The sequence below is a fragment of the Vigna unguiculata genome, chromosome 1 (genome assembly GCF_037176805.1).
Source record: "Vigna unguiculata cultivar grain cowpea cultivar isolate G323 ecotype 2 chromosome 1, ASM3717680v1, whole genome shotgun sequence".
Taxonomy (NCBI): Eukaryota; Viridiplantae; Streptophyta; class Magnoliopsida; order Fabales; family Fabaceae; genus Vigna; species Vigna unguiculata.
In genome coordinates, this window is record NC_140792.1 from 36,782,715 (window position 1) to 36,853,891 (window position 71,177).

The following is a 71,177-nucleotide window of genomic DNA, read 5'->3' on the forward strand; positions in this document are numbered from 1 at the left end:
ATCTTCCTCTCCCACCCTCACAAACATGAGAGTTTTCCATGGAGCAGCTAGATGGTATCAGATTCCAAGAGGACCCTTCTTCAGAATTGGCGAAATAAACAAAAGTTTCAGTTGCAGCTTGCAAGAATCACGTCATTCCCATATATATAAGATGCTTATGTGGTTATGGGTAATTATTATTCGTGTGTCTTTATGTGGAAATTAAACAACTCATCGCACTTGTTGAATTTTAAATTACGATCAGAGAGCCAGAATGTAAGTGGCTCCTACCATACCAAACATTAAAACGAATATGTTTCTGGAATTTTATTTTTGCATGTTCATGGTGTAGTGTATCAACCGTAGTTAAATTTATCGCAATCTAACGTTGTTGGTTGAGTATTGCTTCCACATTTATCTCAGTTAATAGATAGTTTAACGTTGTCATGTTCTTTTACAAAAGACAGAAAGAGAGGGGGGGAAAGCGAGTCCAAGTCATGCAGCTCGAAAGAAACAAAGTTCTAATTTTCAACTCACGCCAAAGATTTCTTCTTTCTTATACCATTTACTCTTCCCGGTTCCACCGCTGATTTATGTCACTACCACCATCTTTTAGAAAACAAACCATTATGTACCAAACTTGACACTTCTAGAACCAGTTATTTTGACTCAAATTCAAAATACTGGACCAGCTTTTATGATTCCCGTAAGTGTTTTTTTAAGGTGGGACGGTTGTTATTAGAGAGAACTTTGACTACACTAAGGTTCGAAACTACTTTATTACACCTAACAATCACATGCAAGAACTTATCTGCTTTTTCATAATGGTAATGGGGTTTTGAATTTACCACCATTAATAAAAGACTTGAAAATTAGTTCACTATGTAACCAAGTAGAGTTAACAATAAACTATACTTTGAAATGGCGTATTTTAGAGACTAGAAGAAAAAAAATTTCTTGCGAATGTTACTGTATTATAGTTAATGGGCTCCCTATATTTAGAGAAGTAATATTTTTTTTGTTTTATTATTATATTAAATTTATAATTTTAGAATTTATAATTAGTTGGTCATTTAATAAATTATTAAAGAATATATTATGTTTAAAGTATTACTTCTCTGAATAATTATTTTATTCATTTGATTTATTATTAAACTGATTTACCGTAAAAATAAAAATATATTTCAACTTTAACCTTTAATATCTAATAAATTATTATTTTAGTTCGTAAATAGTATTATTAGTTTTTAAAATTTAAAATCTTCATACAAATCTCTAAAATGCTCGAATTCTATATTGAATCGATTTAACCCACGGTATGTATTTCTCAAGATTATTTTTAAAATTATTTGATTTTTAAAATAAATACATAATTATTTCTTTTAATGTGTGTCCTTATACACATATGTTGTCTATTGTAATATTTATCTATTATAATATAACAACCCTGCAGAAGAGTGATACAAAATATCATGAGACGGACCTTCAAAGATAATGCATCAGAAATAATATACAAAATATGAACTCTTCTTTGATTGTTTTCAGGTTCAGCTGTTGAGTCAGGAAATCATAAGACGGGGCTGGAGGGCCACAGCAAGGTGACAAGATGAAACTGTCACAGCAAAGAATGGTCCATCTTGTAAGGGAAAGAGATTGTAAGAAGATTTGTTGCAGCTGCAGTTGAAGGGATTATATTTTGGCATTTTTTAGCTTAGTTCAAATACTACCAAATATATTCCAGTGATAAACAAGTGAAAGCAGTGATGCATACCTTTAGTCCCTCATTGAAAAGCCATTAAAAAAAAGCAGTCTTAAACGTTGACAATAAAGCAGCATAATAATGTCTCAATGGTTTCAACTTTCAAGTACCACCTAAGATTTACTAATGCAACCCACGTTCTTCTTGATTTTTTCTCTCTTAATAGTAGAAGGTGGAAGGGAGTAAAAGGAAACTCGATATCAATCCTACTTAGGCACATACAAATTTGACTAATCAAATTAACTTACATAATTCACAACATAGAAACAGTCTAATTAATGCTCAGCGATTTAAAAGCTAAACAAGGGTGCTGGAAGATGAATACAGGCTAATTTTACAATTCAACGTTGGAGCATATCCCAGTTGGGGAACAAGTCAACAAGATCAAGAAAAGTATACCCTGCATACCTCTTTAAAGGAGCAGTCAAAGTGGACTGCTTATTTTCGTGTGGATCTTCCAAGGTTCTTATGACCACCAAATTACCATGGGAAAGAAAGATGCATAATCAATAAACAGATACAATAAACGAGCCATCTTCATTACTACAATGAGACATTCCATGGTTATGCACAACACTATCTAAATAATTTCAGTATTAGAACCCTGTGGAAGAGTGAAAAAACAGAATTGAAGGTATGGTTATGCCTCCAGATAATGACCCTTGTATGCTACTAATAACTCCTCTGCATTTTCTCTGAACTGTGATATATACTTGTCCAAGAACATCTCCTCAGACAAGCACAGCACATGAATATAACTGGGGACTTTCTTGCAGAGATTTTTTGATTTCAACAGTTGGAAGACTTTATATCGAGGAAGCACGCGATCCTCCATGCTGTACATTAAAATCTTAGGCTGGTGAATAAGGACTGACTTGGGCAGCATAACTGTATGCAAGAAGAATTTCATTCCAACTTTCAACTTCTTCTCTGATGTTCTAAACAAAGTCGGGGTTCTCTTGAACATTTGCAGGCCCTCATCCTTCGAAAAACCAAAACAATTAATTAGTTTCAACTTTCTCTCAAATGTTTGATCGCTCAAACAACTTAATGTATGAATTGCATGGACAAGCATTCTTGAATTTTCACGGAAACCCAAGTCTACAGCTCGAGAAACATTGTTTTCAATAGTAGACCGCTGTGCAACGAAAAGCCTTGGATGAAGTTTGAGTAGCAATGAAAGATGAGTCCCAAGAATGCCACAACTCTCCAAGAAGACGACATTCTCCATAATTCTTTTGTACTTTGGGAGTATCCAGCCACATCTGTGCAAAACAAGAATAAAATCTTTCTGGTCGTAGACAATTTTCCTAATAGCTTCAACTGAGGGGACCAATGTTTTCTTCAAGCTATGAGTCAAAATGGAGGGATTCTTTGAAATGAAGCTGCATAACTCGTAACCCTGGAATCCAGACATCTGAAAGAGCTGAATTTTGGGTCTCAAGATTTTCTCAACGTTTGTAAACAGTATCTGGGGTCTTTGACGAATCAGGGAGAGAATCTGGCTTTGGGAAAAGCCTATTTGTTTGAAGAAAGTGAGCACTGATAAGGGGTTTTGAGGGAATCTGCACCCTGAAACACGTTTGGAGACATAAAGGGATTGGGTTCTGGAGAACTGCAAGTCGGAATTCAGGTAATCAATTATTGAAGTGGTTTCGTTGAAGTGTAGGCAACGACTTTTGGTTGAGAAAGAGAGGAAGAATGTCATAGACTGATAAGAGAATTGATTGAAAAGAGAAGATGAAACAGCATGGTGTGACTTGAGAGACTGCATTAGTTCTATGATCGTAGATCGTAGATGAATGAATGCTTTGTTTAGAATCAACCAAAAAACAACGTATTTTTTAGGTTGTCTATTTCGAATTTGAAGTCACCAAACGTTGGCAGCCCTAATCAAGATAATCCCCAAATCTGATTCTCAAGGGTTTCGAAGAACCCTAAATCCCCAATTTCTTTAACCTTTCGTCTCTCGATTGGATTTCAAACCCTTCTTCTTCATTGAGCACGGCCAAATCACGATGAAGAAGACTGAACCCTTTCTTGAAGTTGCGTTCTCGTCGACGGTGGGTTGCTTCACGGGGGTCTTTCTGGTCTGGTTTTTTGCAGGTACCGTGGTGGCTGTCGCATTGGCGCAATCGACATCGATTTCTGTCACGGTGGCCTGCGGTTCTGTTTGGAACGGAGGTGGAGGATTCTCGCAAAGTAGGTGTGTTCGCGTCTGGTTTCGCGTCTTCTCCGGGCAGCTTTTTTCATTGCAGGTGGCTGCATGGTGGCCGGCGCCGCAATGATGGGGATTTCGCGTCAGAAAGTGCCCTCGTCATCGATCTGATTCGCAGTGGTTCTGCAACGCGTGGCTTCGTCAACGTGTGGTGGTTCGTCGTGGCAGCCTGGTTTCGCGAGACATCTGCTGGCTCTGGTTTCGTCGCAGCGGAGGTGGCTCGCAACACCAATCTAGTTGTGTTCGCGTAGGTGGCTCGCGACGGCGGCGATCTGGTTCGGGACGGCGGCTTCGAAAGCGACAATTTGATTTTCCAGGCCCTTTTTTTGGCCGTCAATGGCTGTGGTTTGCTCTAAAGTGTGCCGGCAGAGATTCCGTTTAGGGGTTAGTTCATGCGCGTGGGAGAAGATAAAAACCTGATAAAATTTTTGTATTAAAATAAATACCTATAAATATTTAGTTTCAGTATAAATAAAATATTCAATGTTTTGGTAGTTTAATATGTTTTGTGAGTAAATTAAATCAAGAAGTTAACAAAATATTCAAGTTTAATACTTTTTGCAGTTAATGATCATAGTTAGTGAAAAATGTTAAACATCAGTGTTTATGTATATCATGCGAATATTGGTTGTTCCAAAAGAAAATTAATATTTGGCCAGATTACATACATGTGATGGTAAAATGTTATAATTAGAAGGTTTTGTTTTGGTTGATGATAAATCAATCCAAAGATGAATAAGATGGGTTTGTTGTTTGACATACTTCATTATCAATGTTTAGTCGTTACAACAAAATATTCTTAGTAGTTAATATTATTTATATTGTTGTCCAAAGAATATTGATGATGCATTAGATGTCTTGAGATGTGTTAAACCATTATTTAAATATATTTATAATTATTTATTTTTATGATGTGACATGGGTGTTTTACTTTTTTAATAATATTTGCTTTATTAGGAGTTAGTCACTTTTGTGGTTTATGTTTTATGTTTAAGTTTGTGTATCCCTACATTGTATTTATGCTTTCATAAACTAGCATGTTTGTCTCCTAAATTATTAAGCTTTCCAAGTTTATGCAAGGATCAAATGTGTTGGATTGATAGAAGACCAAGGAACAAACAACAAAACCCTAAGTTCAGCTCTGCACCTAGAGCTAAGCAACATTCGGGTTTGGCTGGATTCAGCCCAACCGGATTAATCGAGGATATGGGTAATTTCGGACATCACACAAACGTAAGCCAGCCCACACTTCACCGGAAGAAGACAACACCTTTGTGTGATAGGAAAGCGCAACACCTTCCATTGAGCATGAGGAATGAGCAAATTCTGAAGAAAAGAGGGAAGTTGTAGATAAAAGGTGAAGAGGTCGGGGGAAGAGAATATTATTCTTTTTATTCTTAAAGACATCATTTGTCCCAAGTTTCGTTTCTCTTTCTTCGATTTGGTCATATTTTTATGAAGGACAATGATATTTTGACAATTTTCTCTTATAATCTGATGTGACTTTTTTTATGTGTTAAAATATCATTTTATTTTTTTAAGTTAAAAAAATATTAATTTGTATAAATTATGATCAATTTGATTATTTTTTGTGACGACATTTAAATTGTTAACCAAAAGTGAACAACGACAATCATGTGTCATTTCGTTATTTTTTTTATTTTTTAAATTTTTTAAAAAATTTTAAAAAATTGTTCACATCCAAGTCAACATTATGACACATGGCAGTGTCATATGTCAAGCAAGTGTCATTACCACATACAAAGTCAGTATTATTGTCACATATTTTATATTTAATTCATACAAATTTTCGTTAATTTTATTCAAACAAATTGAATTGAATTGTCTTTTATTCTAACAAACTAAACTGAATTTAGTGAACCGAACAACGATATGAACCAACTGTTATGAACCAAACATTTTCTCTAATTACACTTTTGAATCAAACTATATTAATTTTAATTTGGACTATACTATTTTAACCGAATTGTACTATATCAATATTGTTCATAAAGTGTTTTTAAAAATGATAATATTAATTTCAATTCACTGTCGTGCTAAATTTAAATGTATAGTCAAAGTGATTAACAATACGAAGCAAAACTATTACATTTTATAAATTGTTTTCTACTTTTAATTTGATTCATGTTTTCAAAGATTCGTATGAAAGTCAATATCTCGAAGGAATTGGCTCAAAATAACAAATCCAACCAGCAAAGTATATGTTCAAATGAATCGAGAACAAAAAGCTATACACAAAAAACAAAAACAAGAATAGTTATTTTCACCATCATATAAAATAAAAATCATATTAAAACGAGATAATAATTTTGTAAATTAAAAGGAAAAAAGAAAATATAATAGAAAAATACAGGTAAATATAGATTTAAGTTATATAAAATAAATATTAAATATGTTTGTACACCTAACACAATTTTTTGCATGATCATGGTTCTAGTTAGAAGCTTTAACCTTTATTTATTTATTTATTAATATATATATATATATATATATATATATATATATATATATATCCGAATTCAATTTTAACCATTTTTTCTAATATATAATATTATAAATAATCCATAGTTCAATATAAGTTGATACATTATATCAAGTTTTAATTTGTAATTTAATAACTTATAATATTTTTGTTGATATTGATATTTATTACATATTTTTTGTATCATACATATTAATATGTATGATAAGAAAATATACAATAAAAATTAACATCAACAAAAATATTATAAATTATTAAATCTTGAAGTCTACCAAAATAATAGTGCAAAAATATGAGCACTTAAGTTTTGTAGGAACATGTCTAAAACTAAATCTTAGAAGTACAAGATAGAGATTGTCCATCATCAAGCAACTTCCCATCATTAAATTTTTCTTTTTTCTTTCACCATGATATTTCCATCAACCAATGGAGAGTTTAAAATAGAAATTGAATCATCCAATCAACCATTAGGCTCCCTTCAATTGAAGTCAAAGTATACTAATAAAGATTGATAAGGAGTAAAAGATGCAAAGAGAACATTGTCCTTTAAAAGTTTCTTAAAAAACAAATTTAATTGAAAAGTATCACAACATTAAAATCGAAAATATTTTATTGCTTACAAAAGAGCAACAATACGTAACTATTTTATATGATTTCATCGACAAAAGTAAATGATTTTAAGCAAAGAAACAATTATATACATTCGTTTAAATATTCAAAAGAGGAAATACCGACTAAAAGTATAAAACTCCTATCTATACATTCGTTTAAAAAATAAGAAAAGAAAATTAGAGTTGACTCAAAATGAAAAAAGTTGAATATAAAGCATCTATACTAAACAAACAAGTAAAACCTATATTACATAAATTATCTTTTAATTTATTTATTCATTTTATTTATACTTATCACAAGTTAATGCATTTTCATAAAAAAAATAAAATAAAGAGAAAAATGGTCAGTTTTTGAACCAGAATAACCCTGTCCTAATATATAATTTTTTCTACCTCGAACAGAATTATTTCTCATAAAATATACCTAAAATTTACCAAAAGATACCATTTAACTAAATAAGTTAAACCAGACACGAATTAATTCATTTATCTAAAACTTTAAATTAAGTCAATAAGATAAAAATCACTTCAAATATTTTCTGTCGGAGCAAGAAGAAAAAAACATTTGTAACAGAAAAAAAGAAGTATGTATGTGCTCTGAAACATTATGAGAGTGCTCGAATTGGGCCGCACGAATATGACGGGTCGGTGTCGGGCGCCCATTCTAAAACCCTCGCTCTTCGCACTCACTGCTCTTCGCTTTTGTCTTCCTTCTCCTAAAACCCTCGCCTCTGCACTCCATAGTTAGGGCTTTTCATTCTCCTCATCACTTCTTCAATGGCCACTCTTCTTCTCATACACTCCTCTTCCACTTCTCGCCGCCTCTTCCCCTTAGCCTCTCAAATCCACTCTTCCGTATCTCGTTCTCCTCTCTCTACTCCCAGTGACTCCACCTCCACCTCCTTCTATTCTTTCAATTCCAATCCATGGTGGAGATCCATGGCAACTTTCACCAGAACGTAACACTCTCGCTTTCTCTTTTTCGTCGCAAAATTTAAAATATACAAGTAACAATAATCGTTATTAGTATGTCTTTTACTTGTTTTGTTCATCTTATTGTTTGACTTTGCAGGAAGCCTCACGTTAATGTCGGAACTATTGTACACGTGGATCATGGGAAGACTACGCTAACTGCGGCAATCACCAAGGTCTTGATTCACTCTTTGTTTAAATGTGTGTTGAGGTGGATGTTTTGGTGTTTATTACTCAATTAGGTTTGATCAGGTGCTTGCGGATGAAGGGAAGGCTAAGGCTGTGGCCTTTGATGAAATTGACAAGGCTCCTGAAGAGAAGAAGAGAGGAATCACCATTGCAACGGTGTGGAATCGCACTCTTTTGGTCTTGCAATCGATTGTGTTGTTTTCTGTTGATATGTATGCTTGCTCTATATTTCGGTTTTCAGGCTCATGTGGAGTATGAGACTGCAAAACGACATTATGCGCATGTGGACTGCCCTGGACACGCGGATTATGTTAAAGTAAGCTTTCGAATTTGGTTTAGTTTCTCTAAGAATGTTTTTTTTTTATTGGAGTTATCAATTGCCTAAAGGAAGCTGGGTGGCTAAGTTGTGGCGAACAAATTTAAGCAATTTTACCTTGTATAATAGTTAATTGTGGAATTTAGCATATTTTGGTGCTTGTGTAGCCTGACCTTCTTTTCAAAATGAGATGGAAAATTTATGCTAGGAATTTGGAAGTAGATTAGTTTGTAACAAAATATATTTTATAGGTATTGATTACACTGTATATTGGCAACAACTGCATTTGTCAGATTCCTATTTTGTTCACTGTATGCTTTATAATTGTCTGTTTTTTTTTTCAGAATATGATTACGGGAGCTGCCCAGATGGATGGTAGTATACTTGTTGTATCTGCACCTGATGGACCAATGCCTCAAACCAAGGAGCACATTCTTCTTGCTCGCCAAGTAGGTATTCTACTGATGTGGTTTGTATATATATACCTAGAACGTCTACACCTTTCTCCTTACTTCTAGATTGACATATTTTATCTTTAAATGTATTATGCAGGTTGGTGTGCCATCTCTTGTTTGCTTTCTAAATAAAGTTGATGCTGTTGATGATCCAGAGTTGTTAGAGCTTGTAGAAATGGAGTTACGTGGTAGGGTGTTTCTCTAAGGCTTCTCTTCTCTTGTCCATGCTCAGAAAATGAATAAACCTGCTTAAGTTTCTGTAATCTTTGTGTTTGCTAAAATGTGTTTTTATGATAATGTTTTTTGTAGAGCTACTGAGCTTCTACAAGTTCCCTGGGGATGAAATCCCGATCATTAGAGGTTCAGCGTTGTCTGCTTTACAGGGTACAAATGACGAGATTGGAAGACAGGCCATTCTAAAATTAATGGATGCTGTAAATGCATACATTCCTGACCCTGTTCGCCAACTTGACAAGCCCTTCCTAATGCCAATTGAAGATGTGTTCTCAATTCATGTAAAAGGACCTGAACTTTATTTTTTGGGTTAATTTTTGAAGAAAGCAGATTCATTGAAGTAAAGATGGCCTCAGTTATAAAATTGTTACAATTTGTAATGTAAGTCTTGTGTTTTTATCATGTTCTATCACTTTCCATCTGCTCCAGTATAAACACCGTTTAGGTAACGACACTATTTAAGAAGTACTATTTATTACTATTCTGTTTACGTTAAAATTGCTTTAAATTCCTTATATGCTCCTTCAGTTCACTCAAACTACAGCAATTATTGATGTGCTTAACATCATAAGCAGATGGGATTATGAACACTGGAGCATATGTGGAATAGATGTTTATAATACCGGTCATCTTTGTAACTGTGGTCACTTTAACAAATTCTTTCTTGTTCTTCTAAATCTCTAGTTAGGTGAAGGATAAAATTTCAAAATCTTAAATTTCAAATTCTTAATTCGGTCTAGGGTTTTTGAAGAATAAAAAAGGAAAGGAGGTAGCATTTGTTACGGCCTTGCTCTTTGTAATGATATGACGTAGTGGTAATTTAAATCTTAACATAGTGCTTTAAAAACTGTTGTCTCATATAATTGTTTTTTTTCCCTTAAAGAGAATATCAAAATTTCTATTTTCAACACTTAGTTCTCTCAAAATCTGCATTTGTTTCATTACATATATTGGATTGTATAGACATAAATAAATATGGGGGCAATGGTTTCCATCATTTCAGCTGCTTTATATTTTTCATTTGTGATGAAGGGACGTGGAACAGTTGCCACTGGCCGTGTTGAACAAGGCGTCATTAAAGTCGGTGAAGAAGTAGAGGTGTTGGGTCTAATGCAAGTATGTATGTTCATTGAGTCATTTCCTATATATAGCTGCCCTCTGATCCTTCCTGTTAATAAACTGATATTAATTATTCTTTCAATAAAAACACTACAGATTAATCAGAAACCTTTCATTAAAGACAAAACATCAATGTATATTAATTTCTTACAAACAAACAATAAACCAGTCGAAATTATTCCCCCCAAATAAACATTTCACATTTACTGTGCTTGAAATAGAAAAAATTGTAAAGTATAATAATGCTTGCATGGCTTAGGATCTTATTTTCATGCAGTATATATAACAGAATATTGGATGGACCCACATGTCAAATCACTCTCTTTGAGGTTCCCTGGTTTATCAATGGTCACCGTCTGTTGAAGGAACCATGCTTCCTCATGCTTGATGTACTTCTCAACTTCTTCTTCGAACTCTTGATAAAATTCGAAAACTAGTCGTTTAGGTTATCCCTAGCATTAGCCTCGTCATCATCTCGTAGTGGTACAGGTGTAACGTTGCTCTGCTCCCGACCGATGTGGGACACGGTTCTAAGTTTACCCTTGGCACGTCGAATGAAACTGTTGAAAGTTTCATCGTTATCAAGTGAGGTGTTATCTGAGTTCGCCGCACGACCATGTTGTCCCTTCCAAGCGCGTGTGGTCTCTACTGCTGGATTAGCAGCACGCCACCTCATCCTTGGATCATATCCAGCTTCACTTGAAGCAACTCTTGTTGCCTTTCCATGAACCTTTGAACATGATGAGTTCCTGTTCCATGATGCAGGTTGGTTTGAAAAGTGTTCGATGCAAGGTATATGGTTTCTCGACAAACTTGGTTAAGCTCAAATGATTATAAGTTGAGTTAGTGTAACTTGTTTTATAGTGTGTTATGAGGGTGTAAATGGAAGATTATGAACTAAAATAAGAAAGAAATAGTGACATGTTTTGAATAGGTATGTGTATGAGGACTAATTGTTTTTCGTAGGAGCTATCCAGTTAAGATTCTGAACAGCGATTAAGAAGAGCTTTTTCTAATTTTCCACGGAATATAATGGTGTCAAACTCCAAAACAACCAAGTACTGATGTATATACAGTAACATTGAACCATGGCCAAAGTTGACGGCTTAGTCCTAATCTTCTCAAGGAAATAAAATAAAAGGAAGAGATTTTCTTTAAGTACTTGATAATTCTATGGTTAGTATTGTATACTGCTGTTTTAATTATCTGTTATTATCATAATAAAAAGCAAAAAAAATAAACATAAACATTTATCTCTTTCATCAAAAATCAGTATCTTCCTCTCTCACCCTCACAAACATGAGAGTTTTCCATGGAGCAGCTAGATGGTATCAGATTCCAAGAGGACCCTTCTTCAGAATTGGCGAAATAAACAAAAGTTTCAGTTGCAGCTTGCAAGAATCACGTCATTCCCATATATATAAGATGCTTATGTGGTTATGGGTAATTATTATTCGTGTGTCTTTATGTGGAAATTAAACAACTCATCGCACTTGTTCAATTTTAAATTACGATCAGAGAGCCAGAATGTAAGTGGCTCCTACCATACCAAACATTAAAACGAATATGTTTCTGGAATTTTATTTTTGCATGTTCATGGTGTAGTGTATCAACCGTAGTTAAATTTATCTCAATCTAACGTTGTTGGTTGAGTATTGCTTCCACATTTATCTCAGTTAATAGATAGTTTAACGTTGTCATGTTCTTTCACAAAAGATAGAAAGAGAGGGGGGGAAAGCGAGTCCAAGTCATGCAGCTCGAAAGAAACAAAGTTCTAATTTTCAACTCACGCCAAAGATTTCTTCTTTCTTATACCATTTACTCTTCCCGGTTCCACCGCTGATTTATGTCACTACCACCATCTTTTAGAAAACAAACCATTATGTACCAAACTTGACACTTCTAGAACCAGTTATTTTGACTCAAATTCAAAATACTGGACCAGCTTTTATGATTCCCGTAAGTGTATTTTTAAGGTGGGACGGTTGTTATTAGAGAGAACTTTGACTACACTAAGGTTCGAAACTACTTTATTACACCTAACAATCACATGCAAGAACTTATCTGCTTTTTCATAATGGTAATGGGGTTTTGAATTTACCACCATTAATAAAAGACTTGAAAATCAGTTCACTATGTAACCAAGTAGAGTTAACAATAAACTATACTTTGAAATGGCGTATTTTAGAGACTAGAAGAAAAAAAATTTCTTGCGAATGTTACTGTATTATAGTTAATGGGCTCCCTATATTTAGAGAAGTAATATTTTTTTTTGTTTTATTATTATATTAAATTTATAATTTTAGAATTTATAATTAGTTGGTCATTTAATAAATTATTAAAGAATATATTATGTTTAAAGTATTACTTCTCTGAATTATTATTTTATTCATTTGATTTATTATTAAACTGATTTACCGTAAAAATAAAAATATATTTCAACTCTAACCTTTAATATCTAATAAATTATTATTTTAGTTCGTAAATAGTATTATTAGTTTTTTAAATTTAAAATCTTCATACAAATCTCTAAAATGCTCGAATTCTATATTGAATCGATTTAACCCACGGTATGTATTTCTAAAGATTATTTTTAAAATTATTTGATTTTTAAAATAAATAGATAATTATTTCTTTTAATGTGTGTCCTTATACACATATGTTGTCTATTGTAATATTTATCTATTATAATATAACAACCCTGCAGAAGAGTGATACAAAATATCATGAGACGGACCTTCAAAGATAATGCATCAGAATTAATATACAAAATATGAATTCTTCTTTGATTGTTTTCAGGTTCAGCTGTTGAGTCAGGAAATCATAAGATGGGGCTGGAGGGCCACTGCACGGTGACAAGATGAAACTGTCACAGCAAAGAATGGTCCATCTTGTAAGGGAAAGAGATTGTAAGAAGATTTGTTGCAGCTGCAGTTGAAGGGATTATATTATGGCATTTTTTAGCTTAGTTCAAATACTACCAAATATATTCCAGTGATAAACAAGTGAAAGCAGTGATGCATACCTTTAGTCCCTCATTGAAAAGCCATTAAAAAAAAGCAGTCTTAAACGTTGACAATAAAGCAGCATAATAATGTCTCAATGGTTTCAACTTTCAAGTACCACCTAAGATTTACTAATGCAACCCACGTTCTTCTTGATTTTTTCTCTCTCAATAGTAGAAGGTGGAAGGGAGTAAAAGGAAACTCGATATCAATCCTACTTACGCACATACAAATTTGACTAATCAAATTAACTTACATAATTCACAACATAGAAACAGTCTAATTAATGCTCAGCGATTTAAAAGCTAAACAAGGGTGCTCGAAGATGAATACAGGCTAATTTTACAATTCAACATTGGAGCGTATCCCAGCTGGGGAACAAGTCAACAAGATCAAGAAAAGTATACTCTGCATACCTCTTTAAAGGAGCAGTCAAAGTGGATTGCTTATTTTCGTGTGGATCTTCCAAGGTTCTTATGACCACCAAATTACCATGGGAAAGAAAGATGCATAATCAATAAACAGATACAATAAACGAGCCATCTTCATTACTACAATGAGACATTCCATGGTTATGCACAACACTATCTAAATAATTTCAGTATTAGAACCCTGTGGAAGAGTGAAAAAACAGAATTGAAGGTATGGTTATGCCTCCAGATAATGACCCTTGTATGCTACTAATAACTCCTCTGCATTTTCTCTGAACTGTGATATATACTTGTCCAAGAACATCTCCTCAGACAAGCACAACACATGAATATAACTGGGGACTTTCTTGCAGAGATTTTTTGATTTCAACAGTTGGAAGACTTTATATCGAGGAAGCACGCGATCCTCCATGCTGTACATTAAAATCTTAGGCTGGTGAATAAGGACTGACTTGGGCAGCATAACTGTATGCAAGAAGAATTTCATTCCAACTTTCAACTTCTTCTCTGATGTTCTAAACAAAGTCGGGGTTCTCTTGAACATTTGCAGGCCCTCATCCTTCGAAAAACCAAAACAATTAATTAGTTTCAACTTTCTCTCAAATGTTTGATCGCTCAAACAACTTAATGTATGAATTGCATGGACAAGCATTCTTGAATTTTCACGGAAACCCAAGTCTACAGCTCGAGAAACATTGTTTTCAATAGTAGACCGCTGTGCAACGAAAAGCCTTGGATGAAGTTTGAGTAGCAATGAAAGATGAGTCCAAAGAATGCCACAACTCTCCAAGAAGACGACATTCTCCATAATTCTTTTGTACTTTGGGAGTATCCAGCCACATCTGTGCAAAACAAGAATAAAATCTTTCTGGTCGTAGACAATTTTCCTAATAGCTTCAACTGAGGGGACCAATGTTTTCTTCAAGCTATGAGTCAAAATGGAGGGATTCTTTTAAATGAAGCTGCATAACTCGTAACCCTGGAATCCAGACATCTGAAAGAGCTGAATTTTGGGTCTCAAGATTTTCTCAACGTTTGTAAACAGTATCTGGGGTCTTTGACGAATCAGGGAGAGAATCTGGCTTTGGGAAAAGCCTATTTGTTTGAAGAAAGTGAGCACTGATAAGGGGTTTTGAGGGAATCTGAACCCTGAAACACGTTTGGAGACATAAAGGGATTGGGTTCTGGAGAACTGCAAGTCGGAATTCAGGTAATCAATTATTGAAGTGGTTTCGTTGAAGTGTAGGCAACGACTTTTGGTTGAGAAAGAGAGGAAGAATGTGATAGACTGATAAGAGAATTGATTGAAAAGAGAAGATGAAACAGCATGGTGTGACTTGAGAGACTGCATTAGTTCTGTGATCGTAGATAGTAGATGAATGAATGCTTTGTTTAGAATCAACCAAAAAACAACGTATTTTTTAGGTTGTCTATTTCGAATTTGAAGTCACCAAACGTTGGCAGCCCTAATCAAGATAATCCCCAAATCTGATTCTCAAGGGTTTCAAAGAACCCTAAATCCCCAATTTCTTTAACCTTTCGTCTCTCGCTTGGATTTCAAACCCTTCTTCTTCATTGAGCACGACCAAATCACGATGAAGAAGACTGAACCCTTTCTTGAAGTTGCGTTCTCGTCGACGGTGGGTTGCTTCGCGGGGGTCTGTCTGGTCTGGTTTTTTGCAGGTACCGTGGTGGCTGTCGCATTGGCGCAATCGACATCGATTTCTGTCACGGTGGCCTGCGGTTCTATTTGGAACGGAGGTGGAGGATTCTCGCAATGTAGGTGTGTTCGCGTCTGGTTTCGCGTCTTCTCCGGGCAGCTTTTTTCGTCGCAGGTGGCTGCGTGGTGGCCGGCGCCGCAGTGATGGGGATTCGCGTCAGAAAGTGCCCTCGTCGTCGATCTGATTCGCAGTGGTTCTGCAACGCGTGGCTTCGTCAACGTGTGGTGGTTCGTTGTGGCAGCCTGGTTTCGTGAGACATCTGCTGGCTCTGGTTTCGTCGCAGCGGAGGTGGCTCGCAACACCGATCTGGTTGTGTTTGCGTAGGTGGCTCGCGACGGCGGCGATCTGGTTCGGGACGGCGGCTTCGCAAGCGGCAATTTGATTTTCCAGGCCCTTTTTTTGGCCGTCAATGGCTGTGGTTTGCTCTAAAGTGTGCCGGCAGAGATTCCGTTTAGGGGTTAGTTCATGCGCGTGGGAGAAGATAAAAACCTGATAAAATTTTTGTATTAAAATAAATACCTATAAATATTTAGTTTCAGTATAAATAAAATATTCAATGTTTTGGTAGTTTAATATTTTTTGTGAGTAAATTAAATCAAGAAGTTAACAAAATATTCAAGTTTAATACTTTTTGCAGTTAATGATCATAGTTAGTGAAAAATGTTAAACATCAGTGTTTATGTATATCATGCGAATATTGGTTGTTCCAAAAGAAAATTAATATTTGGCCAGATTACATACATGTGATGGTAAAATGTGATAATTAGAAGGTTTTGTTTTGGTTGATGATAAATCAATCCAAAGATGAATAAGATGGGTTTGTTGTTTGACATACTTCATTATCAATGTTTAGTCGTTACAACAAAATATTCTTAGTAGTTAATATTATTTATATTGTTGTCCAAAGAATATTGATGATGCATTAGATGTCTTGAGATGTGTTAAACCATTATTTAAATATATTTATAATTATTTATTTTTATGATGTGACATGGGTGTTTTACTTTTTTAATAATATTTGCTTTATTAGGAGTTAGTCACTTTTGTGGTTTATGTTTTATGTTTAAGTTTGTGTATGCCTACATTGTATTTATGCTTTCATAAACTAGCATGTTTGTCTCCTAAATTATTAAGCTTTCCAAGTTTATGCAAGGATCAAATGTGTTGGATTGATAGAAGACCAAGGAACAAACAACAAAACCCTAAGTTCAGCTCTGCACCTAGAGCTAAGCAACATTCGGGTTTGGCTGGATTCAGCCCAACCGGATTAATCGAGGATATGGGTAATTTCGGACATCACACAAACGTAAGCCAGCCCACACTTCACCGGAAGAAGACAACACCTTTGTGTGATAGGAAAGCGCAACACCTTCCAATGAGCACGAGGAATGAGCAAATTCTGAAGAAAAGAGGGAAGTTGTAGATAAAAGGTGAAGAGGTCGGGGGAAGAGAATATTATTTTTTTTATTCTTAAAGACATCATTTGTCCCAAGTTTCGTTTCTCTTTCTTCGATTTGGTCATATTTTTATGAAGGACAATGATATTTTGACAATTTTCTCTTATAATCTGATGTGACTTTTTTTGTGTTAAAATATCATTTTATTTTTTTAAGTTAAAAAAATATTAATTTGTATAAATTATGATCAATTTGATTATTTTTTGTGACGACATTTAAATTGTTAACCAAAAGTGAACAACGACAATCATGTGTCATTTCGTGATTTTTTTTATTTTTTAAATTTTTTAAAAAATTTTAAAAAATTGTTCACATCCAAGTCAACATTATGACACATGGCAGTGTCATATGTCAAGCAAGTGTCATTACCACATACAAAGTCAGTATTATTGTCACATATTTTATGTTTAATTCATACAAATTTTCGTTAATTTTATTCAAACAAATTGAATTGAATTGTCTTTTATTCTAACAAACTAAACTGAATTTAGTGAACCGAACAACGATATGAACCAACTGTTATGAACCAAACATTTTTTCTAATTACACTTTTGAATCAAACTATATTAATTTTAATTTGGACTATACTATTTTAACCGAATTGTACTATATCAATATTGTTCATAAAGTGTTTTTAAAAATGATAATATTAATTTCAATTCACTGTCGTGCTAAATTTAAATGTATAGTCAAAGTGATTAACAATACGAAGCAAAACTATTACATTTTATAAATTGTTTTCTACTTTTAATTTGTTTCATGTTTTCAAAGATTCGTATGAAAGTCAATTTCTCGAAGGAATTGGCTCAAAATAACAAATCCAACCAGCAAAGTATATGTTCAAATGAATCGAGAACAAAAAGCTATACACAAAAAACAAAAACAAGAATAGTTATTTTCACCATCATATAAAATAAAAATCATATTAAAACGAGATAATAATTTTGTAAATTAAAAGGAAAAAAGAAAATATAATAGAAAAATACAGGTAAATATAGATTTAAGTTATATAAAATAAATATTAAATATGTTTGTACACCTAACACAATTTTTTGCATGATCAAGGTTCTAGTTAGAAGCTTTAACCTTTATTTATTTATTAATATATATATATATATATATATATATATATATATATATATATATATATCCGAATTCAATTTTAACCATTTTTTCTAATATATAATATTATAAATAATCCATAGTTCAATATAAGTTGATACATTATATCAAATTTTAATTTGTAATTTAATAACTTATAATATTTTTGTTGATATTGATATTTATTACATATTTTTTGTATCATACATATTAATATGTATGATAAGAAAATATACAATAAAAATTAACATCAACAAAAATATTATAAATTATTAAATCTTGAAGTCTACCAAAATAATAGTGCAAAAATATGAGCACTTCAGTTTTGTAGGAACATGTCTAAAACTTAATCTTAGAAGTACAAGATAGAGATTGTCCATCATCAAGCAACTTCCCATCATTAAATTTTTCTTTTTTCTTTCACCATGATATTTCCATCAACCAATGGAGAGTTTAAAATAGAAATTGAATCATCCAATCAACCATTAGGCTCCCTTCAATTGAAGTCAAAGTATACTAATAAAGATTGATAAGGAGTAAAAGATGCAAAGAGAACATTGTCCTTTAAAAGTTTCTTAAAAAACAAATTTAATTGAAAAGTATCACAACATTAAAATCGAAAATATTTTATTGCTTACAAAAGAGCAACAATACGTAACTATTTTATATGATTTCATCGACAAAAGTAAATGATTTTAAGCAAAGAAACAATTATATACATTCGTTTAAAAATTCAAAAGAGGAAATACCGACTAAAAGTATAAAACTCCTATCTATACATTCGTTTAAAAAATAAGAAAAGAAAATTAGAGTTGACTCAAAATGAAAAAAGTTGAATATAAAGCATCTATACTAAACAAACAAGTAAAACCTATATTACATAAATTATCTTTTAATTTATTTATTCATTTTATTTATACTTATCACAAGTTAATGCATTTTCATAAAAAAAATAAAATAAAGAGAAAAATGGTCAGTTTTTGAACCAGAATAACCCTGTCCTAATATATAATTTTTTCTACCTCGAACAGAATTATTTCTCATAAAATATACCTAAAATTTACCAAAAGATACCATTTAACTAAATAAGTTAAACCAGACACGAATTAATTCATTTATCTAAAACTTTAAATTAAGTCAATAAGATAAAAATCACTTCAAATATTTTCTGTCGGAGCAAGAAGAAAAAAACATTTGTAACAGAAAAAAAGAAGTATGTATGTGCTCCGAAACATTATGAGAGTGCTCGAATTGGGCCGCACGAATATGACGGGTCGGTGTCGGGCGCCCATTCTAAAACCCTCGCTCTTCGCACTCACTGCTCTTCGCTTTTGTCTTCCTTCGCCTAAAACCCTCGCCTCTGTACTCCATAGTTAGGGATTTTCATTCTCCTCATCACTTCTTCAATGGCCACTCTTCTTCTCAGACACTCCTCTTCCACTTCTCGCCGCCTCTTCCCCTTAGCCTCTCAAATCCACTCTTCCGTATCTCGTTCTCCTCTCTCTACTCCCAATGACTCCACCTCCACCTCCTTCTATTCTTTCAATTCCAATCCATGGTGGAGATCCATGGCAACTTTCACCAGAACGTAACACTCTCGCTTTCTCTTTTTCGTCGCAAAATTTAAAATATACAAGTAACAGTAATCGTTATTAGTATGTCTTTTACGTGTTTTGTTCATCTTATTGTTTGACTTTGCAGGAAGCCTCACGTTAATGTCGGAACTATTGGACACGTGGATCATGGGAAGACCACGCTAACTGCGGCAATCACCAAGGTCTTGATTCACTCTTTGTTTAAATGTGTGTTGAGGTGGATGTTTTGGTGTTTATTACTCAATTAGGTTTGATCAGGTGCTTGCGGATGAAGGGAAGGCTAAGGCTGTGGCCTTTGATGAAATTGACAAGGCTCCTGAAGAGAAGAAGAGAGGAATCACCATTGCAACGGTATGGAATCGCACTCTTTTGGTCTTGCAATCGATTGTGTTGTTTTCTGTTGATATGTATGCTTGCTCTATATTTCGGTTTTCAGGCTCATGTGGAGTATGAGACTGCAAAACGACATTATGCGCATGTGGACTGCCCTGGACACGCGGATTATGTTAAAGTAAGCTTTCAAATTTGGTTTAGTTTCTCTAAGAATGTTTTTTTTTATTGGAGTTATCAATTGCCTAACGGAAGCTGGGTGGCTAAGTTGTGGCGAACAAATTTAAGCAATTTTACCTTGTATAATAGTTAATTGTGGAATTTAGCATATTTTAGTGCTTGTGTAGCCTGACCTTCTTTTCAAAATGAGATGGAAAATTTATGCTAGGAATTTGGAAGTAGATTAGTTTGTAACAAAATATATTTTATAGGTATTGATTACACTGTATATTGGCAACAACTGCATTTGTCAGATTCCTATTTTCCATGAATGCTGGTGGGTTTAGCATTCCAGCTTGCCTTGATGTACTTACTAGATGGTTTATCTAATGGTTTTATTTAGTTTAAATAACAAATTAATTCTTGTTCACTGTATGCTTTATAATTGTCTGTTTTTTTTTTCAGAATATAATTACGGGAGCTGCCCAGATGGATGGTGGTATACTTGTTGTATCTACACCTGATGGACCAATGCCTCAAACCAAGGAGCACATTCTTCTTGCTCGCCAAGTAGGTATTCTACTGATGTGGTTTGTATATATATACCTAGAACGTCTACACCTTTCTCCTTACTTCTAGATTGACATATTTTATCGTTAAATGTATTATGCAGGTTGGTGTGCCATCTCTTGTTTGCTTTCTAAATAAAGTTGATGCTGTTGATGATCCAGAGTTGTTAGAGCTTGTAGAAATGGAGTTACGTGGTAGGGTGTTTCTCTAAGGCTTCTCTTCTCTTGTCCATGCTCAGAAAATGAATAAACCTGCTTAAGTTTCTGTAATCTTTGTGTTTGCTAAAATATGTTTTTATGATAATGTTTTTTGCAGAGCTACTGAGCTTCCACAAGTTCCCTGGGGATGAAATCCTGATCATTAGAGGTTCAGCGTTGTCTGCTTTACAGGGTACAAATGACGAGATTGGAAGACAGGCCATTCTAAAATTAATGGATGTTGTAGATGCATACATTCCTGACCCTGTTCGCCAACTTGACAAGCCCTTCCTAATGCCAATTGAAGATGTGTTCTCAATTCAGGTAAAAGGACCTGAACTTTATTTTTTGGGTTAATTTTTGAAGAAAGCAGATTCATTGAAGTAAAGATGGCCTCAGTTATAAAATTGTTACAATTTGTAATGTAAGTCTTGTGTTTTTATCATGTTCTATCACTTTCCATCTGCTCCAGTATAAACACCGTTTAGGTAACGACACTGTTTAAGAAGTACTATTTATTACTATTCTGTTTACGTTAAAATTGCTTTAAATTCCTTATATGCTCCTTCAGTTCACTCAAACTACAGCAATTATTGATGTGCTTAACATCATAAGCAGATGGGATTATGAACACTGGAGCATATGTGGAATAGATGTTTATAATACCGGTCATCTTTGTAACTATGGTCACTTTAACAAATTCTTTCTTGTTCTTCTAAATCTCTAGTTAGGTGAAGGATAAAATTTCAAAATCTTAAATTTCAAATTCTTAATTCGGTCTAGGGTTTTTGAAGAATAAAAAAGGAAAGGAGGTAGCATTTGTTACGGCCTTGCTCTTTGTAATGATATGACGCAGTGGTAATTTAAATCTTAACATAGTGCTTTAAAAACTGTTGTCTCATATAATTGTTTTTATTCCCTTAAAGAGAATATCAAAATTTCTATTTTCAACACTTAGTTCTCTCAAAATCTGCATTTGTTTCATTACATATATTGGATTGTATGGACATAAATAAATATGGGGGCAATGGTTTCCATCATTTCAGCTGCTTTATATTTTTCATTTGTGATGAAGGGACGTGGAACAGTTGCCACTGGCCGTGTTGAACAAGGCGTCATTAAAGTCGGTGAAGAAGTAGAGGTGTTGGGTCTAATGCAGGTATGTATGTTCATTGAGTCATTTCCTATATATAGCTGCCCTCTGATCCTTCCTGTTAATAAACTGATATTAATTATTCTTTCAATAAAAACACTACAGATTAATCAGAAACCTTTCATTAAAGACAAAACATCAATGTATATTAATTTCTTACAAACAAACAATAAACCAGTCGAAATTATTCCCCCCAAATAAACATTTCACATTTACTGTGCTTGAAATAGAAAAAAATGTAAAGTATAATAATGCTTGCATGGCTTAGGATCTTATTTTCATGCAGTATATATAACAGAATATTGGATGGACCCACATGTCAAATCACTCTCTTTGAGGTTCCCTGGTTTATCAATGGTCACCGTCTGTTGAAGGAACCATGCTTCCTCATGCTTGATGTACTTCTCAACTTCTTCTTCGAACTCTTGATAAAATTCGAAAACTGGTCGCTTAGGTTATCCCTAGCATTAGCCTCGTCATCATCTCGTAGTGGTACAGGTGTAACGTTGCTCTGCTCCCGACCGATGTGGGACACGGTTCTAAGTTTACCCTTGGCACGTCGAATGAAATTGTTGAAAGTTTCATCGTTATCAAGTGAGGTGTTATCTGAGTTCGCCGCACGACCATGTTGTCCCTTCCAAGCGCGTGTGGTCTCTACTGCTGGATTAGCAGCACGCCACCTCATCCTTGGATCATATCCAGCTTCACTTGAAGCAACTCTTGTTGCCTTTCCATGAACCTTTGAACATGATGAGTTCCTGTTCCATGATGCAGGTTGGTTTGAAAAGTGTTCGATGCAAGGTATATGGTTTCTCGACAAACTTGGTTAAGCTCAAATGATTATAAGTTGAGTTAGTGTAACTTGTTTTATAGTGTGTTATGAGGGTGTAAATGGAAGATTATGAACTAAAATAAGAAAGAAATAGTGACATGTTTTGAATAGGTATGTGTATGAGGACTAATTGTTTTTCGTAGGAGCTATCCAGTTAAGATTCTGAACAGCGATTAAGAAGAGCTTTTTCTAATTTTCCACGGAATATAATGGTGTCAAACTCCAAAACAACCAAGTACTGATGTATATACAGTAACATTGAACCATGGCCAAAGTTGACGGCTTAGTCCTAATCTTCTCAAGGAAATAAAATAAAAGGAAGAGATTTTCTTTAAGTACTTGATAATTCTATGGTTAGTATTGTATACTGCTGTTTTAATTATCTGTTATTATCATAATAAAAAGCAAAAAAAATAAACATTAACATTTATCTCTTTCATCAAAAATCAGTATCTTCCTCTCCCACCCTTACAAACATGAGAGTTTTCCATGGAGCAGCTAGATGGTATCAGATTCCAAGAGGACCCTTCTTCAGAATTGGCGAAATAAACAAAAGTTTCAGTTGCAGCTTGCAAGAATCACGTCATTCCCATATATATAAGATGCTTATGTGGTTATGGGTAATTATTATTCGTGTGTCTTTATGTGGAAATTAAACAACTCATCGCACTTGTTGAATTTTAAATTACGATCAGAGAGCCAGAATGTAAGTGGCTCCTACCATACCAAACATTAAAACGAATATGTTTCTGGAATTTTATTTTTGCATGTTCATGGTGTAGTGTATCAACCGTAGTTAAATTTATCTCAATCTAACGTTGCTGGTTGAGTATTGCTTCCACATTTATCTCAGTTAATAGATAGTTTAACGTTGTCATGTTCTTTCACAAAAGACAGAAAGAGAGGGGGGGAAAGCGAGTCCAAGTCATGCAGCTCGAAAGAAACAAAGTTCTAATTTTCAACCCACGCCAAAAATTTCTTGCGAATGTTACTGTATTATAGTTAATGGGCTCCCTATATTTAGAGAAGTAATATTTTTTTATTTGTTTTATTATTATATTAAATTTATAATTTTAGAATTTATAATTAGTTGGTCATTTAATAAATTATTAAAGAATATATTATGTTTAAAGTATTACTTCTCTGAATAATTATTTTATTCATTTGATTTATTATTAAACTGATTTACCGTAAAAATAAAAATATATTTCAACTCTAACCTTTAATATCTAATAAATTATTATTTTAGTTCTTAAATAGTATTATTAGTTTTTTAAATTTAAAATCTTCATACAAATCTCTAAAATGCTCGAATTCTATATTGAATCGATTTAACCCACGGTATGTATTTCTAAAGATTATTTTTAAAATTATTTGATTTTTAAAATAAATAGATAATTATTTCTTTTAATGTGTGTCCTTATACACATATGTTGTCTATTGTAATATTTATCTATTATAATATAACAACCCTGCAGAAGAGTGATACAAAATATCATGAGACGGACCTTCAAAGATAATGCATCAGAATTAATATACAAAATATGAACTCTTCTTTGATTGTTTTCAGGTTTAGCTATTGAGTCAGGACATCATAAGACGGGGCTGGAGGGCCACTGCAAGGTGACAAGATGAAACTGTCACAGCAAAGAATGGTCCATCTTGTAAGTGAAAGAGATTGTAAGAAGATTTGTTGCAGCTGCAGTTGAAGGGATTATATTTTGGCATTTTTTAGCTTAGTTCAAATACTACCAAATATATTCCAGTGATAAACAAGTGAAAGCAGTGATGCATACCTTTAGTCCCTCATTGAAAAGCCATTAAAAAAAAGCAGTCTTAAACGTTGACAATAAAGCAGCATAATAATGTCTCAATGGTTTCAACTTTCAAGTACCACCTAAGATTTACTAATGCAACCCACGTTCTTCTTGATTTTTTCTCTCTTAATAGTAGAAGGTGGAAGGGAGTAAAAGGAAACTCGATATCAATCCTACTGAGGCACATACAAATTTGACTAATTAATGCTCAGCGATTTAAAAGCTAAACAAGGGTGCTCGAAGATGAATACAGGCTAATTTTACAATTCAACGTTGGAGCATATCCCAGTTGGGGAACAAGTCAACAAGATCAAGAAAAGTATACTCTGCATACCTCTTTAAAGGAGCAGTCAAAGTGGATTGCTTATTTTCGTGTGGATCTTCCAAGGTTCTTATGACCACCAAATTACCATGGGAAAGAAAGATGCATAATCAATAAACAGATACAATAAACGAGCCATCTTCATTACTACAATGAGACATTCCATGGTTATGCACAACACTATCTAAATAATTTTAGTATTAGAACCCTGCGGAAGAGTGAAAAAACAGAATTGAAGGTATGGTTATGCCTCCAGATAATGACCCTTGTATGCTACTAATAACTCCTCTGCATTTTCTCTGAACTGTGATATATACTTGTCCAAGAACATCTCCTCAGACAAGCACAACACATGAATATAACTGGGGACTTTCTTGCAGAGATTTTTTGATTTCAACAGTTGGAAGACTTTATATCGAGGAAGCACGCGATCCTCCATGCTGTACATTAAAATCTTAGGCTGGTGAATAAGGACTGACTTGGGCAGCATAACTGTATGCAAGAAGAATTTCATTCCAACTTTCAACTTCTTCTCTGATGTTCTAAACAAAGTCGGGGTTCTCTTGAACATTTGCAGGCCCTCATCCTTCGAAAAACCAAAACAATTAATTAGTTTCAACTTTCTCTCAAATGTTTTATCGCTCAAACAACTTAATGTATGAATTGCATGGACAAGCATTCTTGAATTTTCACGGAAACCCAAGTCTACAGCTCGAGAAACATTGTTTTCAATAGTAGACCGCTGTGCAACGAAAAGCCTTGGATGAAGTTTGAGTAGCAATGAAAGATGAGTCCAAAGAATGCCACAACTCTCCAAGAAGACGACATTCTCCATAATTCTTTTGTACTTTGGGAGTATCCAGCCACATCTGTGCAAAACAAGAATAAAATCTTTCTGGTCGTAGACAATTTTCCTAATAGCTTCAACTGAGGGGACCAATGTTTTCTTCAAGCTATGAGTCAAAATGGAGGGATTCTTTGAAATGAAGCTGCATAACTCGTAACCCTGGAATCCAGACATCTGAAAGAGCTGAATTTTGGGTCTCAAGATTTTCTCAACGTTTGTAAACAGTATCTGGGGTCTTTGACGAATCAGGGAGAGAATCTGGCTTTGGGAAAAGCCTATTTGTTTGAAGAAAGTGAGCACTAATAAGGGGTTTTGAGGGAATCTGAACCCTGAAACACGTTTGGAGACATAAAGGGATTGGGTTCTGGAGAACTGCAAGTCGGAATTCAGGTAATCAATTATTGAAGTGGTTTCGTTGAAGTGTAGGCAACGACTTTTGGTTGAGAAAGAGAGGAAGAATGTCATAGACTGATAAGAGACATGATTGAAAAGAGAAGATGAAACAGCATGGTGTGACTTGAGAGACTGCATTAGTTCTGTGATCGTAGATAGTAGATGAATGAATGCTTTGTTTAGAATCAACCAAAAAACAACGTATTTTTTAGGTTGTCTATTTCGAATTTGAAGTCACCAAACGTTGGCAGCCCTAATCAAGATAATCCCCAAATCTGATTCTCAAGGGTTTCAAAGAACCCTAAATCCCCAATTTCTTTAACCTTTCGTCTCTCGCTTGGATTTCAAACCCTTCTTCTTCATTGAGCACGGCCAAATCACGATGAAGAAGACTAAACCCTTTCTTGAAGTTGCGTTCTCGTCGACGGTGGGTTGCTTCGCGGGGGTCTGTCTGGTCTGGTTTTTTGCAGGTACCGTGGTGGCTGTCGCATTGGCGCAATCGACATCGATTTCTGTCACGGTGGCCTGCGGTTCTGTTTGGAACGGAGGTGGAGGATTCTCGCAATGTAGGTGTGTTCGCGTCTGGTTTCGCGTCTTCTCCGAGCAGCTTTTTTCGTCGCAGGTGGCTGCGTGGTGGCCGGCGCCGCAGTGATGGGGATTTCGCGTCAGAAAGTGCCCTCGTCGTCGATCTGATTCGCAGTGGTTCTGCAACGCGTGGCTTCGTCAACGTGTGGTGGTTCGTTGTGGCAGCCTGGTTTCGTGAGACATCTGCTGGCTCTGGTTTCGTCGCAGCGGAGGTGGCTCGCAACACCGATCTGGTTGTGTTTGCGTAGGTGGCTCGCGACGGCGGCGATCTGGTTCGGGACGGCGGCTTCGCAAGCGGCAATTTGATTTTCCAGGCCCTTTTTTTGGCCGTCAATGGCTGTGGTTTGCTCTAAAGTGTGCCGGCAGAGATTCCGTTTAGGGGTTAGTTCATGCGCGTGGGAGAAGATAAAAACCTGATAAAATTTTTGTATTAAAATAAATACCTATAAATATTTAGTTTCAGTATAAATAAAATATTCAATGTTTTGGTAGTTTAATATTTTTTGTGAGTAAATTAAATCAAGAAGTTAACAAAATATTCAAGTTTAATACTTTTTGCAGTTAATGATCATAGTTAGTGAAAAATGTTAAACATCAGTGTTTATGTATATCATGCGAATATTGGTTGTTCCAAAAGAAAATTAATATTTGGCCAGATTACATACATGTGATGGTAAAATGTGATAATTAGAAGGTTTTGTTTTGGTTGATGATAAATCAATCCAAAGATGAATAAGATGGGTTTGTTGTTTGACATACTTCATTATCAATGTTTAGTCGTTACAACAAAATATTCTTAGTAGTTAATATTATTTATATTGTTGTCCAAAGAATATTGATGATGCATTAGATGTCTTGAGATGTGTTAAACCATTATTTAAATATATTTATAATTATTTATTTTTATGATGTGACATGGGTGTTTTACTTTTTTAATAATATTTGCTTTATTAGGAGTTAGTCACTTTTGTGGTTTATGTTTTATGTTTAAGTTTGTGTATGCCTACATTGTATTTATGCTTTCATAAACTAGCATGTTTGTCTCCTAAATTATTAAGCTTTCCAAGTTTATGCAAGGATCAAATGTGTTGGATTGATAGAAGACCAAGGAACAAACAACAAAACCCTAAGTTCAGCTCTGCACCTAGAGCTAAGCAACATTCGGGTTTGGCTGGATTCAGCCCAACCGGATTAATCGAGGATATGGGTAATTTCGGACATCACACAAACGTAAGCCAGCCCACACTTCACCGGAAGAAGACAACACCTTTGTGTGATAGGAAAGCGCAACACCTTCCAATGAGCACGAGGAATGAGCAAATTCTGAAGAAAAGAGGGAAGTTGTAGATAAAAGGTGAAGAGGTCGGGGGAATAGAATATTATTTTTTTTATTCTTAAAGACATCATTTGTCCCAAGTTTCGTTTCTCTTTCTTCGATTTGGTCATATTTTTATGAAGGACAATGATATTTTGACAATTTTCTCTTATAATCTGATGTGACTTTTTTTGTGTTAAAATATCATTTTATTTTTTTAAGTTAAAAAAATATTAATTTGTATAAATTATGATCAATTTGATTATTTTTTGTGACGACATTTAAATTGTTAACCAAAAGTGAACAACGACAATCATGTGTCATTTCGTGATTTTTTTTATTTTTTAAATTTTTTAAAAAATTTTAAAAAATTGTTCACATCCAAGTCAACATTATGACACATGGCAGTGTCATATGTCAAGCAAGTGTCATTACCACATACAAAGTCAGTATTATTGTCACATATTTTATGTTTAATTCATACAAATTTTCGTTAATTTTATTCAAACAAATTGAATTGAATTGTCTTTTATTCTAACAAACTAAACTGAATTTAGTGAACCGAACAACGATATGAACCAACTGTTATGAACCAAACATTTTTTCTAATTACACTTTTGAATCAAACTATATTAATTTTAATTTGGACTATACTATTTTAACCGAATTGTACTATATCAATATTGTTCATAAAGTGTTTTTAAAAATGATAATATTAATTTCAATTCACTGTCGTGCTAAATTTAAATGTATAGTCAAAGTGATTAACAATACGAAGCAAAACTATTACATTTTATAAATTGTTTTCTACTTTTAATTTGTTTCATGTTTTCAAAGATTCGTATGAAAGTCAATTTCTCGAAGGAATTGGCTCAAAATAACAAATCCAACCAGCAAAGTATATGTTCAAATGAATCGAGAACAAAAAGCTATACACAAAAAACAAAAACAAGAATAGTTATTTTCACCATCATATAAAATAAAAATCATATTAAAACGAGATAATAATTTTGTAAATTAAAAGGAAAAAAGAAAATATAATAGAAAAATACAGGTAAATATAGATTTAAGTTATATAAAATAAATATTAAATATGTTTGTACACCTAACACAATTTTTTGCATGATCAAGGTTCTAGTTAGAAGCTTTAACCTTTATTTATTTATTAATATATATATATATATATATATATATATATATATATATATATATATATATCCGAATTCAATTTTAACCATTTTTTCTAATATATAATATTATAAATAATCCATAGTTCAATATAAGTTGATACATTATATCAAGTTTTAATTTGTAATTTAATAACTTATAATATTTTTGTTGATATTGATATTTATTACATATTTTTTGTATCATACATATTAATATGTATGATAAGAAAATATACAATAAAAATTAACATCAACAAAAATATTATAAATTATTAAATCTTGAAGTCTACCAAAATAATAGTGCAAAAATATGAGCACTTAAGTTTTGTAGGAACATGTCTAAAACTAAATCTTAGAAGTACAAGATAGAGATTGTCCATCATCAAGCAACTTCCCATCATTAAATTTTTCTTTTTTCTTTCACCATGATATTTCCATCAACCAATGGAGAGTTTAAAATAGAAATTGAATCATCCAATCAACCATTAGGCTCCCTTCAATTGAAGTCAAAGTATACTAATAAAGATTGATAAGGAGTAAAAGATGCAAAGAGAACATTGTCCTTTAAAAGTTTCTTAAAAAACAAATTTAATTGAAAAGTATCACAACATTAAAATCGAAAATATTTTATTGCTTACAAAAGAGCAACAATACGTAACTATTTTATATGATTTCATCGACAAAAGTAAATGATTTTAAGCAAAGAAACAATTATATACATTCGTTTAAAAATTCAAAAGAGGAAATACCGACTAAAAGTATAAAACTCCTATCTATACATTCGTTTAAAAAATAAGAAAAGAAAATTAGAGTTGACTCAAAATGAAAAAAGTTGAATATAAAGCATCTATACTAAACAAACAAGTAAAACCTATATTACATAAATTATCTTTTAATTTATTTATTCATTTTATTTATACTTATCACAAGTTAATGCATTTTCATAAAAAAAATAAAATAAAGAGAAAAATGGTCAGTTTTTGAACCAGAATAACCCTGTCCTAATATATAATTTTTTCTACCTCGAACAGAATTATTTCTCATAAAATATACCTAAAATTTACCAAAAGATACCATTTAACTAAATAAGTTAAACCAGACACGAATTAATTCATTTATCTAAAACTTTAAATTAAGTCAATAAGATAAAAATCACTTCAAATATTTTCTGTCGGAGCAAGAAGAAAAAAACATTTGTAACAGAAAAAAAGAAGTATGTATGTGCTCCGAAACATTATGAGAGTGCTCGAATTGGGCCGCACGAATATGACGGGTCGGTGTCGGGCGCCCATTCTAAAACCCTCGCTCTTCGCACTCACTGCTCTTCGCTTTTGTCTTCCTTCTCCTAAAACCCTCGCCTCTGTACTCCATAGTTAGGGATTTTCATTCTCCTCATCACTTCTTCAATGGCCACTCTTCTTCTCAGACACTCCTTTTCCACTTCTCGCCGCCTCTTCCCCTTAGCCTCTCAAATCCACTCTTCCGTATCTCGTTCTCCTCTCTCTACTCCCAATGACTCCACCTCCACCTCCTTCTATTCTTTCAATTCCAATCCATGGTGGAGATCCATGGCAACTTTCACCAGAACGTAACACTCTCGCTTTCTCTTTTTCGTCGCAAAATTTAAAATATACAAGTAACAGTAATCGTTATTAGTATGTCTTTTACTTGTTTTGTTCATCTTATTGTTTGACTTTGCAGGAAGCCTCACGTTAATGTCGGAACTATTGGACACGTGGATCATGGGAAGACCACGCTAACTGCGGCAATCACCAAGGTCTTGATTCACTCTTTGTTTAAATGTGTGTTGAGGTGGATGTTTTGGTGTTTATTACTCAATTAGGTTTGATCAGGTGCTTGCGGATGAAGGGAAGGCTAAGGCTGTGGCCTTTGATGAAATTGACAAGGCTCCTGAAGAGAAGAAGAGAGGAATCACCATTGCAACGGTATGGAATCGCACTCTTTTGGTCTTGCAATCGATTGTGTTGTTTTCTGTTGATATGTATGCTTGCTCTATATTTCGGTTTTCAGGCTCATGTGGAGTATGAGACTGCAAAACGACATTATGCGCATGTGGACTGCCCTGGACACGCGGATTATGTTAAAGTAAGCTTTCAAATTTGGTTTAGTTTCTCTAAGAATGTTTTTTTTTATTGGAGTTATCAATTGCCTAACGGAAGCTGGGTGGCTAAGTTGTGGCGAACAAATTTAAGCAATTTTACCTTGTATAATAGTTAATTGTGGAATTTAGCATATTTTAGTGCTTGTGTAGCCTGACCTTCTTTTCAAAATGAGATGGAAAATTTATGCTAGGAATTTGGAAGTAGATTAGTTTGTAACAAAATATATTTTATAGGTATTGATTACACTGTATATTGGCAACAACTGCATTTGTCAGATTCCTATTTTCCATGAATGCTGGTGGGTTTAGCATTCCAGCTTGCCTTGATGTACTTACTAGATGGTTTATCTAATGGTTTTATTTAGTTTAAATAACAAATTAATTCTTGTTCACTGTATGCTTTATAATTGTCTGTTTTTTTTTCAGAATATAATTACGGGAGCTGCCCAGATGGATGGTGGTATACTTGTTGTATCTGCACCTGATGGACCAATGCCTCAAACCAAGGAGCACATTCTTCTTGCTCGCCAAGTAGGTATTCTACTGATGTGGTTTGTATATATATACCTAGAACGTCTACACCTTTCTCCTTACTTCTAGATTGACATATTTTATCGTTAAATGTATTATGCAGGTTGGTGTGCCATCTCTTGTTTGCTTTCTAAATAAAGTTGATGCTGTTGATGATCCAGAGTTGTTAGAGCTTGTAGAAATGGAGTTACGTGGTAGGGTGTTTCTCTAAGGCTTCTCTTCTCTTGTCCATGCTCAGAAAATGAATAAACCTGCTTAAGTTTCTGTAATCTTTGTGTTTGCTAAAATATGTTTTTATGATAATGTTTTTTGCAGAGCTACTGAGCTTCCACAAGTTCCCTGGGGATGAAATCCTGATCATTAGAGGTTCAGCGTTGTCTGCTTTACAGGGTACAAATGACGAGATTGGAAGACAGGCCATTCTAAAATTAATGGATGTTGTAGATGCATACATTCTTGACACTGTTCGCCAACTTGACAAGCCCTTCCTAATGCCAATTGAAGATGTGTTCTCAATTCAGGTAAAAGGACCTGAACTTTATTTTTTGGGTTAATTTTTGAAGAAAGCAGATTCATTGAAGTAAAGATGGCCTCAGTTATAAAATTGTTACAATTTGTAATGTAAGTCTTGTGTTTTTATCATGTTCTATCACTTTCCATCTGCTCCAGTATAAACACCGTTTAGGTAACGACACTGTTTAAGAAGTACTATTTATTATTATTCTGTTTACGTTAAAATTGCTTTAAATTCCTTATATGCTCCTTCAGTTCACTCAAACTACAGCAATTATTGATGTGCTTAACATCATAAGCAGATGGGATTATGAACACTGGAGCATATGTGGAATAGATGTTTATAATACCGGTCATCTTTGTAACTATGGTCACTTTAACAAATTCTTTCTTGTTCTTCTAAATCTCTAGTTAGGTGAAGGATAAAATTTCAAAATCTTAAATTTCAAATTCTTAATTCGGTCTAGGGTTTTTGAAGAATAAAAAAGGAAAGGAGGTAGCATTTGTTACGGCCTTGCTCTTTGTAATGATATGACGCAGTGGTAATTTAAATCTTAACATAGTGCTTTAAAAACTGTTGTCTCATATAATTGTTTTTATTCCCTTAAAGAGAATATCAAAATTTCTATTTTCAACACTTAGTTCTCTCAAAATCTGCATTTGTTTCATTACATATATTGGATTGTATGGACATAAATAAATATGGGGGCAATGGTTTCCATCATTTCAGCTGCTTTATATTTTTCATTTGTGATGAAGGGACGTGGAACAGTTGCCACTGGCCGTGTTGAACAAGGCGTCATTAAAGTCGGTGAAGAAGTAGAGGTGTTGGGTCTAATGCAGGTATGTATGTTCATTGAGTCATTTCCTATATATAGCTGCCCTCTGATCCTTCCTGTTAATAAACTGATATTAATTATTCTTTCAATAAAAACACTACAGATTAATCAGAAACCTTTCATTAAAGACAAAACATCAATGTATATTAATTTCTTACAAACAAACAATAAACCAGTCGAAATTATTCCCCCCAAATAAACATTTCACATTTACTGTGCTTGAAATAGAAAAAAATGTAAAGTATAATAATGCTTGCATGGCTTAGGATCTTATTTTCATGCAGTATATATAACAGAATATTGGATGGACCCACATGTCAAATCACTCTCTTTGAGGTTCCCTGGTTTATCAATGGTCACCGTCTGTTGAAGGAACCATGCTTCCTCATGCTTGATGTACTTCTCAACTTCTTCTTCGAACTCTTGATAAAATTCGAAAACTGGTCGTTTAGGTTATCCCTAGCATTAGCCTCGTCATCATCTCGTAGTGGTACAGGTGTAACGTTGCTCTGCTCCCGACCGATGTGGGACACGGTTCTAAGTTTACCCTTGGCACGTCGAATGAAACTGTTGAAAGTTTCATCGTTATCAAGTGAGGTGTTATCTGAGTTCGCCGCACGACCATGTTGTCCCTTCCAAGCGCGTGTGGTCTCTACTGCTGGATTAGCAGCACGCCACCTCATCCTTGGATCATATCCAGCTTCACTTGAAGCAACTCTTGTTGCCTTTCCATGAACCTTTGAACATGATGAGTTCCTGTTCCATGATGCAGGTTGGTTTGAAAAGTGTTCGATGCAAGGTATATGGTTTCTCGACAAACTTGGTTAAGCTCAAATGATTATAAGTTGAGTTAGTGTAACTTGTTTTATAGTGTGTTATGAGGGTGTAAATGGAAGATTATGAACTAAAATAAGAAAGAAATAGTGACATGTTTTGAATAGGTATGTGTATGAGGACTAATTGTTTTTCGTAGGAGCTATCCAGTTAAGATTCTGAACAGCGATTAAGAAGAGCTTTTTCTAATTTTCCACGGAATATAATGGTGTCAAACTCCAAAACAACCAAGTACTGATGTATATACAGTAACATTGAACCATGGCCAAAGTTGACGGCTTAGTCCTAATCTTCTCAAGGAAATAAAATAAAAGGAAGAGATTTTCTTTAAGTACTTGATAATTCTATGGTTAGTATTGTATACTGCTGTTTTAATTATCTGTTATTATCATAATAAAAAGCAAAAAAAATAAACATTAACATTTATCTCTTTCATCAAAAATCAGTATCTTCCTCTCCCACCCTCACAAACATGAGAGTTTTCCATGGAGCAGCTAGATGGTATCAGATTCCAAGAGGACCCTTCTTCAGAATTGGCGAAATAAACAAAAGTTTCAGTTGCAGCTTGCAAGAATCACGTCATTCCCATATATATAAGATGCTTATGTGGTTATGGGTAATTATTATTCGTGTGTCTTTATGTGGAAATTAAACAACTCATCGCACTTGTTGAATTTTAAATTACAATCAGAGAGCCAGAATGTAAGTGGCTCCTACCATACCAAACATTAAAACGAATATGTTTCTGGAATTTTATTTTTGCATGTTCATGGTGTAGTGTATCAACCGTAGTTAAATTTATCTCAATCTAACGTTGCTGGTTGAGTATTGCTTCCACATTTATCTCAGTTAATAGATAGTTTAACGTTGTCATGTTCTTTCACAAAAGACAGAAAGAGAGGGGGGGAAAGCGAGTCCAAGTCATGCAGCTCGAAAGAAACAAAGTTCTAATTTTCAACTCACGCCAAAGATTTCTTCTTTCTTAATCCATTTACTCTTCCCGGTTCCACCGCTGATTTATGTCACTACCACCATCTTTTAGAAAACAAACCATTATGTACCAAACTTGACACTTCTAGAACCAGTTATTTTGACTCAAATTCAAAATACTGGACCAGCTTTTCTGATTCCCGTAAGTGTTTTTTTAAGGTGGGACGGTTGTTATTAGAGAGAACTTTGACTACACTAAGGTTCGAAACTACTTTATTACACCTAACAATCACATGCAAGAACTTATCTGCTTTTTCATAATGGTAATGGGGTTTTGAATTTACCACCATTAATAAAAGACTTGAAAATTAGTTCACTATGTAACCAAGTAGAGTTAACAATAAACTATACTTTGAAATGGCGTATTTTAGAGACTAGAAGAAAAAAAATTTCTTGCGAATGTTACTGTATTATAGTTAATGGGCTCCCTATATTTAGAGAAGTAATATTTTTTTATTTGTTTTATTATTATATTAAATTTATAATTTTAGAATTTATAATTAGTTGGTCATTTAATAAATTATTAAAGAATATATTATGTTTAAAGTATTACTTCTCTGAATAATTATTTTATTCATTTGATTTATTATTAAACTGATTTACCGTAAAAATAAAAATATATTTCAACTCTAACCTTTAATATCTAATAAATTATTATTTTAGTTCTTAAATAGTATTATTAGTTTTTTAAATTTAAAATCTTCATACAAATCTCTAAAATGCTCGAATTCTATATTGAATCGATTTAACCCACGGTATGTATTTCTAAAGATTATTTTTAAAATTATTTGATTTTTAAAATAAATAGATAATTATTTCTTTTAATGTGTGTCCTTATACACATATGTTGTCTATTGTAATATTTATCTATTATAATATAACAACCCTGCAGAAGAGTGATACAAAATATCATGAGGCGGACCTTCAAAGATAATGCATCAGAATTAATATACAAAATATGAACTCTTCTTTGATTGTTTTCAGGTTTAGCTATTGAGTCAGGACATCATAAGACGGGGCTGGAGGGCCACTGCAAGGTGACAAGATGAAACTGTCACAGCAAAGAATGGTCCATCTTGTAAGTGAAAGAGATTGTAAGAAGATTTGTTGCAGCTGCAGTTGAAGGGATTATATTTTGGCATTTTTTAGCTTAGTTCAAATACTACCAAATATATTCCAGTGATAAACAAGTGAAAGCAGTGATGCATACCTTTAGTCCCTCATTGAAAAGCCATTAAAAAAAAGCAGTCTTAAACGTTGACAATAAAGCAGCATAATAATGTCTCAATGGTTTCAACTTTCAAGTACCACCTAAGATTTACTAATGCAACCCACGTTCTTCTTGATTTTTTCTCTCTTAATAGTAGAAGGTGGAAGGGAGTAAAAGGAAACTCGATATCAATCCTATTGAGGCACATACAAATTTGACTAATTAATGCTCAGCGATTTAAAAGCTAAACAAGGGTGCTCGAAGATGAATACAGGCTAATTTTACAATTCAACGTTGGAGCATATCCCAGTTGGGGAACAAGTCAACAAGATCAAGAAAAGTATACTCTGCATACCTCTTTAAAGGAGCAGTCAAAGTGGATTGCTTATTTTCGTGTGGATCTTCCAAGGTTCTTATGACCACCAAATTACCATGGGAAAGAAAGATGCATAATCAATAAACAGATACAATAAACGAGCCATCTTCATTACTACAATGAGACATTCCATGGTTATGCACAACACTATCTAAATAATTTCAGTATTAGAACCCTGCGGAAGAGTGAAAAAACAGAATTGAAGGTATGGTTATGCCTCCAGATAATGACCCTTGTATGCTACTAATAACTCCTCTGCATTTTCTCTGAACTGTGATATATACTTGTCCAAGAACATCTCCTCAGACAAGCACAACACATGAATATAACTGGGGACTTTCTTGCAGAGATTTTTTGATTTCAACAGTTGGAAGACTTTATATCGAGGAAGCACGCGATCCTCCATGCTGTACATTAAAATCTTAGGCTGGTGAATAAGGACTGACTTGGGCAGCATAACTGTATGCAAGAAGAATTTCATTCCAACTTTCAACTTCTTCTCTGATGTTCTAAACAAAGTCGGGGTTCTCTTGAACATTTGCAGGCCCTCATCCTTCGAAAAACCAAAACAATTAATTAGTTTCAACTTTCTCTCAAATGTTTTATCGCTCAAACAACTTAATGTATGAATTGCATGGACAAGCATTCTTGAATTTTCACGGAAACCCAAGTCTACAGCTCGAGAAACATTGTTTTCAATAGTAGACCGCTGTGCAACGAAAAGCCTTGGATGAAGTTTGAGTAGCAATGAAAGATGAGTCCAAAGAATGCCACAACTCTCCAAGAAGACGACATTCTCCATAATTCTTTTGTACTTTGGGAGTATCCAGCCACATCTGTGCAAAACAAGAATAAAATCTTTCTGGTCGTAGACAATTTTCCTAATAGCTTCAACTGAGGGGACCAATGTTTTCTTCAAGCTATGAGTCAAAATGGAGGGATTCTTTGAAATGAAGCTGCATAACTCGTAACCCTGGAATCCAGACATCTGAAAGAGCTGAATTTTGGGTCTCAAGATTTTCTCAACGTTTGTAAACAGTATCTGGGGTCTTTGACGAATCAGGGAGAGAATCTGGCTTTGGGAAAAGCCTATTTGTTTGAAGAAAGTGAGCACTAATAAGGGGTTTTGAGGGAATCTGAACCCTGAAACACGTTTGGAGACATAAAGGGATTGGGTTCTGGAGAACTGCAAGTCGGAATTCAGGTAATCAATTATTGAAGTGGTTTCGTTGAAGTGTAGGCAACGACTTTTGGTTGAGAAAGAGAGGAAGAATGTCATAGACTGATAAGAGACATGATTGAAAAGAGAAGATGAAACAGCATGGTGTGACTTGAGAGACTGCATTAGTTCTGTGATCGTAGATAGTAGATGAATGAATGCTTTGTTTAGAATCAACCAAAAAATAACGTATTATTTAGGTTGTCTATTTCGAATTTGAAGTCACCAAACGTTGGCAGCCCTAATCAAGATAATCCCCAAATCTGATTCTCAAGGGTTTCAAAGAACCCTAAATCCCCAATTTCTTTAACCTTTCGTCTCTCGCTTGGATTTCAAACCCTTCTTCTTCATTGAGCACGGCCAAATCACGATGAAGAAGACTGAACCCTTTCTTGAAGTTGCGTTCTCGTCGACGGTGGGTTGCTTCGCGGGGGTCTGTCTGGTCTGGTTTTTTGCAGGTACCGTGGTGGCTGTCGCATTGGCGCAATCGACATCGATTTCTGTCACGGTGGCCTGCGGTTCTGTTTGGAACGGAGGTGGAGGATTCTCGCAATGTAGGTGTGTTCGCGTCTGGTTTCGCGTCTTCTCCGGGCAGCTTTTTTTGTCGCAGGTGGCTGCGTGGTGGCCGGCGCCGCAGTGATGGGGATTTCGCGTCAGAAAGTGCCCTCGTCGTCGATCTGATTCGCAGTGGTTCTGAAACGCGTGGCTTCGTCAACGTGTGGTGGTTCGTTGTGGCAGCCTGGTTTCGTGAGACATCTGCTGGCTCTGGTTTCGTCGCAGCGGAGGTGGCTCGCAACACCGATCTGGTTGTGTTTGCGTAGGTGGCTCGCGACGGCGGCGATCTGGTTCGGGACGGCGGCTTCGCAAGCGGCAATTTGATTTTCCAGGCCCTTTTTTTGGCCGTCAATGGCTGTGGTTTGCTCTAAAGTGTGCCGGCAGAGATTCCGTTTAGGGGTTAGTTCATGCGCGTGGGAGAAGATAAAAACCTGATAAAATTTTTGTATTAAAATAAATACCTATAAATATTTAGTTTCAGTATAAATAAAATATTCAATGTTTTGGTAGTTTAATATTTTTTGTGAGTAAATTAAATCAAGAAGTTAACAAAATATTCAAGTTTAATACTTTTTGCAGTTAATGATCATAGTTAGTGAAAAATGTTAAACATCAGTGTTTATGTATATCATGCGAATATTGGTTGTTCCAAAAGAAAATTAATATTTGGCCAGATTACATACATGTGATGGTAAAATGTGATAATTAGAAGGTTTTGTTTTGGTTGATGATAAATCAATCCAAAGATGAATAAGATGGGTTTGTTGTTTGACATACTTCATTATCAATGTTTAGTCGTTACAACAAAATATTCTTAGTAGTTAATATTATTTATATTGTTGTCCAAAGAATATTGATGATGCATTAGATGTCTTGAGATGTGTTAAACCATTATTTAAATATATTTATAATTATTTATTTTTATGATGTGACATGGGTGTTTTACTTTTTTAATAATATTTGCTTTATTAGGAGTTAGTCACTTTTGTGGTTTATGTTTTATGTTTAAGTTTGTGTATGCCTACATTGTATTTATGCTTTCATAAACTAGCATGTTTGTCTCCTAAATTATTAAGCTTTCCAAGTTTATGCAAGGATCAAATGTGTTGGATTGATAGAAGACCAAGGAACAAACAACAAAACCCTAAGTTCAGCTCTGCACCTAGAGCTAAGCAACATTCGGGTTTGGCTGGATTCAGCCCAACCGGATTAATCGAGGATATGGGTAATTTCGGACATCACACAAACGTAAGCCAGCCCACACTTCACCGGAAGAAGACAACACCTTTGTGTGATAGGAAAGCGCAACACCTTCCAATGAGCACGAGGAATGAGCAAATTCTGAAGAAAAGAGGGAAGTTGTAGATAAAAGGTGAAGAGGTCGGGGGAAGAGAATATTATTTTTTTTATTCTTAAAGACATCATTTGTCCCAAGTTTCGTTTCTCTTTCTTCGATTTGGTCATATTTTTATGAAGGACAATGATATTTTGACAATTTTCTCTTATAATCTGATGTGACTTTTTTTATGTGTTAAAATATTTATATAAATTATGATCAATTTGATTATTTTTTGTGACGACATTTAAATTGTTAACCAAAAGTGAACAACGACAATCATGTGTCATTTCGTTATTTTTTTTATTTTTTAAATTTTTTAAAAAATTTTAAAAAATTGTTCACATCCAAGTCAACATTATGACACATGGCAGTGTCATATGTCAAGCAAGTGTCATTACCACATACAAAGTCAGTATTATTGTCACATATTTTATATTTAATTCATACAAATTTTCGTTAATTTTATTCAAACAAATTGAATTGAATTGTCTTTTATTCTAACAAACTAAACTGAATTTAGTGAACCGAACAACGATATGAACCAACTGTTATGAACCAAACATTTTTTCTAATTACATTTTTGAATCAAACTATATTAATTTTAATTTGGACTATACTATTTTAACCGAATTGTACTATATCAATATTGTTCATAAAGTGTTTTTAAAAATGATAATATTAATTTCAATTCACTATCGTGCTAAATTTAAATGTATAGTCAAAGTGATTAACAATACGAAGCAAAACTATTACATTTTATAAATTGTTTTCTACTTTTAATTTGTTTCATGTTTTCAAAGATTCGTATGAAAGCCAATTTCTCGAAGGAATTGGCTCAAAATAACAAATCCAACCAGCAAAGTATATGTTCAAATGAATCGAGAACAAAAAGCTATACACAAAAAACAAAAACAAGAATAGTTATTTTCACCATCATATAAAATAAAAATCATATTACAACGAGATAATAATTTTGTAAATTAAAAGGAAAAAAGAAAATATAATAGAAAAATACAGGTAAATATAGATTTAAGTTATATAAAATAAATATTAAATTTGTTTGTACACCTAACACAATTTTTTGCATGATCAAGGTTCTAGTTAGAAGCTTTAACCTTTATTTATTTATTAATATATATATATATATATATATATATATATATATATATATATATATATATATATATATATATATATATATATATCGGAATTCAATTTTAACCATTTTTTCTAATATATAATATTATAAATAATCCATAGTTCAATATAAGTTGATACATTATATCAAGTTTTAATTTGTAATTTAATAACTTATAATATTTTTGTTGATATTGATATTTATTACATATTTTTTGTATCATACATATTAATATGTATGATAAGAAAATATACAATAAAAATTAACATCAACAAAAATATTATAAATTATTAAATCTTGAAGTCTACCAAAATAATAGTGCAAAAATATGAGCACTTAAGTTTTGTAGGAACATGTCTAAAACTAAATCTTAGAAGTACAAGATAGAGATTGTCCATCATCAAGCAACTTCCCATCATTAAATTTTTCTTTTTTCTTTCACCATGATATTTCCATCAACCAAAGGAGAGTTTAAAATAGAAATTGAATCATCCAATCAACCATTAGGCTCCCTTCAATTGAAGTCAAAGTATACTAATAAAGATTGATAAGGAGTAAAAGATGCAAAGAGAACATTGTCCTTTAAAAGTTTCTTAAAAAACAAATTTAATTGAAAAGTATCACAACATTAAAATCGAAAATATTTTATTGCTTACAAAAGAGCAACAATACGTAACTATTTTATATGATTTCATCGACAAAAGCAAATGATTTTAAGCAAAGAAACAATTATATACATTCGTTTAAAAATTCAAAAGAGGAAATACCGACTAAAAGTATAAAACTCCTATCTATACATTCGTTTAAAAAATAAGAAAAGAAAATTAGAGTTGACTCAAAATGAAAAAAGTTGAATATAAAGCATCTATACTAAACAAACAAGTAAAACCTATATTACATAAATTATCTTTTAATTTATTTATTCATTTTATTTATACTTATCACAAGTTAATGCATTTTCATAAAAAAAATAAAATAAAGAGAAAAATGGTCAATTTTTGAACCAGAATAACCCTGTCCTAATATATAATTTTTTCTACCTCGAACAGAATTATTTCTCATAAAATATACCTAAAATTTACCAAAAGATACCATTTAACTAAATAAGTTAAACCAGACACGAATTAATTCATTTATCTAAAACTTTAAATTAAGTCAATAAGATAAAAATCACTTCAAATATTTTCTGTCGGAGCAAGAAGAAAAAAACATTTGTAACAGAAAAAAAGAAGTATGTATGTGCTCCGAAACATTATGAGAGTGCTCAAATTGGGCCGCACGAATATGACAGGTCGGTGTCGGGCGCCCATTCTAAAACCCTCGCTCTTCGCACTCACTGCTCTTCGCTTTTGTCTTCCTTCTCCTAAAACCCTCGCCTCTGCACTCCATAGTTAGGGCTTTTCATTCTCCTCATCACTTCTTCAATGGCCACTCTTCTTCTCAGACACTCCTCTTCCACTTCTCGCCGCCTCTTCCCCTTAGCCTCTCAAATCCACTCTTCCGTATCTCGTTCTCCTCTCTCTACTCCCAGTGACTCCATCTCCACCTCCTTCTATTCTTTCAATTCCAATCCATGGTGGAGATCCATGGCAACTTTCACCAGAACGTAACACTCTCGCTTTCTCTTTTTTGTCGCAAAATTTAAAATATACAAGTAACAGTAATCGTTATTAGTATGTCTTTTACTTGTTTTGTTCATCTTATTGTTTGACTTTGCAAGAAGCCTCACGTTAATGTCAGAACTATTGGACACGTGGATCATGGGAAGACCACGCTAACTGCGGCAATCACCAAGGTCTTGATTCACTCTTTGTTTAAATGTGTGTTGAGGTGGATGTTTTGGTGTTTATTACTCAATTAGGTTTGATCAGGTGCTTGCGGATGAAGGGAAGGCTAAGGCTGTGGCCTTTGATGAAATTGACAAGGCTCCTGAAGAGAAGAAGAGAGGAATCACCATTGCAACGGTATGGAATCGCACTCTTTTGGTCTTGAAATCGATTGTGTTGTTTTCTGTTGATATGTATGCTTGCTCTATATTTCGGTTTTCAGGCTCATGTGGAGTATGAGACTGCAAAACGACATTATGCGCATGTGGACTGCCCTGGACACGCGGATTATGTTAAAGTAAGCTTTCGAATTTGGTTTAGTTTCTCTAAGAATGTTTTTTTTTATTGGAGTTATCAATTGCCTAACGGAAGCTGGGTGGTTAAGTTGTGGCGAACAAATTTAAGCAATTTTACCTTGTATAATAGTTAATTGTGGAATTTAGCATATTTTGGTGCTTGTGTAGCCTGACCTTCTTTTCAAAATGAGATGGAAAATTTATGCTAGGAATTTGGAAGTAGTTTAGTTTGTAACAAAATATATTTTATAGGTATTGATTACACTGTATATTGGCAACAACTGCATTTGTCAGATTCCTATTTTCCATGAATGCTGGTGGGTTTAGCATTCCAGCTTGCCTTGATGTACTTACTAGATGGTTTATCTAATGGTTTTATTTAGTTTAAATAACAAATTAATTCTTGTTCACTGTATGCTTTATAATTGTCTGTTGTTTTTTTTTCAGAATATGATTACGGGAGCTACGCAAATGGATGGTGGTATACTTGTTGTATCTGCACCTGATGGACAAATGCCTCAAACCAAGGAGCACATTCTTCTTGCTCGCCAAGTAGGTATTCTACTGATGTGGTTTGTATATATATACCTAGAACGTCTACACCTTTCTCCTTACTTCTAGATTGACATATTTTATCTTTAAATGTATTATGCAGGTTGGTGTGCCATCTCTTGTTTGCTTTCTAAATAAAGTTGATGTTGTTGATGATCCAGAGTTGTTAGAGCTTGTAGAAATGGAGTTACGTGGTAGGGTGTTTCTCTAAGGCTTCTCTTCTCTTGTCCATGCTCACAAAATGAATAAACCTGCTTAAGTTTCTGTAATCTTTGTGTTTGCTAAAATGTGTTTTTATGATAATGTTTTTTGCAGAGCTACTGAGCTTCTACAAGTTCCCTGGGGATGAAATCCCGATCATTAGAGGTTCAGCGTTGTTTGCTTTACAGGGTACAAATGACGAGATTGGAAGACAGGCCATTCTAACATTAATGGATGCTGTAGATGCATACATTCCTGACCCTGTTCGCCAACTTGACAAGCCCTTCCTAATGCCAATTGAAGATGTGTTCTCAATTCAGGTAAAAGGACCTGAACTTTATTTTTTGGGTTAATTTTTGAAGCAAGCAGATTCATTGAAGTAAAGATGGCCTCAGTTATAAAATTGTTACAATTTGTAATGTAGGTCTTGTGTTTTTATCATGTTCTATCACTTTCCATCTGCTCCAGTATAAACACCGTTTAGGTAACGCCACTGTTTAAGAAGTACTATTTATTACTATTCTGTTTACGTTAAAATTGCTTTAAATTCCTTATATGCTCCTTCAGTTCACTCAAACTACAGCAATTATTGATGTGCTTAACATCATAAGCAGATGGGATTATGAACACTGGAGCATATGTGGAATAGATGTTTATAATATCGGTCATCTTTGTAACTGTGGTCACTTTAACAAATTCTTTCTTGTTCTTCTAAATCTCTAGTTAGGTGAAGGATAAACTTTCAAAATCTTAAATTTCAAATTCTTAATTCGGTCTAGGGTTTTTGAAGAATAAAAAAGGAAAGGAGGTAGCATTTGTTACGGCCTTGCTCTTTGTAATGATATGACGCAGTGGTAATTTAAATCTTAACATAGTGCTTTAAAAACTGTTGTCTCATATAATTGTTTTTTTTTCCTTAAAGAGAATATCAAAATTTCTATTTTCAACACTTAGTTCTCTCAAAATCTGCATTTGTTTCATTACATATATTGGATTGTATGGACATAAATAAATATGGGGGCAATGGTTTCCATCATTTCAGCTGCTTTATATTTTTCATTTGTGATGAAGGGACGTGGAACAGTTGCCACTGGCCGTGTTGAACAAGGCGTCATTAAAGTCGGTGAAGAAGTAGAGGTGTTGGGTCTAATGCAGGTATGTATGTTCATTGAGTCATTTCCTATATATAGCTGCCCTTTGATCCTTCCTGTTAATAAACTGATATTAATTATTCTTTCAATAAAAACACTACAGATTAATCAGAAACCTTTCATTAAAGACAAAACATCAATTTATATTAATTTCTTACAAACAAACAATAAACCAGTCAAAATTATTCCCCCCAAATAAACATTTCACATTTACTGTGCTTGAAATAGAAAAAAATGTAAAGTATAATAATGCTTGCATGGCTTAGGATCTTATTTTCATGCAGTATATATAACAGAATATTGGATGGACCCACATGTCAAATCACTCTCTTTGAGGTTCCCTAGTTTATCAATGGTCACCGTCTGTTGAAGGAACCATGCTTCCTCATGCTTGATGTACTTCTCAACTTCTTCTTCGAACTCTTGATAAAATTCGAAAACTGGTCGTTTAGGTTATCCCTAGCATTAGCCTCGTCATCATCTCGTAGTGGTACAGGTGTAACGTTGCTCTGCTCCCGACCGATGTGGGACACGGTTCTAAGTTTACCCTTGGCACGTCGAATGAAACTGTTGAAAGTTTCATCGTTATCAAGTGAGGTGTTATCTGAGTTCGCCGCACGACCATGTTGTCCCTTCCAAGCGCGTGTGGTCTCTACTGCTGGATTAGCAGCACGCCACCTCATCCTTGGATCATATCCAACTTCACTTGAAGCAACTCTTGTTGCCTTTCCATGAACCTTTGAACATGATGAGTTCTTGTTCCATGATGCAGGTTGGTTTGAAAAGTGTTCGATGCAAGGTATATGGGTGCACAAAGGCTAGTGGAATAGAAGAAAATAATGACTCATCAAAATCGACCATACTTACCCTTTTGCACTCCTGGGCAAAATTAAAGAGTAAAGCAAAGCAAGGACATCACAAACATAACAAGAGAGACAAAAAGCCACAAGACAAACAGACACATGACAAACGGACTCGACACAGACAAATGGAAACACATCTAACACAGAAGGATTCAAAGCTGCAAGGTATCCGTGAACATCATCCAAGCAGTTCAAAACATGTCAAGTACTCAGTTCAGCTTAAGGAGAGAATTGAAAGCAACATAACCTCACGAAATATGCACTGTATCACTCAAATCTCTATGCTACTGTTTACTCTCAAAGCACCCTTGAAAAACAAACATCAAACAGACTTGGCAAGCCTCTAGAACGAACAACCAAACCAGAAACACATGCAGGTCAAGATCAGAAGGACTTTTCAAGGTTGTAATGGGGCTGAGGACAAGGTGTGGAACATATGGATAAGTAGCTAAGCAACCAAGGAAATAGAGGAGCAGTGGGTAATAAGTCTCAATCAATCATGAAAGTAATCCCAAACACCAACACTTCCAACTTCGGTTCTCACACAATGCTCAAATCCAAACTCCTTTTTATTTCTTTTCTTTATTCTCTTTTCTTTTCTTTTTTTTTTCTTTTTCTTTCTTTTTTTTTCTATACAGAGAACATACAGAGAAACAACAATTTTGAAATCCCACTTTGGTGTACAAATGAGCAATTCCAAGAACCAACAACAAGTGCGCGCACAACCACACTTGTTGTGCGCGACCACACTTAATTGAGCACCCATTCCCAAAACAATTCCAAAGCTCCAAAATTTCCTAAGGTAGGAATAATCATGGTTTTTCAGGCTAAGGGCTTGTAATGAGCTGTAAAACAATGAAAGGGTATGCAGGCTCAAAAAGGGGTATCAACGGAAACAGTTCAAGGTAGGCTCATCTGGTTGTAGGCTCACAGAACAAAATTGCCTAAATCATATCCCAACATGCATGTGAATCAGAAAGGCATTCAGAAAGAGTCAAGCCAAGGCCACTGTGCAAGCATTCAAGAGGCATATATCACACAATCAAAGAACAGAGAGTGGCTCAAATTCTTACACAGGGTAAACTAATTCCAAAAGCAAGTTGACATGCAAAGACAAAGCAAGGATAACAGTTCACAGAATAACCAACAACTCATCCTCCAAGAGTGAAATGAGTGTTCCAAACAGAAAGCAAAAACATAACACACTAACTAACACTAATTAACAAAAATGAAACAAACAAACGGAAACAACAACAGACGGACAGACCTGGACAAGTGCAATAAAAGTAAAGAAGAAGGAGAAAGAAAGGGAAAGAAAACTCCCTGAATCATGGTGAAATAGCAGTGGGGTCAAGCAGGGAAGTTTCCTCCACAACAGTATCCACCAAGGCAGGATTGCTGAGTAATGGCTTAAGACGATGCCCATTCACTTTGATGCTCTTATCTGTGGACTGGCTTTTGATTTCAACTGCACCATAAGGATAAACATTAGTGACAACAAAAGGACCAATCCACTTTGATCTCAACTTACCCCCCATGAGTCCAAGTCTGGAGTTATACAGTAAAACTTGCTGACCAACAACAAACTCCTTTCTAGCAATGGAGCTATCATGGAATCTCTTGGTCTTCTCCTTGTAGAACATAGAGTTCTGATATGCCTCCAAACGGATCTCATCCAACTCGTTCAACTGCAGCTTCCTTTCCTCCCCAACTTGATCAAGAGAGAAGTTGCATGACTTGACAGCCCAGTAGGCTCGATGCTCTATCTCCACTGGAAGGTGGCATGGCTTACCAAAGACAACCCGATAAGGAGACATCCCTATAGGTGCCTTGTAAGCAGTCCTGTGAGCCCATAGAGCATCCTCAAGTCTATTGCTCCAATCCTTCCTGTTGGGCTGCACAATCTTCTCCAAGATCCTCTTGATTTCTCTATTTGAGATCTCGGCTTGCCCATTAGTTTGGGGGTGATATGGTGTAGAAAGTTTTTGCACAACCCCGTACTTTTGAAGCAAAACCCCCAAGGATCTGTTGCAAAAATGGGTGCCTTGGTCACTAACAATAGCTCGAGGAATTCCAAACCTGCAAAATATGTGAGACCTAACAAAGTCCACAACAACTCGAGCATCATTAGTTCTAGTGGGTTTGGCTTCCACCCATTTTGAAACATAATCAACAGCAAGCAAGATGTAAGTGAAACCAAAAGAGACAGGGAAAGGGCCCATGAAATCTATACCCCAGACGTCAAACACCTCACAAAATAGCATGGGTTGTTGAGGCATCTGTTGTCTCCAGGAAATGGCTCCTCCTGCTCGTTGGCATTCCTCACACGTGCTACATATCCTCCACGCATCCTTGAAGATGGTGGGCCAATAAAATCCACAATCTAGCACCTTGCGAGCTGTCCTTTGTGTGCCAAGGTGACCACCAGGTGCAGATGAATGACAAAATTTGAGGACCGAGTCAATCTCATGGTCCGGAATGCATCTCCTGGTAACCTGATCACTGCACATTTTCCACAGATAGGGGTCATACCAAATGTAATACCTAGCATCGCTCTTGAGTTTATCACATTGAGCTCTGGATGCTAGGGGAGGAAAAATAGAAGCAGCAAGATAATTAACAATGTTAGCAAACCAAGGTGAGGAAGAAGTAGAGAGTGTCAACAAACTTTCATCGGGAAAGTCATCCCGGATCGGTGTAGCAGCATCATCAGTAGACCTCTCAATCCTGCTTAGGTGGTCTGCAACCAGGTTTTGTGCTCCGCTCCTATCACGGATCTCCAAATCAAATTCTTGGAGCCAGAGCATCCATCTTATCAGCCGAGGTTTTGATTCTGCCTTCTTCAACAGGTACTTAAGAGCTGCATGGTCAGTAAACACAACAATAGGAGAACCAAGCAGATAAGATCGAAACTTTTCAAGTGCAAAAACTACCGCAAGGAGCTCTTTTTCTGTTGTGGTATAGTTTGCTTGGGCAGCATCTAATGTCCTGGAGGCGTAGTAGATTACCCTCGGCTGCTTATCAATCCTTTGAGCTAGAACAGCCCCTAATGCATAGTTGGATGCATCACACATAAGCTCAAATGGGGCTGTCCAGTCGGGCGCCTGAATGATTGGAGTTGTGGTCAAGGCCTTCTTGAGGCAATCAAAAGCCTCTTTGCATCCTTCATCAAAGATGAAGTCAACATCTTTTTGCAGTAGGTTAGACAGTGGGAGGGCCTTCTTACTGAAGTCTTGAATGAAGCGCCTGTAAAACCCTGCATGGCCAAGAAAAGAACGAACCTCTCGCACAGAAGAGGGGTAAGGCAATTGTGAAATAATTGAGATCTTGGCAGGGTCAACTTCAATGCCCTTTTTTGAAATTATGTGCCCCAATACTATGCCTTGTTCTACCATGAAATGACATTTCTCAAAATTGAGAACAAGGTTAGATTGGATGCACCTGTTTAAAACTCTATCCAAACTATCCAAACATGCATCAAATGAGGACCCATATACAGTAAAGTCGTCCATAAACACCTCTATGCATTTTTCAAGAAAATCACTAAAAATGCTAAGCATGCACCGCTGGAATGTGCCAGGGGCATTGCATAGGCCAAACGGCATCCTCCTATAGGCAAAAGTGCCAAAGGGGCAGGTGAATGTGGTTTTTTCAGGGTCCTCAGGTGCAATACAAATTTGAAAATAACCAGAAAACCCATCAAGAAAGCAATAATGGGACTTACCTGCCAAGCGCTCAAGCATCTGATCAATAAAAGGCAGGGGGAAGTGGTCTTTTCTGGTTTCTTGATTTAGCCTTCTGTAGTCAATGCAAACCCTCCAACTGTTTTGCACTCTTGTTGGAATTAGCTCCTCTTTTTCGTTCTTGACTACAGTGAGGCCAGTCTTCTTTGGAACAACATGGATGGGGCTAACCCACTGACTGTCAAAAATGGGGTAGATGATCCCAGCTTGTAGAAGCTTGGTCACCTCCTTCTTTACAACATCCGAGATGACAGGGTTGAGTCGCCTCTGTGGCTGTCTCACTGGCTTTGCTCCATCTTCCAACAATATCCTGTGCATGCATGTTGATGGGCTAATACCAAGGATGTCAGCCAATGTCCATCCAATTGCCTTCTTATGCTTCTTAAGAACTTGCAACAACCTCTGCTCTTGTTCAGCAGTGAGGGAGGTGGAAATGATGACAGGTAGTTTGTCCTCCTCCTCTAAGTAGACATACTTGAGGTTGTCTGGCAGTGGTTTCAACTCTGGAGTACTGGATGCTGGCTGAATATCAGGAACCAGAGGGGAGGGAGAAATGGGTTCCACAACCTGTACCTGAGCATAACAATCAGATGCGTATGTACTTCCTGCAACATGGTTAGTGCAACCTGATTGTATAACATCAAAGTCAATAGGTACAACATCCAGAGAGTGAAACTCAGTAGATTCAACATTATCCACATCATATTCAGCATCATTAGAATCAGAATTAGAATCAGAATCAAAATCATCAATGCATGCAAATTCAGACAACTCAGACACAAATGAATGTTTAAATGCATGCAAAGAGTGGAAATCAGAGATCAATCCATCAACAACATCATCAATAATATCCACGTGAAAAACAGAATGATCCTCAGAAGGATGTTTCATGGCATCCAGAATGTTGAATCGCACAACAATATCATCAAACTCCATGGACAAAGTACCTGCATGGACATCAATTTTGGTTCGTGCAGTTTTCAAAAATGGTCTGCCTAAAATGATGGGTGCAGAACCATGTGAAAATCCCTCTTCCATATCAAGAATGTAAAAATCAGCAGGGAAAATCAATTCACCAACACGAACCAAAACATCATCAACCAAACCTGCGGGGTGGGCAACACTTATATTTGCCAACTGAATCACCACACCCGTAGGTTGCAGGGGTCCAAGTGAAAGAGATTTAAAAATAGATAGAGGCATTACATTTATTGAAGCACCAAGATCAAGCATTGCATTTTCAAATTTATTGTTACCTATGATGCAAGGTACACAAAATGTACCTGGGTCCTTGCACTTCTCAGGAATCTGAGGAACAGATTTACCTATCAATGCTGACACGTTTCTGCCCATGCTGATCTTTTCGTTTCCTTTTAGCCTCCTTTTGTGCATGCATAGCTCCTTCAAGAACTTTGCATATCTGGGAATTTGTTTTATGGCATCCAACAGAGGTATGTTCACCTCCACCGTCCTAAAAGTTTCCAAGATCTCCCTGTCAACCTCTTCCATCTTTTTGCTTGGAATGGCTCTTGGTGGGAAAGGAAGAGGTATGGAAGGTGCAGAAGTAGAGGTGGAAGGTGTAGAAGTCGCACCAAATGTGGAAGGACCAGCTGCATGAGCATCACGCTTTCTCTGAAGTTTGGCAGGGTCGGCTTCCTTTGGAGGTGTAGGCTCAGGAGTGGGAACTTCAATGTTCTTCCCAGATGTTAATGTAATGGCACTCACATTCCTCGGATTTTCCACCGTCTGTGATGGAAGCTTGTCAGAATTCTGAGCCTGTGCCTGGTTTAGCTGAGTGGCCATCTGCCCCATTTGATTTGTCAAACTCTGGATTGAGGCCCTAGTCTCCTGCTGAAATTGCATATTTTGAAGGGTCACCATCCTGACTAACTCCTCCAATGAAGTAGAAGAAGAAGGTGCAGGTGCTACAGCAGGAGCTGGTGTGGTAGAGGTGGAACAGGAGCAGCTTGTGGTGCAGGTGCAACTCTTTGTTGTGGAGGGGGTTGCACATTTTGAAATTGTTGAGGCTGCTGGTTACCCTGGTTTCCCCATCTCAAATTAGGGTGATTCCTCCATCCTGGATTATATCTGTTTGTTGACAAATCATGGTTCTGTTGTTGATGTTGGGGCCTATTGTTGAAAATATTTGCTGCATAGGCCTGAGGCGTATCCACTGGTGTAGAAGAAGAAGCAGCAGCAACAGCCTGTTGTTGCAACGCTGGGCAAGAGTCTGTAAAGTGATCAACAGATGTACAAAGGCCACAAACTCTTGCAGCTGGAGCTCTCTGATTGGAAGCAAGTTGATTGACAAGTGAGGTAAGAGCATCAATCTTACTTTCCAACTTCTTTGTGTACTCGGCTGCCCCTACATCATGTACACCTCTAACAACTATGGCATCACTCCTTGTGCCAAATTGTTGAGAATTTGAAGCCATGTTTTCTATCAGTTGCCTGGCTGCAGCTGGGGTTATGTTACCAAGGGCACCACCACTTGCGGCATCAATCATATTTCGATCCATGTGGTGCAAGCCTTCATAAAAATACTGCAGAAGGAGATGTTCAGAAATCTGATGGTGTGGACAGCTTGAACAGAGATTCTTGAACCTCTCCCAGTACTCATAAAGGGTCTCCCCAGATTGCTGCTTGATGCCAGAAATCTCCTTCCGTATGGCTGTTGTCCTTGAAGCAGGAAAGAACTTGGCAAGGAACAATCTCTTAAGGTCATCCCAGCTTGTGATGGACCTGGGTGCTAGGTAGTACAGCCAGTCTTTCGCATTACCCTCCAAAGAATGAGGGAAAGCATTCAAGTATACATGGTCCTCTTGTACATCTGCAGGCTTCATGGTGGAACAGACGACATGAAACTGCTTCAAGTGTTTGCACGGGTCCTCACCTGCAAGACCATGAAACTTTGGCAACAAGTGTATTAAACCAGTTTTCAGCACATATGGAACCTCCTCCTCAGGGTATTGTATGCATAAACTATCATAAGTGAACTCTGGTGCAGTGAGCTCACTCATGGTTCTCTCATGATGTGGAGGAGGTGGAGGAGGTTGAGCCATGTTATCAGTATGAAAATGCTCAGAATAAACAGTATGCTCAGAATGCAAGGAATGAGGAGTGTCAGGAATGTGATGAGAATCAGAAGAATCAGGAAAAGTCACTGAATATTCAGCATGCAAAGATGGATTCCTAAGATGCCTACTTCCTCTGTGGAATGTCCTATCAATTTCAGGGTCAAATGGTTGTAATTCACTTGGGTTTCCCCTAGTCATGCACTAAAAAGCACTAATTGTAGTGATATTGGCATAACAAAGGGTATAACTACAAGTATACTCAAACGACCTTCAAATGACTTGAAAATTGGTAGGATATTCCTTTGAGTGGTCAAACAGAAGCACAAAAAAAAATCAGATCAAAACTCAAAGCACAAGTATTTTTAACAATTTTTCAAAAGTAAGAAAAATGAAGAAAAATCACAAAAAACATTGCTGAAATGTAGAAAATGGCATTTTCTGGAGAATCTGATTTTGCAAACCGGCAAAGCCGGTTACGACAAGGTAGGAAATCAAATTCTACCCGAAATCCATATAAAATAATAGTGATTCTGATAACCAGAGCAAAAGTTATGGTCCTTTGAAGTTTCACTTAAAATCAGTCCAAAATTTTTTTGAATCTCTTAACTCAGACCATACCAATTGCTCTAGCTATTTTTCCTATCAAGTTCAACGTCTTAGAAGTGGGGAAAAAAAATTTCAAGTTAAAACAAGCTCCGTAGCTACCAAAACAAAAATCCAGAAGTTAAATGCCAGATTCGGACACTATTCAAACACTATTCACTACTACAAATGACACTATTCATGCGCGCTGCGACACTATTCACTACACTAAACAGAAACACACAGGAATGGAAACAACCACTGAACTTAACACAACATTAACATCACAATGAATATATACCAACTCAACCACACTTGAACTACACACACACCAAAACACAGAACACAAACACATTGAAAATTTTACTTTGAACGAAACAATTGGTCCCCGGCAACGGCGCCAAATTTGATAGAGGCCGTACCCCACCAAATTAAAACATATTAAATGCATTACATGAAAGTGAACCAAGTCGTCTCCCAACGACCAATATTTTCATTCAAAGCCAATTTTCCAGATGAACACAACAATAAAACACAAGGGGGAGGGGGGTTGGCAGACAGATTCAGAATGCTAATCAATAGATTAATTTAAATGCTACAGTGAATAAAACCGTATTGACATCCCTGATTCAAACGCAATTTCACTTATCATAGGCCACCAAATTAACACCAACCCTGCCTTGTCTCAATCCACTAGATAATAATTCACTAAGCGAAAATTACAATCTAGCTTCATTATGCAATTAAGCAATGCACACATCCCTAAATTCGTGACAGCCAAGCTACATACATTAAGCATGAACGTATCTTAAACAAAACACATGCAATTACTCTGTAAATTAAGCATTGACAGATTCACCACATGCATTCCACGAATTCAGAACAAAAACATGGCAGATTTCACAAAACAAGCACAACCTCAAAGCTTCATTGCATTTTTCATCAAGGAGTCAATACACGAATTTAGCTAGACATGGAAATGAGTAATTAAACACTTCAAAACTGAAATCACAAAAATCAGAACCAAGAACCAAGAACCCTTCAAATCTGAAAACGCAATTTAAGAGCAAAAATTGAGATTTCAAAGCTTAAATGGAATGCAAAACAGTGTTATCATATATAAATGCGAAAACCCCATGAATGGGTATTGTTCCAAGTCAATAAAATCCACAAACCGAACTGCCCAACCAAGAAAACGAATTCCAAACGTAAAACCCTCAATGGGTGCTGTCAAATATGCATAAAAATGAGCCAAAAACGTGAAAAACCGCAAGGGGGACGTCCATGGAAGCTTGGAGAACGAAAATGGAGGTTTTGAAGAGAGGTTGAAGATGAATGAGCGGCTGCCTTCTTCTCATGCAGACCTAATTCGTGGTCATATCACCCATGCCACTCAGAATTACAAAACTGCCATTATAAGCCGCAGAATTACAAAAATGCCACTATGGGCCTCAAATGTTGACCCATTGACTTTGCTGACGTGGAAATGACATGGAAATGATGTGGCAATGATGTGGAAAGTTTCTTCAACTAAATATTAATGTCCAAGCTCCAAAATTGCTTCACCCAAATACCTAAAAATAATTAAAAACAAAAATTAGGCCAAATAATGTGAAATTAGTCCAAATTCGGAACAGTGGCCCAATAAAGCCCAATAGATGAAAAACACTCTAATGATGAACAATTAAGCACTAATCAACTGTCTAATGGGTGCACAAAGGCTAGTGGAATAGAAGAAAATAATGACTCATCAGTTGCTTCGCGGGGGTCTGTCTGGTCTGGTTTTTTGCAGGTACCGTGGTGGCTGTCGCATTGGCGCAATCGACATCGATTTCTGTCACGGTGGCCTGCGGTTCTGTTTTGAACGGAGGTGGAGGATTCTCGCAATGTAGGTGTGTTCGCGTCTGGTTTCGCGTCTTCTCCAGGCAGCTTTTTTCGTCGCAGGTGGCTGCGTGGTGGCCGGCGCCGCAGTGATGGGGATTTCGCGTCAGAAAGTGCCTTCGTCGTCGATCTGATTCGCAGTGGTTCTGCAACGCGTGGCTTCGTCAACATGTGGTGGTTCGTCGTGGCAGCCTGGTTTCGCGAGACATCTGCTGGCTCTGGTTTCGTCGCAGCGGAGGTGGCTCGCAACACCGATCTGGTTGTGTTCGCGTAGGTGGCTCGCGACGGCGGCGATCTGGTTCGGGGCGGCGGCTTCGCAAGCGGCAATTTGATTTTCCAGGCCCTTTTTTTGGCCGTCAATGGCTGTGGTTTGCTCTAAAGTGTGCCGGCAGAGATTCCGTTTGGGGGTTAGTTCATGCGCGTGGGAGAAGATAAAAACCTGATAACCAGAGCAAAAGTTATGGTCCTTTGAAGTTTCACTTAAAATCAGTCCAAAATTTTTTTGAATCTCTTAACTCAGACCATACCAATTGCTCTAGCTATTTTTCCTATCAAGTTCAACGTCTTAGAAGTGGGGAAAAAAAATTTCAAGTTAAAACAAGCTTCGTAGCTACCAAAACAAAAATCCAGAAGTTAAATGCCAGATTCGGACACTATTCAAACACTATTCACTACTACAAATGATACTATTCATGCGCGCTGCGACACTATTCACTACACTAAACAGAAACACACAGGAATGGAAACAGACACTGAACTTAACACAACATTAACATCACAATGAACATATACCAACTCAACCACACTTGAACTACACACACACCAAAACACAGAACACAAACACACTGAAAATTTTACTTTGAACGAAACGAATTGTCCCCGGCAACGGCGCCAAATTTGATAGAGGCCGTACCCCACCAAATTAAAACATATTAAATGCAGTACATGAAAGTGAACCAAGTCGTCTCCCAACGACCAATATTTTCATTCAAAGCTAATTTTACAGATGAACACAACAATAAAACACAGGGGGGAGGGGGGTTGGCAGACAGATTCAGAATGCTAATCAATAGATTAATTTAAATGCTACAGTGACTAAAACCGTACTGACATCCCTGATTCAAACGCAATTTCACTTATCATAGGCCACCAAATTAACACCAACCCTGCCTTGTCTCAATCCACTAGATAATAATTCACTAAGCGAAAATTACAATCTAGCTTCATTATGCAATTAAGCAATGCACACATCCTTAAATTCGTGACAGCCAAGCTACATACATTAAGCATGAACGTATCTTAAACAAAACACATGCAATTACTCTGTAAATTAAGCATTGACAGATTCACCACATGCATTCCACGAATTCAGAACAAAAACATGGCAGATTTCACAAAACAAGCACAACCTCAAAGCTTCATTGCATTTTTCATCAAGGAGTCAATACACGAATTTAGCTAGACATGGAAATGAGTAATTAAACACTTCAAAACTGAAATCACAAAAATCAGAACCAAGAACCAAGAACCAAGAACCCTTCAAATCTGAAAACGCAATTTAAGAGCAAAAATTGAGATTTCAAAGCTTAAATGGAATGCAAAACAGTGTTATCATATATAAATGCGAAAACCCCATGAATGGGTATTGTTCCAAGTCAATAAAATCCACAAACCGAACTGCCCAACCAAGAAAACGAATTCCAAACGTAAAACCCTCAATGGGTGCTGTCAAATATGCATAAAAACGGTAAAAATGAGCCAAAAACGTGAAAAACCGCAAGGGGGACGTCCATGGAAGCTTGGAGAACGAAAATGGAGGTTTTGAAGAGAGGTTGAAGATGAATGAGCGGCTGCCTTCTTCTCATGCAGACCTAATTCGTGGTCATATCACCCATGCCACTCAGAATTACAAAACTGCCATTATAAGCCGCAGAATTACAAAAATGCCACTATGGGCCTCAAATGTTGACCCATTGACTTTGCTGACGTGGAAATGACATGGAAATGATGTGGCAATGATGTGGAAAGTTTCTTCAACTAAATATTAATGTCCAAGCTCCAAAATTGCTTCACCCAAATACCTAAAAATAATTAAAAACAAAAATTAGGCCAAATAATGTGAAATTAGTCCAAATTCGGAACAGTGGCCCAATAAAGCCCAACAGATGAAAAACACTCTAATGATGAACAATTAAGCACTAATCAACTGTCTAATGGGTGCACAAAGGCTAGTGGAATAGAAGAAAATAATGACTCATCAGTTGCTTCGCGGGGGTCTGTCTGGTCTGTTCTTTTGTAGGTACCGTGGTGGCTGTCGCATTGGCGCAATCGACATCGATTTCTGTCACGGTGGCCTACGGTTCTATTTGGAATGGAGGTGGAGGATTCTCGCAATGTAGGTGTGTTCGCGTATGGTTTTGCGTCTTCTCCAGGCAGCTTTTTTCGTCGTAGGTGGCTGCGTGGTGGCCGGCGCCGCAGTGATGGGGATTTCGCGTCAGAAAGTTCCCTCGTCGTCGATCTGATTCGCAGTAGTTCTGCAACGCGTGGCGTCGTCAACATGCGGTGGTTCGTCGTGGCAGCCTGGTTTCGCGAGACATCTGCTGGCTCTGGTTTCGTCGCAGCGGAGGTGGCTCGCAACACCGATCTGGTTGTGTTCGCGTACGTGGCTCGCGACGGCGGTGATCTGGTTCGGGACGGCGGCTTCGCAAGCGGCAATTTGATTTTCCAGGCCCTTTTTTCGGCCGTCAATGGCTGTGGTTTGCTCTAAAGTGTGCCGGCAGAGATTCCGTTTAGGGGTTAGTTCATGCGCGTGGGAGAAGATAAAAACCTGATAACCAGAGCAAAAGTTATGGTCCTTTGAAGTTTCACTTAAAATCAGTTCAAAATTTTTTTGAATCTCTTAACTCAGACCATACAAATTGCTCTAGCTATTTTTCCTATCAAGTTCAACGTCTTAGAAGTGGGGAAAAAAAATTTCAAGTTAAAACAAGCTCCGTAGCAACCAAAACAAAAATCCAGAAGTTAAATGCCAGATTCGGACACTATTCAAACACTATTCACTACTACAAATGACATTATTCATGCGCGCCGCGACACTATTCACTACACTAAACAGAAACACATAGGAATGGAAACAGACACTGAACTTAACACAACATTAACATCACAATGAACATATACCAACTCAACCACACTTGAACTACACACACACCAAAACACAGAACACAAACACACTGAAAATTTTACTTTGAACGAAACGATTGGTCCCCGGCAACGGCGCCAAATTTGATAGAGGCCGTACCCCACAAAATTAAAACATATTAAATGCAGTACATGAAAGTGAACCAAGTCGTCTCCCAACGACCAATATTTTCATTCAAAGCCAATTTTCCAGATGAACACAACAATAAAACACAGGGGGGAGGGGGGTTGGCAGACAGATTCAGAATGCTAATCAATAGATTAATTTAAATGCTACAGTGACTAAAACCGTATTGACATCCCTGATTCAAACGCAATTTCACTTATCATAGGCCACCAAATTAACACCAACCCTGCCTTGTCTCAATCCACTAGATAATAATTCACTAAGCGAAAATTACAATCTAGCTTCATTATGCAATTAAGCAATGCACACATCCTTAAATTCGTGACAGCCAAGCTACATACATTAAGCATGAACGTATCTTAAACAAAACACATGCAATTACTCTGTAAATTAAGCATTGACAGATTCACCACATGGATTCCACGAATTCAGAACAAAAACATGGCAGATTTCACAAAACAAGCACAACCTCAAAGCTTCATTGCATTTTTCATCAAGGAGTCAATACACGAATTTAGCTAGACATGGAAATGAGTAATTAAACACTTCAAAACTGAAATCACAAAAATCAGAACCAAGAACCAAGAACCCTTCAAATTTGAAAACGCAATTTCAGAGCAAAAATTGAGATTTCAAAGCTTAAATGGAATGCAAAACAGTGTTATCATATATAAATGCGAAAACCCCATGAATGGGTATTGTTCCAAGTCAATAAAATCCACAAACCGAACTGCCCAACCAAGAAAACGAATTCCAAACGTAAAACCCTCAATGGGTGCTGTCAAATATGCATAAAAACGGTAAAAATGAGCCAAAAACGTGAAAAACCGCAAGAGGACGTCCATGGAAGCTTGGAGAACGAAAATGGAGGTTTTGAAGAGAGGTTGAAGATGAATGAGCGGCTGCCTTCTTCTCATGCAGACCTAATTCGTGGTCATATCACCCATGCCACTCAGAATTACAAAACTGCCATTATAAGCCGCAGAATTACAAAAATGCCACTATGGGCCTCAAATGTTGACCCATTGACTTTGCTGACGTGGAAATGACATGGAAATGATGTGGCAATGATGTGGAAAGTTTCTTCAACTAAATATTAATGTCCAAGCTCCAAAATTGCTTCACCCAAATACCTAAAAATAATTAAAAACAAAAATTAGGCCAAATAATGTGAAATTAGTCCAAATTCGGAACAGTGGCCCAATAAAGCCCAACAGATGAAAAACACTCTAATGATGAACAATTAAGCACTAATCAACTGTCTAATGGGTGCACAAAGGCTAGTGGAATAGAAGAAAATAATGACTCATCAGTTGCTTCGCGGGGGTCTGTCTGGTCTGGTCTTTTGCAGGTACCGTGGTGGGTGTCGCATTGGCGCAATCGACATCTATTTCTGTCACGGTGGCCTACGGTTCTGTTTGGAACGGAGGTGGAGGATTCTCGCAATGTAGGTGTGTTCGCGTCTGGTTTCGCGTCTTCTCCAGGCAGCTTTTTTCGTCGCAGGTGGCTGCGTGGTGGCCGGCGCCGCAGTGATGGGGATTTCGCGTCAGAAAGTGCCCTCGTCGTCGATCTGATTCGCAGTGGTTCTGCAACGCGTGGCTTCGTCAACGTGTGGTGGTTCGTCGTGGCAGCCTGGTTTCGCGAGACATCTGCTGGCTCTGGTTTCGTCGCAGCGGAGGTGGCTCGCAACACCGATCTGGTTGTGTTCGCGTAGGTGGCTCGCGACGGCGACGATCTGGTTCGGGACGGCGGCTTCGCAAGCGGCAATTTGATTTTCCAGGCCCTTTTTTTGGCCGTCAATGGCTGTGGTTTGCTCTAAAGTGTGCCGGCAGAGATTCCGTTTAGGGGTTAGTTCATGCGCGTGGGAGAAGATAAAAACCTGATAACCAGAGCAAAAGTTATGGTCCTTTGAAGTTTCACTTAAAATCAGTCCAAAATTTTTTTGAATCTCTTAACTCAGACCATACCAATTGCTCTAGCTATTTTTCCTATCAAGTTCAACGTCTTAGAAGTGGGGAAAAAAAATTTCAAGTTAAAACAAGTTCTGTAGCTACCAAAACAAAAATCCAGAAGTTAAATGCCAGATTCGGACACTATTCAAACACTATTCACTACTACAAATGACACTATTCATGCGCGCCGCGACACTATTCACTACACTAAACAGAAACACACAGGAATGGAAACAGACACTGAACTTAACACAACATTAACATCACAATGAACATATACCAACTCAACCACACTTGAACTACACACACACCAAAACACAGAACACAAACACACTGAAAATTTTACTTTGAACGAAACGATTGGTCCCCGGCAACGGCGCCAAATTTGATAGAGGCCGTACCCCACCAAATTAAAACATATTAAATGCAGTACATGAAAGTGAACCAAGTCGTCTCCCAACGACCAATATTTTCATTCAAAGCCAATTTTCCAGAAGAACACAACAATAAAACACAGGGGGAGGGGGGTTGGCAGACAGATTCAGAATGCTAATCAATAGATTAATTTAAATGCTACAGTGACTAAAACCGTATTGACATCCCTGATTCAAACGCAATTTCACTTATCATAGGCCACCAAATTAACACCAACCCTGCCTTGTCTCAATCCACTAGATAATAATTCACTAAGCGAAAATTATAATCTAGCTTCATTATGCAATTAAGCAATGCACACATCCTTAAATTCGTGACAGCCAAGCTACATACATTAAGCATGAACGTATCTTAAACAAAACACATGCAATTACTCTGTAAATTAAGCATTGACAGATTCACCACATGCATTCCACGAATTCAGAACAAAAACATGGCAGATTTCACAAAACAAGCACAACCTCAAAGCTTCATTGCATTTTTCATCAAGGAGTCAATACACGAATTTAGCTAGACATGGAAATGAGTAATTAAACACTTCAAAACTGAAATCACAAAAATCAGAACCAAGAACCAAGAACCAAGAAGCCTTCAAATCTGAAAACGCAATTTAAGAGCAAAAATTGAGATTTCAAAGCTTAAATGGAATGCAAAACAGTGTTATCATATATAAATGCGAAAACCCCATGAATGGGTATTGTTCCAAGTCAATAAAATCCACAAACCGAACTGCCCAACCAAGAAAACGAATTCCAAACGTAAAACCCTCAATGGGTGCTGTCAAATATGCATAAAAACGATAAACATGAGCCAAAAACGTGAAAAACCGCAAGGGGGACGTCCATGGAAGCTTGGAGAACGAAAATGGAGGTTTTGAAGAGAGGTTGAAGATGAATGAGCGGCTGCCTTCTTCTCATGCAGACCTAATTCGTGGTCATATCACCCATGCCACTCAGAATTACAAAACTGCCATTATAAGCCGCTGAATTACAAAAATGCCACTATGGGCCTCAAATGTTGACTCATTGACTTTGCTGACGTGGAAATGACATGGAAATGATGTGGCAATGATGTGGAAAGTTTCTTCAACTAAATATTAATGTCCAAGCTCCAAAATTGCTTCACCCAAATACCTAAAAATAATTAAAAACAAAAATTAGGCCAAATAATGTGAAATTAGTCCAAATTCGGAACAGTGGCCCAATAAAGCCCAACAAATGAAAAACACTCTAATGATGAACAATTAAGCACTAATCAACTGTCTAATGGGTGCACAAAGGCTAGTGGAATAGAAGAAAATAATGACTCATCAGTTGCTTCGCGGGGGTCTGTTTGGTCTGGTTTTTTGCAGGTACCGTGGTGGCTGTCGCATTGGCGCAATCGACATCGATTTCTGTCACGGTGGCCTGCGGTTCTGTTTGGAACGGAGGTGGAGGATTCTCGCAATGTAGGTGTGTTCGCGTCTGGTTTCGCATCTTCTCCAGGCAGCTTTTTTCGTCGCAGGTGGCTGCGTGGTGGCCGGCGCCGCAGTGATGGGGATTTCGCGTCAGAAAGTGCCCTCGTCGTCAATCTGATTCGCAGTGGTTCTGCAACGCGTGGCTTCGTCAACGTGTGGTTGTTCGTCGTGGCAGCCTGGTTTCGTGAGACATCTACTGGCTCAGGTTTCGTCGCAGCGGAGGTGGCTCGCAACACCGATCTGGTTGTGTTCGCGTAGGTGGCTCGCGACGGCGGAGATCTGGTTCGGGACGGCGGCTTCGCAAGCGGCAATTTGATTTTCCAGGCCCTTTTTTTGGCCGTCAATGGCTGTGGTTTGCTCTAAAGTGTGCCGGCAGAGATTCCGTTTAGGGGTTAGTTCATGCGCGTGGGAGAAGATAAAAACCTGATAACCAGAGCACAAGTTATGGTCCTTTGAAGTTTCACCTAAAATCAGTCCAAAATTTTTTTGAATCTCTTAACTCAGACCATACCAATTGCTCTAGCTATTTTTCCTATCAAGTTCAACGTCTTAGAAGTGGAGAAAAAAAATTTCAAGTTAAAACAAGCTCCGTAGCTACCAAAACAAAAATCCAGAAGTTAAATGCCAGATTCGGACACTATTCAAACACTATTCACTACTACAAATGACACTATTCATGCGCGCCGCGACACTATTCGCTACACTAAACAGAAACACACAGGAATGGAAACAGACACTGAACTTAACACAACATTAACATCACAATGAACATATACCCACTCAACCACACTTGAACTACACACACACCAAAACACAGAACACAAACACACTGAAAATTTTACTTTGAACGAAACGATTGGTCCCCGGCAACGGCGCCAAATTTGATAGAGGCCGTACCCCTCCAAATTAAAACATATTAAATGCAGTACATGAAAGTGAACCAAGTCGTCTCCCAACGACCAATATTTTCATTCAAAGCCAATTTTCCAGATGAACACAACAATAAAACACAGGGGGGAGGGGGGTTGGCAGACAGATTCAGAATGCTAATCAATAGATTAATTTAAATGCTACAATGACTAAAATCGTATTGACATCCCTGATTCAAACGCAATTTCACTTATCATAGGCCACCAAATTAACACCAACCCTGCCTTGTCTCAATCCACTAGATAATAATTCACTAAGCGAAAATTACAATCTAGCTTCATTATGCAATTAAGCAATGCACACATCCTTAAATTCGTGACAGCCAAGCGACATACATTAAGGGTGAACGTATCTTAAACAAAACACATGCAATTACTCTGTAAATTAAGCATTGACAGATTCACCACATGCATTCCACGAATTCAGAACAAAAACATGGCAGATTTCACAAAACAAGCACAACCTCAAAGCTTCATTGCATTTTTCATCAAGGAGTCAATACACGAACTTAGCTAGACATGGAAATGAGTAATTAAACACTTCAAAACTGAAATCACAAAAATCAGAACCAAGAACCAAGAACCAAGAACCCTTCAAATCTGAAAACGCAATTTAAGAGCAAAAATTGAGATTTCAAAGCTTAAATGGAATGCAAAACAGTGTTATCATATATAAATGCGAAAACCCCATGAATGGGTATTGTTCCAAGTCAATAAAATCCACAAACCGAACTGCCCAACCAAGAAAACGAATTCCAAACATAAAACCCTCAATGGGTGTTGTCAAATATGCATAAAAACGGTAAAAATGAGCCAAAAACGTGAAAAACCGCAAGGGGGACGTCCATGGAAGCTTGGAGAACGAAAATGGAGGTTTTGAAGAGAGGTTGAAGATGAATGAGCGGCTGCCTTCTTCTCATGCAGACCTAATTCGTGGTCATATCACCCATGCCACTCAGAATTACAAAACTGCCATTATAAGCCGCTGAATTACAAAAATGCCACTATGGGCCTCAAATGTTGACTCATTGACTTTGCTGACGTGGAAATGACATGGAAATGATGTGGCAATGATGTGGAAAGTTTCTTCAACTAAATATTAATGTCCAAGCTCCAAAATTGCTTCACCCAAATACCTAAAAATAATTAAAAACAAAAATTAGGCCAAATAATGTGAAATTAGTCCAAATTCGGAACAGTGGCCCAATAAAGCCCAACAAATGAAAAACACTCTAATGATGAACAATTAAGCACTAATCAACTGTCTAATGGGTGCACAAAGGCTAGTGGAATAGAAGAAAATAATGACTCATCAGTTGCTTCGCGGGGGTCTGTTTGGTCTGGTTTTTTGCAGGTACCGTGGTGGCTGTCGCATTGGCGCAATCGACATCGATTTCTGTCACGGTGGCCTGCGGTTCTGTTTGGAACGGAGGTGGAGGATTCTCGCAATGTAGGTGTGTTCGCGTCTGGTTTCGCATCTTCTCCAGGCAGCTTTTTTCGTCGCAGGTGGCTGCGTGGTGGCCGGCGCCGCAGTGATGGGGATTTCGCGTCAGAAAGTGCCCTCGTCGTCGATCTGATTCGCAGTGGTTCTGCAACGCGTGGCTTCGTCAACGTGTGGTTGTTCGTCGTGGCAGCCTGGTTTCGTGAGACATCTACTGGCTCAGGTTTCGTCGCAGCGGAGGTGGCTCGCAACACCGATCTGGTTGTGTTCGCGTAGGTGGCTCGCGACGGCGGAGATCTGGTTCGGGACGGCGGCTTCGCAAGCGGCAATTTGATTTTCCAGGCCCTTTTTTTGGCCGTCAATGGCTGTGGTTTGCTCTAAAGTGTGCCGGCAGAGATTCCGTTTAGGGGTTAGTTCATGCGCGTGGGAGAAGATAAAAACCTGATAACCAGAGCACAAGTTATGGTCCTTTGAAGTTTCACCTAAAATCAGTCCAAAATTTTTTTGAATCTCTTAACTCAGACCATACCAATTGCTCTAGCTATTTTTCCTATCAAGTTCAACGTCTTAGAAGTGGAGAAAAAAAATTTCAAGTTAAAACAAGCTCCGTAGCTACCAAAACAAAAATCCAGAAGTTAAATGCCAGATTCGGACACTATTCAAACACTATTCACTACTACAAATGACACTATTCATGCGCGCCGCGACACTATTCGCTACACTAAACAGAAACACACAGGAATGGAAACAGACACTGAACTTAACACAACATTAACATCACAATGAACATATACCCACTCAACCACACTTGAACTACACACACACCAAAACACAGAACACAAACACACTGAAAATTTTACTTTGAACGAAACGATTGGTCCCCGGCAACGGCGCCAAATTTGATAGAGGCCGTACCCCTCCAAATTAAAACATATTAAATGCAGTACATGAAAGTGAACCAAGTCGTCTCCCAACGACCAATATTTTCATTCAAAGCCAATTTTCCAGATGAACACAACAATAAAACACAGGGGGGAGGGGGGTTGGCAGACAGATTCAGAATGCTAATCAATAGATTAATTTAAATGCTACAATGACTAAAATCGTATTGACATCCCTGATTCAAACGCAATTTCACTTATCATAGGCCACCAAATTAACACCAACCCTGCCTTGTCTCAATCCACTAGATAATAATTCACTAAGCGAAAATTACAATCTAGCTTCATTATGCAATTAAGCAATGCACACATCCTTAAATTCGTGACAGCCAAGCGACATACATTAAGGGTGAACGTATCTTAAACAAAACACATGCAATTACTCTGTAAATTAAGCATTGACAGATTCACCACATGCATTCCACGAATTCAGAACAAAAACATGGCAGATTTCACAAAACAAGCACAACCTCAAAGCTTCATTGCATTTTTCATCAAGGAGTCAATACACGAACTTAGCTAGACATGGAAATGAGTAATTAAACACTTCAAAACTGAAATCACAAAAATCAGAACCAAGAACCAAGAACCAAGAACCCTTCAAATCTGAAAACGCAATTTAAGAGCAAAAATTGAGATTTCAAAGCTTAAATGGAATGCAAAACAGTGTTATCATATATAAATGCGAAAACCCCATGAATGGGTATTGTTCCAAGTCAATAAAATCCACAAACCGAACTGCCCAACCAAGAAAACGAATTCCAAACATAAAACCCTCAATGGGTGTTGTCAAATATGCATAAAAACGGTAAAAATGAGCCAAAAACGTGAAAAACCGCAAGGGGGACGTCCATGGAAGCTTGGAGAACGAAAATGGAGGTTTTGAAGAGAGGTTGAAGATGAATGAGCGGCTGCCTTCTTCTCATGCAGACCTAATTCGTGGTCATATCACCCATGCCACTCAGAATTACAAAACTGCCATTATAAGCCACAGAATTACAAAAATGCCACTATGGGCCTCAAATGTTGACCCATTGACTTTGCTGACGTGGAAATGACATGGAAATGATGTGGCAATGATGTGGAAAGTTTCTTCAACTAAATATTAATGTCCAAGCTCCAAAATTGCTTCACCCAAATAACTAAAAATAATTAAAAACAAAAATTAGGCCAAATAATGTGAAATTAGTCCAAATTCGGAAGAGTGGCCCAATAAAGCCCAACAGATGAAAAACACTCTAATGATGAACAATTAAGCACTAATCAACTGTCTAATGGGTGCACAAAGGCTAGTGGAATAGAAGAAAATAATGACTCATCAGTTGCTTCGCGGGGGTCTGTCTGGTCTGGTTTTTTGCAGGTACCGTGGTGGCTGTCGCATTGGCGCAATCGACATCGATTTCTGTCACGGTGGCCTGCGGTTCTGTTTGGAACGGAGGTGGAGGATTCTCGCAATGTAGGTGTGTTCGCGTCTGGTTTCGCGTCTTCTCCAGGCAGCTTTTTTCGTCCCAGGTGGCGGCGTGGTGGCCGGCGCCGCAGTGATGGGGATTTCGCGTCAGAAAGTGCCCTCGTCGTCGATCTGATTCGCAGTGGTTCTGCAACGCGTGGCTTCGTCAACGTGTGGTGGTTCGTCGTGGCAGCCTGGTTTCGCGAGACATCTGCTGGCTCTGGTTTCGTCACAACGGAGGTGGCTCGCAACACCGATCTGGTTGTGTTCGCGTAGGTGGCTCGCGACGGCGGCGATCTGGTTCGGGACGGCAGCTTCGCAAGCGGCAATTTGATTTTCCAGGCCCGTTTTTTGGCCGTCAATGGCTGTGGTTTGCTCTAATGTGTGCCGGCAGAGATTCTGTTTAGGGGTTAGTTCATGCGCGTGGGAGAAGATAAAAACCTGATAACCAGAGCAAAAGTTATGGTCCTTTGAAGTTTCACTTAAAATCAGTCCAAAATTTTTTTGAATCTCTTAACTCAGACCATACCAATTGCTCTAGCTATTTTTCCTATCAAGTTCAACGTCTTAGAAGTGGGGAAAAAAATTTCAAGTTAAAACAAGCTCCGTAGCTACCAAAACAAAAATCCAGAAGTTAAATGCCATATTCGGACACTATTCAAACACTATTCACTACTACAAATGACACTATTCATGCGTCGCGGCACTATTCACTACACTAAACAGAAACACACAGGAATGGAAACAGACACTGAACTTAACACAACATTAACATCACAATGAACATATACCAACTCAACCACACTTGAACTACACACACACACACCAAAACACAGAACACAAACACACTGAAAATTTTACTTTGAACGAAACGATTGGTCCCCGACAACGGCGCCAAATTTGATAGAGGCCGTACCCCACCAAATTAAAACATATTAAATGCAGTACATGAAAGTGAACCAAGTCGTCTCCCAACGACCAATATTTTCATTCAAAGATAATTTTCCAGATGAACACAACAATAAAACACAGGGGGGAGGGGGGTTGGCAGACAGATTCAGAATGCTAATCAATAGATTAATTTAAATGCTACAGTGACTAAAACCGTATTGACATCCCTAATTCAAACGCAATTTCACTTATCATAGGCCACCAAATTAACACCAACCCTGCCTTGTCTCAATCCACTAGATAATAATTCACTAAGCGAAAATTACAATCTAGCTTCATTATGCAATTAAGCAATGCACACATCCTTAAATTCGTGACAGCCAAGCTACATACATTAAGCATGAACGTATCTTAAACAAAACACATGCAATTACTCTGTAAATTAAGCATTGACAGATTCACCACATGCATTCCACGAATTCAGAACAAAAACATGGCAGATTTCACAAAACAAGCACAACCTCAAAGCTTCATTGCATTTTTCATCAAGGAGTCAATACACGAATTTAGCTAGACATGGAAATGAGTAATTAAACACTTCAAAACTGAAATCACAAAAATAAGAACCAAGAACCAAGAACCAAGAACCCTTCAAATCTGAAAACGCAATTTAAGAGCAAAATTTGAGATTTCAAAGCTTAAATGGAATGCAAAACAGTGTTATCATATATAAATGCGAAAACCCCATGAATGGGTATTGTTCCAAGTCAATAAAATCCACAAATCGAACTGCCCAACCAAGAAAAAGAATTCCAAACGTAAAATCCTCAATGGGTGCTGTCAAATATGCATAAAAACGGTAAAAATGAGCCAAAAACGTGAAAAACCGCAAGGGGGACGTCCATGGAAACTTGGAGAACGAAAATGGAGGTTTTGAAGAGAGGTTGAAGATGAATGAGCGGCTGCCTTCTTCTCATGCAGACCTAATTCGTGGTCATATCACCCATGCCACTCAGAATTACAAAACTGCCATTATAAACCGCAAAATTACAAATATACCACTATGGGCCTCAAATGTTGACCCATTGACTTTGCTGATGTGGAAATGACATGGAAATGATGTGGCAATGATGTCGAAAGTTTCTTCAACTAAATATTAATGTCCAAGCTCCAAAATTGCTTCACCCAAATACCTAAAAATAATTAAAAACAAAAATTAGGCCAAATAATGTGAAATTAGTCCAAATTCGGAACAATGGCCCAATAAAGCCCAACAGATGAAAAACACTCTAGTGATGAACAATTAAGCACTAATCAACTGTCTAATGGGTGCACAAAGGCTAGTGGAATAGAAGAAAATAATGACTCATCAGTTGCTTCGCGGGGGTCTGTCTGGTCTGGTTTTTTGCAGGTACCGTGGTGGCTGTCGCATTGGCGCAATCGACATCAATTTCTGTCACGGTGGCCTGCGGTTCTGTTTTGAACGGAGGTGGAGGATTCTCGCAATGTATGTGTGTTCGCGTCTTCTCCAGGCAGCTTTTTTCGTCGCAGGTGGCTGCGTGGTGGCCGGCGCCGCAGTGATGGGGATTTCGCGTCAGAAAGTGCCCTCGTCGTCGATCTGATTCGCAGTGGTTCTGCAACGCGTGGCTTCGTCAACGTGTGGTGGTTCGTCGTGGCAGCCTGGTTTCGCGAGACATCTGCTGGCTCTGGTTTCGTCGCAGCGGAGGTGGCTCGCAACACCGATCTAGTTGTGTTCGCGTAGGTGGCTCGCGACGGCGGCGATCTGGTTCGGGACGGCGGCTTCGCAAGCGGCAATTTGATTTTCCAGGCCCTTTTTTTGGCCGTCAATGGCTGTGGTTTGCTCTAAAGTGTGCCGGCAGAGATTCCGTTTAGGGGTTAGTTCATGCGCGTGGGAGAAGATAAAAACCTGATAACCAGAGCAAAAGTTATGGTCCTTTGAAGTTTCACTTAAAATCAGTCCAAAATTTTTTTGAATCTCTTAACTCAGACCATACCAATTGCTCTAGCTATTTTTCCTATCAAGTTCAACGTCTTAGAAGTGGGGAAAAAAAATTTCAAGTTAAAACAAGCTCCGTAGCTACCAAAACAAAAATCCAGAAGTTAAATACCAGATTCGGACACTATTCAAACACTATTCACTACTACAAATGACACTATTCATGCGCGCCGCGACACTATTCACTACACTAAACAGAAACACACAGGAATGGAAACAGACACTGAACTTAACACAACATTAACATCACAATGAACATATACCAACTCAACCACACTTGAACTACACACACACACACCAAAACACAGAACACAAACACACTGAAAATTTTACTTTGAACGAAACGATTGGTCCCCGGCAACGGCGCCAAATTTGATAGAGGCCGTACCCCACCAAATTAAAACATATTAAATGCAGTACATGAAAGTGAACCAAGTCGTCTCCCAACGACCAATATTTTCATTCAAAGACAATTTTCCAGATGAACACAACAATAAAACACAGGGGGGAGAGGGGTTGGCAGACAGATTCAGAATGCTAATCAATAGATTAATTTAAATGCTACAGTGACTAAAACCGTATTGACATCCCTAATTCAAACGCAATTTCACTTATCATAGGCCACCAAATTAACACCAACCCTGCCTTGTCTCAATCCACTAGATAATAATTCACTAAGCGAAAATTACAATCTAGCTTCATTATGCAATTAAGCAATGCACACATCCTTAAATTCGTGACAGCCAAGCTACATACATTAAGCATGAACGTATCTTAAACAAAACACATGCAATTACTCTGTAAATTAAGCATTGACAGATTCACCACATGCATTCCACGAATTCAGAACAAAAACATGGCAAATTTCACAAAACAAGCACAACCTCAAAGCTTCATTGCATTTTTCATCAAGGAGTCAATACACGAATTTAGCTAGACATGGAAATGAGTAATTAAACACTTCAAAACTGAAATCACAAAAATCAGAACCAAGAACCAAGAACCCTTCAAATCTGAAAACGCAATTTAAGAGCAAAAATTGAGATTTCAAAGCTTAAATGGAATGCAAAACAGTGTTATCATATATAAATGCGAAAACCCCATGAATGGGTATTGTTCCAAGTCAATAAAATCCACAAACCGAACTG

At 36.7% G+C, this 71,177-nt stretch overlaps 7 protein-coding genes, 1 non-coding gene and 2 pseudogenes across 8 annotated transcripts; 5 read left to right on the forward strand and 5 right to left on the reverse strand.

The window, feature by feature from the left end:
* Positions 1–2,378: 2,378 nt before the first annotated feature.
* LOC146888936 (uncharacterized) lies at positions 2,379–3,512 on the reverse strand. The gene has a single exon (XM_085670349.1). It carries the CDS (start codon positions 3,510–3,512, stop codon positions 2,379–2,381), a length of 1,134 nt encoding a protein of 377 aa, XP_085526475.1.
* Positions 3,513–7,847: 4,335 nt separating this feature from the next.
* LOC146888937 (elongation factor Tu, mitochondrial-like) lies at positions 7,848–11,186 on the forward strand. The gene is made up of 9 exons (XM_085666790.1): positions 7,848–8,029; positions 8,143–8,218; positions 8,295–8,387; positions 8,473–8,547; positions 8,892–8,996; positions 9,100–9,190; positions 9,312–9,517; positions 10,269–10,352; positions 11,121–11,186. The coding sequence occupies exons 1-9, from the start codon at positions 7,848–7,850 to the stop codon at positions 11,184–11,186; spliced, it is 978 nt and encodes a 325-aa protein (XP_085522916.1).
* Positions 11,187–14,008: 2,822 nt separating this feature from the next.
* LOC146888938 (uncharacterized) lies at positions 14,009–15,142 on the reverse strand (annotated as a pseudogene).
* Positions 15,143–19,476: 4,334 nt separating this feature from the next.
* LOC146888939 (elongation factor Tu, mitochondrial-like) lies at positions 19,477–22,914 on the forward strand. Its single transcript, XM_085666792.1, has 9 exons — positions 19,477–19,658; positions 19,772–19,847; positions 19,924–20,016; positions 20,102–20,176; positions 20,620–20,724; positions 20,828–20,918; positions 21,040–21,245; positions 21,997–22,080; positions 22,849–22,914. The coding sequence occupies exons 1-9, from the start codon at positions 19,477–19,479 to the stop codon at positions 22,912–22,914; spliced, it is 978 nt and encodes a 325-aa protein (XP_085522918.1).
* Positions 22,915–25,289: 2,375 nt separating this feature from the next.
* LOC146888940 (uncharacterized) lies at positions 25,290–26,423 on the reverse strand. Its single transcript, XM_085672200.1, has one exon. It carries the CDS (start codon positions 26,421–26,423, stop codon positions 25,290–25,292), a length of 1,134 nt encoding a protein of 377 aa, XP_085528326.1.
* Positions 26,424–30,760: 4,337 nt separating this feature from the next.
* On the forward strand, positions 30,761–34,197 carry LOC146888941 (elongation factor Tu, mitochondrial-like). Its single transcript, XM_085666796.1, has 10 exons — positions 30,761–30,942; positions 31,056–31,131; positions 31,208–31,300; positions 31,386–31,460; positions 31,903–32,007; positions 32,111–32,201; positions 32,323–32,528; positions 33,280–33,363; positions 33,732–34,079; positions 34,132–34,197. Exons 1-10 carry the CDS (start codon positions 30,761–30,763, stop codon positions 34,195–34,197), a joined length of 1,326 nt encoding a protein of 441 aa, XP_085522922.1.
* A 2,783-nt stretch (positions 34,198–36,980) lies between these two features.
* LOC146888942 (uncharacterized) lies at positions 36,981–38,114 on the reverse strand. Its single transcript, XM_085672202.1, has one exon. The coding sequence runs from the start codon at positions 38,112–38,114 to the stop codon at positions 36,981–36,983; it is 1,134 nt and encodes a 377-aa protein (XP_085528328.1).
* Positions 38,115–42,416: 4,302 nt separating this feature from the next.
* On the forward strand, positions 42,417–45,781 carry LOC114171515 (elongation factor Tu, mitochondrial-like). Its single transcript, XM_085666799.1, has 9 exons — positions 42,417–42,583; positions 42,733–42,815; positions 42,892–42,984; positions 43,070–43,144; positions 43,590–43,694; positions 43,798–43,888; positions 44,010–44,215; positions 44,967–45,050; positions 45,419–45,781. The coding sequence occupies exons 1-9, from the start codon at positions 42,445–42,447 to the stop codon at positions 45,779–45,781; spliced, it is 1,239 nt and encodes a 412-aa protein (XP_085522925.1). The 5' UTR covers positions 42,417–42,444.
* A 1,456-nt stretch (positions 45,782–47,237) lies between these two features.
* On the reverse strand, positions 47,238–52,927 carry LOC146888943 (uncharacterized; annotated as a pseudogene).
* LOC146888944 (small nucleolar RNA R71) lies at positions 52,217–52,325 on the forward strand. The gene has a single exon (XR_014984862.1). It is a non-coding gene; the product is annotated as a small nucleolar RNA R71 (small nucleolar RNA).
* Positions 52,928–71,177: the final 18,250 nt, after the last annotated feature.

What these genes read in the sequence shown, in the direction of transcription:
- LOC146888942 (XM_085672202.1), bottom strand. Translation starts at nt 38,114, where the DNA reads ATGCAGTCTCTCAAGTCACACCATGCTGTTTCATCTTCTCTTTTCAAT.
- LOC114171515 (XM_085666799.1), top strand. Translation starts at nt 42,445, where the DNA reads ATGGCCACTCTTCTTCTCAGACACTCCTCTTCCACTTCTCGCCGCCTC. An exon ending in TAACTGCGGCAATCACCAAG is followed by an intron (nt 42,816 to 42,891) that starts GTCTTGATTCAC and finishes AGGTTTGATCAG; the next exon opens with GTGCTTGCGGATGAAGGGAA. An exon ending in GAGGAATCACCATTGCAACG is followed by an intron (nt 42,985 to 43,069) that starts GTATGGAATCGC and finishes TTCGGTTTTCAG; the next exon opens with GCTCATGTGGAGTATGAGAC.
- LOC146888940 (XM_085672200.1), bottom strand. Translation starts at nt 26,423, where the DNA reads ATGCAGTCTCTCAAGTCACACCATGCTGTTTCATCTTCTCTTTTCAAT.
- LOC146888941 (XM_085666796.1), top strand. Translation starts at nt 30,761, where the DNA reads ATGGCCACTCTTCTTCTCAGACACTCCTTTTCCACTTCTCGCCGCCTC. An exon ending in GAGGAATCACCATTGCAACG is followed by an intron (nt 31,301 to 31,385) that starts GTATGGAATCGC and finishes TTCGGTTTTCAG; the next exon opens with GCTCATGTGGAGTATGAGAC. An exon ending in TGTAGAAATGGAGTTACGTG is followed by an intron (nt 32,202 to 32,322) that starts GTAGGGTGTTTC and finishes TGTTTTTTGCAG; the next exon opens with AGCTACTGAGCTTCCACAAG.
- LOC146888939 (XM_085666792.1), top strand. Translation starts at nt 19,477, where the DNA reads ATGGCCACTCTTCTTCTCAGACACTCCTCTTCCACTTCTCGCCGCCTC. An exon ending in TAACTGCGGCAATCACCAAG is followed by an intron (nt 19,848 to 19,923) that starts GTCTTGATTCAC and finishes AGGTTTGATCAG; the next exon opens with GTGCTTGCGGATGAAGGGAA. An exon ending in ACATTCTTCTTGCTCGCCAA is followed by an intron (nt 20,725 to 20,827) that starts GTAGGTATTCTA and finishes TGTATTATGCAG; the next exon opens with GTTGGTGTGCCATCTCTTGT.
- LOC146888937 (XM_085666790.1), top strand. Translation starts at nt 7,848, where the DNA reads ATGGCCACTCTTCTTCTCATACACTCCTCTTCCACTTCTCGCCGCCTC. An exon ending in TAACTGCGGCAATCACCAAG is followed by an intron (nt 8,219 to 8,294) that starts GTCTTGATTCAC and finishes AGGTTTGATCAG; the next exon opens with GTGCTTGCGGATGAAGGGAA. An exon ending in AGGTGTTGGGTCTAATGCAA is followed by an intron (nt 10,353 to 11,120) that starts GTATGTATGTTC and finishes TCCATGATGCAG; the next exon opens with GTTGGTTTGAAAAGTGTTCG.
- LOC146888936 (XM_085670349.1), bottom strand. Translation starts at nt 3,512, where the DNA reads ATGCAGTCTCTCAAGTCACACCATGCTGTTTCATCTTCTCTTTTCAAT.